The sequence below is a fragment of the Colossoma macropomum genome, unplaced genomic scaffold (assembly GCF_904425465.1).
Source record: "Colossoma macropomum unplaced genomic scaffold, Colossoma_macropomum, whole genome shotgun sequence".
NCBI classification, from domain to species: Eukaryota; Metazoa; Chordata; class Actinopteri; order Characiformes; family Serrasalmidae; genus Colossoma; species Colossoma macropomum.
In genome coordinates this window covers 3,028,072-3,100,160 of record NW_023495515.1, presented here as the reverse complement: position 1 = coordinate 3,100,160, position 72,089 = coordinate 3,028,072, and the positions used below count along the sequence as shown (strand labels likewise).

General features: G+C 37.7%; 4 protein-coding genes across 4 annotated transcripts; 2 read left to right on the top strand and 2 right to left on the bottom strand.

The window, feature by feature from the left end:
• Positions 1-16,548: 16,548 nt before the first annotated feature.
• LOC118802265 (adenosine receptor A1-like) lies at positions 16,549-21,290 on the bottom strand. Its single transcript, XM_036562743.1, has 2 exons — positions 20,959-21,290; positions 16,549-17,209 (listed from the first exon to the last, which is right to left on the bottom strand). Exons 1-2 carry the CDS (start codon positions 21,288-21,290, stop codon positions 16,549-16,551), a joined length of 993 nt encoding a protein of 330 aa, XP_036418636.1.
• Positions 21,291-30,442: 9,152 nt separating this feature from the next.
• On the top strand, positions 30,443-49,112 carry LOC118802285 (ribonuclease inhibitor-like). The gene is made up of 15 exons (XM_036562776.1): positions 30,443-30,687; positions 33,671-33,705; positions 33,811-33,870; positions 34,146-34,496; positions 34,602-34,691; positions 36,084-36,249; positions 38,683-38,853; positions 40,852-41,025; positions 42,686-42,859; positions 43,304-43,477; positions 43,975-44,148; positions 45,674-45,847; positions 46,564-46,737; positions 47,287-47,333; positions 48,366-49,112. Exons 3-15 carry the CDS (start codon positions 33,813-33,815, stop codon positions 48,935-48,937), a joined length of 2,499 nt encoding a protein of 832 aa, XP_036418669.1. The 5' UTR covers positions 30,443-30,687; positions 33,671-33,705; positions 33,811-33,812; the 3' UTR covers positions 48,938-49,112.
• Positions 49,113-51,430: 2,318 nt separating this feature from the next.
• kbtbd3 (kelch repeat and BTB (POZ) domain containing 3) lies at positions 51,431-59,211 on the top strand. The gene is made up of 4 exons (XM_036562753.1): positions 51,431-51,515; positions 52,745-52,987; positions 54,975-55,140; positions 57,472-59,211. The coding sequence occupies exons 2-4, from the start codon at positions 52,758-52,760 to the stop codon at positions 58,924-58,926; spliced, it is 1,851 nt and encodes a 616-aa protein (XP_036418646.1). The 5' UTR covers positions 51,431-51,515; positions 52,745-52,757; the 3' UTR covers positions 58,927-59,211.
• A 9,636-nt stretch (positions 59,212-68,847) lies between these two features.
• On the bottom strand, positions 68,848-69,440 carry LOC118802290 (sarcolipin). The gene has a single exon (XM_036562787.1). It carries the CDS (start codon positions 69,323-69,325, stop codon positions 69,227-69,229), a length of 99 nt encoding a protein of 32 aa, XP_036418680.1. The 5' UTR covers positions 69,326-69,440; the 3' UTR covers positions 68,848-69,226.
• Positions 69,441-72,089: the final 2,649 nt, after the last annotated feature.

Below are 72,089 nucleotides of genomic sequence, written 5' to 3'. Positions count from 1 at the left end.
GACAGAAACTGTACTGCCTTCTGAGAGGTACTTTCAGATACTTCATTTAATTCTCCTTCTAATTAGCCCATCAATAAAAATGCTTTACATTACAGTAGAGCCATTTTGAATTTAAGGATAAAGGAACTGTTGAGCTCCATTTTAGAGGTTAATCTTCTACCGGTTGCATGTTGTTGTCTATTACTGGGATTTGTTAATACAGTATCATTAGGTGGATTTGAACGAGACTGGATTGTACTGGATTAAAATCACAGATCTCACTGATAATCACTCAAATTACAGCTCCTCACCAGATAAAACTAATCTAGTCTGAACAGGGCTTTAATCACAGTGACGTGACTTAGTAAATAAGTTTACATGTACTGTTAAGCAGCTAAGAGCTAAAGCTAACACTGACTCACTGACTCTTTTAGAACCATTTCTCCAAAATGGAAATCATTACTTACATAACCGAAGAGATTTTAGAGGAATTGGAGGGTAAAAACACACAAAAACTGCAACAACGTCGAAAAGGGTGAAGATTTGTGCGAGTATTTGTGAGTAAAACTGATCCATTTCAGGAGACCTCTCCTGACTAAGTTAGCTTTCTGAATAGATATTTGACAAGAGAAGCTTAATTTCATGAGGAGACTTTTACTGACCACACAGATGTGTCCACTCTTGTTTGCCTGCACTAACCTGGATTAACATGCTCCGCGTCTCCCGTTTCTTTGCGGTTATTCATCGTTACCGATAGCAATGGGGAGTCGATTCCAAAAGAATCGATTCTTCAATTTCAGCTTGTCTAGGAGTTGGAGTCGACTCTTGGACAGTGAATCAAAGAGTCGAAGTTCTCTGAGTCGACTCTTCAACTCGGTGTTTTTCCACTGTAATTTGCTGAGTGAGTCTGTTCAATGAGCAGCTTAAGCGTTGCTCACCAGCCAGACCTAAACCGTCCTTCCTTAGGATTCAATAAACAATCAGCACACGGAACGAAAACGAAACCCAGAAATAAGCAACATTTTCACAGAACTTTGTGGAAAAGATTATGAAGCTGAGATTTGATATTTATTCTCCAGCTTCTTATTCAAGTTTCCGTTCCACCTTAAATGGCGATGCAGGAAAAGTGGAATAAGAAGCTGGAGAATACGAAGCGTCAGCCTCGTGAAAAGAGGAACAGGATAAACATCCACCTGATTCCTTTCAGTAGTTCAGTAGTAGTTTCTAACTGCAGTTCACTATTCTAATCTAAATTTCTGTAAAATTAATCTAATAATCTGCTTCAGTAATAAAATTTAGGCTTCTAAATCGCTCTTTTCCACCGCCTGTCTTTTTATTTATCTCATTTCTCTCTTTATTTTACTATTTTACTATTTATTTCATTATTTAAGTCTCTCTTCTTCTCCACATCATTCTCTCTGTCCTTTTCTCTCTATCCTCTCTATTCCTGCACATCTATCACCTTTTTTCCATCTTCTAATTTTAGACTAAATGAAGTTTCTTAGTGATATTTACTCACCTCGCCATTCTTTTCAGACATTTTATACACATTTTGAAACAAAGTCTTTTCATATTAATGAACATTAATAAACTGAGCTCTACTTGCATCCTTCTTGTTCACGTTCTGCTCCATTTTCAGTCTAAATGAAGTTATAGTTTTTCTTCTGATTCTCTCGTTAAATGATTGATTGTGATGACGCGCTCAGCATGAATACTGCGGACGACGATGACGTCACAGTGGAAGCACACATGCCCCGCCCCTTAGTTACTGTTTCTAACTCAGTCAAGTTTTGAGTCTGGCTCCTGTTCTATTGGTGGATAATATGGAGAGAAGAGAAAAAATGGTTTAACAAATATATAATAATCTGCAGTCCGAAGTCAAATTCAGTTCATTTTATAATTGCAGTTATAATGGGAGCTGCGATTGTCATTCTGCAGCTGTTATGAATTTGCTTGTCAAGGTGTTACTACACTTCATAGCCACTAAGTGGCGCTGTTGCAGATTCATAGTAAAATAAAACAGCTCCAGTTGAAGATACAACTCTGGTAAATGACTCCATTAACACCATCCATACAAGATGAACAGCTGTCACATATAACTGCCTATAAGGTGTGTTGATGCTCATTCAGAGGATTATCTGCAGAACTTTTACTCCTCATCAAGAATATTTATGAGGAAAGAATTTACTTTTTCTTCAGTTCCACTTTCGGTTTTCACATTTAGCTCCTAATTTGTTTTGTAGTTTCTTTCTGTTCAGTTGGTTCAGCACCTGAACTGCTTTGTTGTTGTTCATAATCCTCATTTGTAGCACTTCATCTTACACCAAACCGTCTCAATCTGATCTGACTTAAGTGTAACCACTTCAGTGACCACTTGTGACTGGAGCAGAGCCAGTTTAAGGGGAGCCTGGTCACTTCCTATTCCTCAGATTGCACCACAACATAGAGGGTGTGAGAGACTGGTCTGTGTATCTTTTGCTCATTCCATTTTCATTTGAAAACCAGTATTGAAAAACAGGAAATGGGTCCATTTTCATTTTAATTCCATTATTGTCAGTGGAAAAAACAAGAAACAGCTTTGTTTTACAGTTTCATAAACAAATTATAAAATCGAAAAAAAAAAGAAGAATAAAGGGTTGCAGTTTATTTATCCAAATTTAATATTTGATGCAGCTATTCTGTCAGCAAAAAACTGAAGCGATATGGGGAAGAGACTGTACAGGACTCAAAGTCATGCTGCCCAATAATGATGAGTAAAATTAATACTGTAATGTTACGTCATCAGATGTGAATTTATAGCAACTTGTTATTGCTTCATACTTAAGAATTAAAGCTGTGAACTGTCCTGTGTTTATATTGTTCATATTGTTGTTATAACATTGTGGCAGCTGCCACTGGGTCCGTGTACCTTTCGTTAATTGGTTTTCCGTTTCTAATCCAGCAATGGGAAAACGGAGAACGACACTGTTTTGAATTTTATCAAAAGCACTAGAGAATGCAGATTTTATTTGTTTTTTCCTATCTTTCCAATACATCAAAACACAAGTACGGGGAATATCAGAATCGGCCATATTTAGATTTTAGTTCACTATATATTGATATTTTCTTCCTTCATACCTAACAGGAATTGACATATACGTGTCACATAAACATCACCGTTCTGCTGCGGTTTCGCACCAAGCTGGCTCCAGAAGAAGAGAAGCTGGAGGGGAATGTAGCATTATGGATTCATTCGTGCTCTTTAGGGCTAATACTCGAGTCATGTTACAAGAGGATGGCATGACTGTGGAAAATATCAGCCAGATTTTCCAGGTAAGCAGTTAATTCAGTTTATGAGGAGCCTGGCCACTTCCTATTTCCCCCGTTATATCAAAAACAGGATTGCCGAACAGCAGAGGGTGCCCGCGAGTGAGTCCTCAATGAATGGGAGTGAATGGCTCAACGACTAACGATATATTTCCTTTTTTCTACAGCAAATGGATTTTGGGCAGCAGAAGGCGGGTATTACTGCTAGAGCGTGATGATTGGTTGGCGAGCGGAGCAGCTCATTGGCTGTTAGCACTCACTGACGTCATGGACGTACATGAGGCGGCGTTTTAAACTCCTATAACTCGAGTTTAAAAGCTCTTAAAAATCTAACAGCAGTGTTAATGCTTTATACTGTTCAGTGTTCAGGAAATGATTGTATTCTTTTACATTAAAAATGTTTCAGCATTTATAAACTATGATTTTGCTCAAATGCTCCACATCAACCCATTCATTTTGGACTCACTCGGGAGCGCCCTCTAGCGTTTGAGAAAACCAGAAAACATTGCAGAGTGGGAATTCTCCACTCTACACGTTTTCTGGTTAATCCTTTGATAAAAAAAAATCAAAGTGGTGTTTTTCATTAATAACATATTAGATCGCTAGCTAGCTAACTAATGTAAGTAACTAGCTAGCTTATAATCAGTGTTTCTGTAAGTTAGTTCCTTTAGCCTGATTTTCTTATGTGGTAGAAATAAACTTGTATTAGCAAAGTGTTGAATGATTTTATGAATGTGTCCCACGTTCAGAAAATTGAGCTTGGAGAACAAAAATCTGTCAATAAGTCTGTTTTAGCTAGCTAATAGTGTAGACAAGGGCTATGGGTCTTCAAGCTAAAATAACTGTGCTAGCTAACTTGTTGTTTATACTGAAAGCCATTTATAGGTGTGTTCAGAAACCTAATGTATTTTTTTTTCTTCAGTTACCACATTGCAATAATACTGTTTTCACTGGTTCCTGTATAGGCAATATTTGCAATATTGTGCCAAGCTAGTGGCAGGGTATAGGGTTGTACAGGGTTACATAACTTGCAATTAATGGAAATTTGGCATAAATATAGAATTTTGAAGCTTGTTACAGGCTTCTGTGACACAAGCAACAATCACCGATTGGCCACTTCATTAAGTACACCTCCTTGTTTCTACACTCATTGTCTACATTATCAGCTCCACTGACCATATAGGAGCACGTTGTAGTTCTACAGTTACAGACTGTAGTCCATCTGTTTCTCTGCATACTTTGTTACCCTGTTCTTCAGTAGTCAGGACCCCCACAGAACTACCACAGAGCAGGTATTATTTGGGTGGTATATCATTCTCAGCACTGCAGTGACACAGACAGGGTGAAAGGGGGCTAACAAATTATGCAGAGAAACCTGGACTGCAGTCTGGAATTGAATACCTATTACAGATAAGTGGAGCTGATAAAGCAGACAATGATTGTAGATACAAGGAGGTGTACTTGATGTTGCCAATCAATGTATTTTGAGGTTTTACTTTGACTCTATTAGTAAAGATTTCCATTTAAACCCTTGCTGTCTTCTATGAATCATGTTGTAGGTCAACATCAGCACTCTGTATATCACGGATGATAACCACTTGGCACTTTTCCCTAACAAAAGTGGGCGATTCAGCGTAATTGACCCTCATCCTCAAGGACATTATGAAGTACATGGGGGTGAGCGTAGAACAGTCAGGACCGTCTCCAATGACCTCGAGCAGACCACAATTTAGTTTAATGCGCTCTGCACCCTCAGCTACATCTGGGCCAACAGCATATATGGGCACCCCAAGAACACCAATAGCAAGATCATTTCAAAGGTAAGTTAACAGTTACAGCTGTTGGCAGCTACGTTTTTCGAAAAACTCTTGATCTAGTTAAACTGCAGTCTTTGTTCTGGTTGTCATAATGCTTCTGTTTTCAGTGTGGTTTAAACCTATTTCTAATTGTAGTTTTCTTTTGTATCTCTGGTCTGTTCATCTTGCAGATCTGAAAGAGGGAAAGCTGGTTCCCACCAGAGTCATTATACTACTGTTTACAGAGGTGGAAGCAAATGTTCCAACAATGCTTGACAAAGTCAGAGAAGCTCTGGACAGATGCACAGGGCAATGAAACCCTTGACACTGAAGGGACAAGAGGTAAAGCCTGTCTTCATTTGTCTTTGAACGTCAAAAGTTACTCACCAAATCATTTCAGTTTCTTTGACAATCTCATTTTCTGTGTTGTAGTTGAATTAAATTTCTTAAAACATATTAGTGGAGAAATTTGCTATTAAAAAACAACTGCATAAGGTGATGACCAGCGATACAGTCACACAGTCATTGAAATGGCCTTTTGTTCTGCATTGCTGTCCTGGGAGAGCATCCAGTGCTTCATGCTTTCACTTGAGTTTTTCACTTGTTCCTCCTATTGGAGAGGTAATTTATAGCTAACCGCTTTTTTCCAATTTAGGGTCTGTCTACTTGAAACAAAATTCCAGAAATATTTTGGCTGTAATGCAGTCAACCCTTAATCAACGCAACCAGAGCAAGAAGAGGAAACTACCTAAAGTACACTTGGATTACTATCCATTAAATATAATGTATGTACATTACATGTTCACCCTGGTGTTTTCTGTTGACCAGCCTTATATCTCCACTCTGTCCATTTTATCAAGTCTGTTCACCATAGAGGTGCATGTTTACACCATTACAGTTTGTAATCCATCTGTTGATCTGCATACTTTTTGCTGCTGGAGTTTTTAAACACTGTGTCCACTCTATTAGACACTCCTACCTTGTTGGTCCACCTTGTAGATGTAAAGTCAGAAACGATAGCTCATCTGCTGCTGCACAGTTTGTGTTGGTCATCCTCCAAGTCCTTCATCAGTGGTCACAGGACGCTGCCCACAGGACACTGTAAGCTGGATATTTTTGGTTGGTGGACTATTCTCAGTCCAGCAGCAACACTGAGGTGTTTATCTGATCCACTCTCACCAGAGAAACAAAAGCTCCGCAATCTGTTATTGTAGAAGTGTACACATATGCAGTAGGTAGAAATAGAGTGTAGATCAGACAGAGCAGTGCTGCTGGAGTTTTTAAACACCTCAGTGTCACTGCTGGACTGAGAATAGTCCACCAACCAAAAATAACCAGTTGACAGCATCCTGTGGGCAGCATCCTGTGGGCAGCGTCCTGCGACCACTGATGAAGGACTAGAGGATGACCAACACAAACTGTGCAGCAGCAGATGAGCTACTGTCTTTGACTTTACATCTACAAGGTGGTCCAACAAAGTAGTAGTGTTTAATAGAGTGGACAGTGAGTGGACACAGTGTTTTAAAAACTCCAGCAGCACTGCTGTGTCTGATCCACTCGTATCAGCACAACACACACCAACATGCCACCATCACACCAGTGTCACTGCAGCGCTGAGAATGATCCACCACCCAAATAGTACCTGCTCTATGAGGGTCCATGGGGGTCCTGACCACTGAAGAAGGGTAAGGCTTGAGCCCACTAACGTAGTCGTAGGGATGATGACCCAACATGCCTGCAGGGAGTACTCAGTAAAATTGAGGAGCTAATACTTGCCTCTGAAGGTCTGCAAGATATAACAGCTGCAATAAGAGGCATTCTCAGGCTCTGTGTGCAGAGGTATGTGTTGTATTATATTTGTGTTATTTAAAGTTATTTAGGACCTACATTTATCTGAAACAGATCACACTAACACACATTAAGAGCATATAAATATGAAAATGATTTTCTGTTCCAACATTGCTTCAACAGTGTGTGCATTTTTAACTTGACAGTGAGTAATAAGTACATACTTTTGGGAAATGTAAGTAGTAGATTTGTCTAATAATGAAGCTCCTAGTGAAAATAATGTGGATTTGTTTGCATTGTATACAACAGGAACTATGGACGAGCCTATGTATTCTGCATGCTGCCTGAGCCTGTTGGGCTGTAGAGCCTGTGTTAAACAGTGGGCAGAGAATTCCTCACAGAGCATGAAATGTCATGCAGAATGCCCCTTAGCATAAAAAAGTGAATGGTCTGTCTGATGCTTTTTTCAGTTTTAAAAGAAATTCTGGATTGAAAACTTAAATTGTTTTGGATACAATGGAAGCCATTGTTGTCCATGGTTCATATTAAACAAAAAACTTGATCCTCAGGCTTTAGATGCGATTAAAGCACCTAAATGTTCACTGTTTTTAAGTGACTTTCCAGGTGTTCAAGTCAGACATTGTTACATTTTGTTTTTTAAGAGTGTGTAAAATGTTTGAAAAGGAAAAAAGGGTTCAGACTTTTGACTTGCAGTTTTAATGTTACTTTTTATTTTTTTTCTTTAACACTATGACAAACATGTTCAGGGATAAGTTCCAGTCATGGAGGGCTGGAGTCTGGCCCAGTTCAGTAATTTATCTGCTGAAACTCATCTGATTTCACTTGACAGCTTGTTAAAACATGTAATATGTGCTTGAGCAGGACAGTCATCAAATTGTGCCAAATTGACTCCAAACCTCAACTGGAACTGATGACCCCTGCTTGAAGTGGAAAGAATGTGAAAAAGTAAATTGAAACAAAGTGGAAACAAATAAAAGTAATTTTTGAAATCCATATTGTGCTTTTTTTATTTCTTTGGGGTAAAGAGGGGTTGCTACTTTTATTTGTAATTAAAACAAACAAGAGCAAGAAATGCCTATTTGGCCTATTTATCTCCTAGAAACATCAACAAGACCAATCACTGCTTCTTGAAAATGTCTGTAATTATAGTTCACAGCACTGTCAAACAACACAGTCATATCTGGAAACCCTTTTGCAAATGTTTCCTCTGCTCTCACTTGGTCTTCCTCTGTGGTGAATGGAACCATTCCAAATACAGAATGCCTGGTAAGTAATGACCCCACCTCTTCTTGGTACAGGTCTGCTGCTGCTTCAGCACTGCGGAAGACATCTGCTGTAATCTTCCTTATACAGCCATGTTTTGCTAAGAGATTTAGGATCCCTTTGCCTGAAATGATAAACAGTGAAAACAGATGCATTACAGGAAAATAATGAGCATAAAAATTTGCAACAATATGAAACTTGCAAAACATACCAGGTATTCTGTGAGTGTTCCATGCATTCACAACTCTGCTTAATCCAAGGTTGCTAACTTGGCATGTCATAGTTGACACGCACTATCTGACCAAGTTGTCCTTGAGGTTGAGAACTTCTTGGTCTGTTAGTTTAATGAGAGCTTCTTTCAGTGGGTAATTAGCATGATTGTTGACCTCAGCCCACAGTCTTTCAATCATGTGGTTCTATTGATCAGATGAAAATGTGCACAATGTTAGTTCAAATATTTAAGTCTTCACCAACAACAGCATATTTGCATTAAAAACAGTGTTAAAAACAGGTTTTGGGAAAGAAGCTTTAGAGGCATGTTATGCAGAGCTGCGCCTTTTTATAAAATTAGAAAATTAACCCACGTTTTCCCATTTTTCAATATTGGTTTTGCAATCAAAATCAAATGACCAAAAGACACAGAACCGAGAGTGAATCCTCAATAAATATTAACATAAGGTACAGTTAGAAAGTCCCAAACTGAAATAAAATATCACTATTAAAATGAATTTATTTGCCTTTTTAAAAGGTATTACTCATTTACAAATGAGCGTTTTGCACAAAAGCTCCATAGGAACCCATTCATTTTGGAGTCTCTCAGCAGCGCCCTCTAGTGTCTGTTCAATCCGGGCGACACAACTGAGTAGCAGTTCTCCTCACTAGAGATTCTCTGGTTAGAGTGTTTACATTCTCACTGAGTGTCAGAGCTAGTTTAAGGGACGTGTGATGTGTTTTTTTAACAGGAAAACAGGAAAATGGTCCCAAAATGCCAAAAATAGAGGGTAACTTAGTAGAGAATACACATGTGCAGTTACAACTGGCATCACTGCCAGTTCACATATGCATTACTTGTAACTGTGAAAAGTGAAGGGTGCGATAGAGCTGATTTTTTTTGAAAACCCTATTCATTCTGGCCACAAAGACATCGGGCTTAGACCCTAATATGAGCATAAAGGGCATGGAGCTGACTACACGACTACAGTGTTCTATATGCAAGTAAACACCTGGTAAGTTTCTGTATTTCTGTTTATCTGGTTACATGACGTGCCCCCCAGAAGGATGTTTGCATGCTGTTTGCATTTGAAGACGTCAGTTCGTGGCTAAGCTAAAATAATTCAATCACTAGGCTACATGGGTGACATTTCAGCTTTCAGAGTTTTCAAATGTTTTCAGAGTTTTCAGACCTTAATCTGACTAGTGATACAAAACTAATATGATGGAGAAGTCTAAGATAAGCACACTTCTTAGACATCTCTGACAGGTGTATATCAGATGGTTAATGCTAATTTCCTGAGTCTTCATGACATAAGAAAAGTGAAACACAGCTGTGATCATGAACATAATGCCTGTCGATAACCTCACATTATCAGCCTATCGATAACCTCACTATCACTTCATATTTCATAGTGCAGATGTTTTATTATCAATTGTTATTCCATAGACAATTTCTGCTGTTGTTGCCAAACAGTGTCAACCTGCCTGCAATAGAAATGCAGCTCCAGCATGTTTAACAGAGGTGGAGTCTTATTTTAACTAAAGGGGTTTGTGGAAAAACACGTAATTGCGAAGATTGACCAATGGCATGCAGTTAGCGCTTTAGTCCTAGTAAAAATAATCAACCACATCGTTCGTGCGTATTTGGCATAAATGAAATACAAGCCGTTTCCTCATTTTGAATATATCAACCACACACACACACACACACACACATATGTATATATATATATATATATGTGAGTGTGTGTGTGTGTGTGTGTGTGTGTGTGTGTTAATGAGTTTTCTCTCTTTCAATGATCCAAACAAAACCTCCATTACAGCTAATAGCACCCCCTTGTGGAGAAATGTCAGCTTGCCAAATGTGTAGTAGTGAGTTATAGGTCAGATCAGTGAGGTCCTTATCTAAAACAATGAAGGTTTACTGTTTGTTTATTGAATGCGGTTAACATAAGAGATGATGTGTTCCTCATAGTTCAGTCAAATTATTGGTGTATTTTGTTGTTTTAGGTGTAGGTGGTTCAACCCAAAACAAATTTACTTAGACTGTAATGCATTTTCATATTTTATATATTTCATCCTAGCTACACTTACATGTGGTCTTTTTGCTTAATGTGAGATGCATATCAGCTGTTTGCGTCCAGACCTTGTATGTCGCAAGTGGAAACATCATAAGATAATACAAGATCACTGAACATTCATTTAAACTGTAACTATTTTTCAATTTTCTCTTTGCTTTCATTCAGAACTTGAAGTCTACAATGAAAGAGTAAGTAAATGGCTGATTTCTGTCTTCATGTTGAGCCATTTTATTTGCAAAAATACTGAAGTTATTGGTATATAGTGTTTATAACAGCAGAGTAAAAAGATGTTTTGTCAGTGAGAGACGTTAAACGTCTACATTCATTTATGGATAATCCACAAACCTTGAAAATGATCACAAATGTATGTTATGAATATAAATATATCCATCAGAGCTCAGCATGCACCATAGGATCCAGAGGAGTCATCAGGAGCTCAATGTTGCAGAACACCTTTCTAACCTGAAGTTCAGAGTGTGGGAGAACATGCAGGAGATGAGCAGAGAAGAGCAGAGACACACAGCACTGATACACACACACCTCACCTGCACAGGCAACACAAGCGTACAACCGCCTGACACTTTCCTGTAGCTGTGTGGCAATAGCTAGTTTTGTAGCTTCTACATGGGTGCAACAGGCCAAACTGATGAACCAACTGACCATTACTAACCATATAACACAGACAAAGAGGACGTTATGTGTGTTAGTAGCTGAGCCGAGAAAGTTAGCATGTGTTATGCTCATAAGATGGAGCGGTTTTAGAGTGATCTTATCTTTGGGTGTGCATCTTGACACTCTAGCTGTCTGAAGCTGCTCCGTGCTGCGGTCCAATCACACGTCCCACGTTGGTGACATATTCTGCTTTTTACTACATTTTATGTGTCATTACTTGTATTTTATACATACACATTTCCAATAACAATTCATATAATAGACTATAAAGAAGACGTGCTGTATCTCCAGCAGCTCTGCCTTTTTAATGTTGCTATTTTAGTGGACTGAAAGTAAAATTCTCAAAAAATAGAAATAGTTTTCATCAAAGTAGAGATACTAGAAAAAAATACTTAAGGACACTGTTGAAAAATATGGTTCTTGAAGTGTTCTTTAGTAAAGAAAATGGTTCTAAATAAAACCATGAACACTCAAAAACCCTATGCATGATTAAAGGGTTCTGTTCATCATGAAACGGCTCTTCAAATTGATGGAGAATGTGCTATAGATGATTCTATATAGAATCTTTTGTAAAGGGTTCTATATAGCACCAAAAAGTGTTCTTCAGTTCTTACAATGTCAAGCTTGTTACTATAGAAGTACCCTTTTTGGTGCTGTATAAGACCCTTTTAAAAAGGTCCTATATAGAACCATCTACAGCACATTCTCCATCAATTTGAAAAACGCTTTCACAGTGCAAAGAACTCATTAATCATGCAAATCGTTCTTTGAGTGCTCATGGTTCTCTATAGAATCATTGTTTTTTTACTAAAGAACCCTTAAGAACCATCTTTTTAAGTGTGTTACACCAAAATGTTCTTTTAGTCTAACAAATTTGACATTGTAATAACAATAGAGGAACCCAAAAATGTTCTTGGAAAGAATCTATATAGACACATTCTCTATCAATTGAAGGACTATTTCATGATGCAAAGAACCCTTTAATCATAAAAAATGGGTCTTTGAGTGTTTATGATTCTATACAGAACCATTTTCTTACAAAAGAACCACTGAAGAACCATCTTTTTTAGGAGTGCTTTGTTACTGTCCACCACTCGTGGTCAACTATGTCCAATCTGAGTCAATTGGATCAACCATAGATGTTGTATCATATAAGGGCAGCAGTAAATGGCTTCATGTCTTTAGGACTAACACCAGACTACCATAAATCTACTGTAGTGAAATAATTGAGTTAGTACAATTAACAGTGAAATTAATTAATTCTGTATCCTAAAATTATGTTTTTCTCTAAATGAAAAAGAGGAATTTGCCTGAAATGCTGTAAAAGTTAAATGAATGCAATAACATGGTGTTTCATTTCGTTCTCCCCCATCAGCTCCTGTTACTCTGGACCCCAACACTGCTCACTAATACCTCCACCTGTCTGATGACCTGACTACTGTAGAAAACACATACCCGGAATCACCTTATATCAGCTTGATATTACACCGAAACTTTGAGAGAAATGTATATTTTTAATTAGGTGACAATCTTTAAAAAAATGTTTTGTTGAAAAAATTATTGGCACCCATAGGACTGACCTCCAGTGTGAAGCAAAAACATTGGGACAGTGGGTTATTTTTGGCATATACTTCACAATACTTGTATTCCAGATCAAAAGATGATCATGAGATAAAGTATACAATGACAGCTTTTATTTTCTGGCAGTGTTTTTCATACCTTTTTTGTCATTTGTTGTTGGACTCCACTGATTTTAGCTGAGTATAAGTATTGGAACAATTAATTATTGCTTAGATTTTCCATGTATCCTTAATCATAAACACATAAAAACAGGTAGGAATGTGTGAGGTTGGCTGTAGTCATCATTAGAGTTTGCATTAAGAGTGTAGTTTTGATGTAAAAGGTACAAAACAAGATGAAAACTAGAAAATTTACTATGTCTCAGGAAAACCACAGCAGCTGATAACAGGAACATTGCTAGAGCTGTGAAGAAAAACCCAAAATAACATCCAAAGAAATATAAGACAGTCTATAGAGTGCAGAGGTGAAAATTTGCAGAAGACCTCAGGAAAAGGAAAACAGAAGCTGCTGTATTACAAGATGGAAACCTCTCAACACCACGAATAGAAGGGCTAGAATGGAAGTCACAAAGATATACAAAGATGAGCCGGAAGAGTTCTGGAGCAAACGTTTGTGGACAGATGAGGTAAAGATTAATCTTTCTCAAAGTGATGGGAAGAGTATGGAGAAAGAGACGGACTGGAAATGATCTTAAGCACACCACTTCATCTGTGAAGCATGGTGGAGGCCGTGGCATGGCTTAGGCATGCATGACTGCTTCTGAAACCGATGATGTAACCAGTAATGGTAGCAGCAGAATGCATTTCATCTGTTAAGAGAAACTCGAAGTCAGAAATGCCCCCAAAATAAGCATCAACTGTGTGTATTGTCGGTAAGTCACAGACTTGAGACAGTTATTGCATGTAAAGGGTTTGGGACAAAATACTACTATAAAGTAATATTTTTGTGTTAGAGTTTTTTGGCCCAACTCTTATGCTCAGCTGAAAATGGAGGAGCACACAAATGACATTTTTTCCTAGATGGTTTATGTTGTTTCACAAACACTGCCCAAAAGCTTTCCTGTGTTTTAGTGTCAAGCATATTTTTTGATCTTATACAAATGTAATAAATATATAACAAAACTGTTTCACCTCATTTTTCCCATATTTTGCTTCTCACTGTACACAATAGTGCCCTAAAATGCATAGAGTGATACATTTCGGTCGCATGCTATTATAAGCATTCGAACATTGATAGGCCACAGTGGTTTAGGGGTTGAGGGTGGTACCAGGGATGGATCATGGTGTGGCAAGGCCCCTGGGAACAACCATCTTTTGAGGCCCCCAAACTCTGATAATAGCACACAATACATAAATAAACAAAATGATCTGGAAAAGTAAGATAAACAATAATTCATGTGTGTACTGCACTTTAGTAATGCAACTTTTTTTTCATAACTTTTTTGTGATTTTTAGATCTGAAGACAAACTTGAATCATGTTTACTTTTCTTTTTCTTTGAAGTCAAACCCAATCATGGTACAAAAAACTCAGTAATCTTTCCCTGGGTGGGACGTTGTATATGCATTCTAGAGTTTTTGTGAGCTTAAGTCTGTTAGTAATAAAACAACCACAATAATAGCATTAATAACAATACAGTTAGCTTTATTTATGTATGAGAAACAAAATACATTTTAAAAAATCTAAGTGCCTAGCCATGTGCAAGTAGATGTATAAAGAAAACAAATAACAAAAACCGCATGTTATTTAAAAAGATTTAAAAATATCGTACAAATAAAATAGTAAAAAAGATTAACAAACAAAACAAACATAATAACAACAGTATCCTTCCTATTTGGGGAAAGAAAAACTCAAATAAAAAGACTCAAATACATGTCAGTCTTCTTCTAGCAGTAAAATAGTGAATAAAGGCTGTTTAGATACCATGTCATTCTACCAGCTGTTTTATCTACACTGCTGGGTTAACCTTTTGGGCCATTTTGCTGACTAGTTTATATAGTCCAGTGGTTTTTGCTAAATACTTTCAAAAATATTTGAGCAAGATTATACAAGGAACTTATATATCGCTGTTGTCAGAAGAAAACCTTGTACCACCGAAATGGTAACTTTACAGGAGAGGAAAAAACCTTCTTTATTTTTAATGTAAGTCAATGGAACCAGACATTTTTCCAAGTAATTTTGGGCCATTTCTTTTAGTCCATTCATCATGAAATTTACATACTATGTAAAGGGCAACACACAGTTTCCAATTATGTCAAAAACTGAAAAACGACAAAAACGGTGATACGAGGTTTTGTTCTGACAACAGCGATATATATCTGCTACAAAGTAAACTTTGTTCTAAGGTCCTTCTAGTTGTGAACAATTTATCCAAAATCAGAGTGAGTGCAAACATTGCAATTAACCTCATAACATTTACTAAAAAGTCTAGTAAATCAGTGCAAACACAATGAATTCAATGCAGTTAAATGTTGCTTTCCAACCTAAATACTTAACACTATACACTGACTGGCCACTTCATTAAGTACACCTACTTGTTCATTTGTCCAACTGTTTGCCACACAGCGACACTTACACCACTACCACATCAGTGTTACTGCAGTGCTGAGAATGATCCACCACCCAAATAGTACCTGCTCTGTAGTGCTCCTGACCACTGAAGGACAGGGTAAAAGGGGCTAACAAAGTATGCAGAGAAACAGATGGACTACAGTCTGTAACTGTAGAACTACAAAGTGCACCTATATAGTAAGTGGAGCTGATAGAATGGACAATGAAGGTGGGTGTACCCAATGAAGAAGGAATGAAAGAAGAATAAACTTTGATAAGACAAAACTTGGCATAAGCCTGGAAAAAACATTTAGCCTTTAAAGTACATTCAGTGCTGTAGAAAATATGCATACTGGCTCAACAATGTTCTTGATTTGTCTGTGGCTTACTTTTTAAAGAACTGTGAGACTGTGAATGCCTTGGTTAAACAAACAGGAAAATGAAACTTCTCATACACTGTGTCCTGTCAGAATGAAAAACAGAAAGCTATACTGAGAAGTTTGCATGCTGTCAACTCCTGGTGGTGATCATGTCTCCATCCTGCTGTCGAATGAAAGTCAAGCAAATTACTGAAATGCAACAAAACAATGTAAACGAGGAAACTGTGTTTCCATCAGGTCTGTGAAAGAGAATAAGACTGTCTGTGTTATGAGTCAAAACATGCATTAAACTGTGTGGCTGGAACCCTAGCCCTTGATAAATGTGCCTTTTCATCCAGGAAACATGAAAGGTAACACTTTCTATGAATGTCACATTTGTATGCATCTATAAACACATTCATAACATATTCTAATGTATTCATAAGGCATCATAAACATGGCTATAAATATTTATAAAAATGCATTACATGTTATAGCCATGCTTATTATGCACTATAAATTGTTAACATAATGCATTATGAGTACTGTTCATGACAAATTATAAGAGCATGTTATTAACACTACTTATAATGCATTATAGTAACAATTCATAATGTATAATAAACATGGCTATAAAGTGTAATTCAGGGTAATTCATTGTTCTAAATATTTATAACCATGTTTATAATGCCTTATGAATGCATTACAACAGGTTATAAATGTGTTTATAGATGCTTACAAACATGACATTCATAGAAAGTGTTACCACATAAACAATAGATTCAAAAGCCATCGTAAAACACTTTAAGGGGAGTCAACCAACCCAAATCTCTCAGAAGGCCCAGTAAGCTTATTTCACTCAATTTCATATCTTGGCTAAATTTGTGTTTGGTTCTAATCAAAGCAAGTAGCTCTAAGCAGTTACGTAGCACATATCCAGCTTATGCAAGAACTGTAGCAGATTTAGCAGCGCTGTATGTGATGCTGCTTGCATTGTTTTCTGCCATCTGGCTGTTCTGATCTGTTTGCTGTTCTCTCTGACATGGGCAAGCCTTCCTCCAGGCCATTTTGTATACTTTCTTTATCATGGGTATCTTGAAAGCATACACTACAGGATTCACCGCTGAATTGGCATGTGAGAGGAGAATGCCAACATAGAAAGCAATATGAGGGACAAGGCTGCTCTGGCTGTAAAACTCAATGGTGTTCATGATGTGTATGGGCAGCCAGCAGGCTGCAAACAGAGCCAAAACAAGAGCCAGGGAACTGGCCAGCTTCTTCTCTTTAACGTAATATGCGCTGGTCTTGGCAGCCCTGATAACACGTCCTCTCAGCTGCTGAGATATTATGCAGAAGATGAAGCCATACAGAACAGTAATGATCACCATGGGAGGAAGAAGGCAGCTGAGGAAGATGAAGTTGACCAAGTAGGACATTGGTATGACAGTCAGGAACTGGCACACGATGGTGGTGGAGTTGGAAGGTTGTAAAGAGTTATAGTTGTTCCATCCAAACATAGGAATGAAGCCCAACACAGCAGCGATCATCCAACATACTGCCACTATGGCCCAAGAGTGTGTCCGTTTGACTCGTCCTTTGTACCTGAAAAGGAGGTGAAGTTTAATTACTGGAGAGAAATTAAATAGGTGTTGATTACAGATTTCTGAATATGACAAACTTTTTAATTATCTAGGTCAGTGGTTTTCTTCATGTGGGTTACAGTGTGGGGACGAGTGGGTTGTAAGGAAACCACATCGATGCATTTTTGGGGGTTTTTAGAACAAGAGCACTGCTATAATTAAGAGCATTTTAGATCAGAAGCCGTAACCACACCGCTTCAGAGACATGTGCTTGATATGCTTGAAGCTTCAAATCTATTATTTGCTGCTTGCACTGAGCTCCCTGCCTCTACACAGCATGCAGTAGGATTACCACTGTTAAACAAGCAATAAGCAGTTTTATTTTTTGCCTTATGAAGAAGCCAATATGGCAGTGCTCTTCGAACTGTATACTGACACCCATCTGCGTAAGTGATACGGCGTGTCTGTACTGCCCCCTGGTGTTGTGGACATGCAATCATCCTCTCTTCATTTGATAGCGGAACAAAGGTCTACGGCTGTGTTAACAGTGTTGCTCAAAAGAATATAAAACAGTATGCGGAATGAAAACTACAGTTGTTTGGACACTTTCAGTTTTTAGACTAATCAAAGAATTTGCTCAGTTTGCCGTTGAATGCTATTAGCGCATAGCACAGAATAAGGTTATACTTTGATGTATATTAACACTTTTGAAAAATGTAACAGCATAACTGTTGACATGACAAGAATTTTTACTTGTTGGTATTTAATATTTCATATGCAAATCAGATTCCTGATATCAAGAATTAAATCTTTACCAGTTAAAAAAAAATTCACATGTGTAAAATGTGTAAATTAAAATTCTGAAACTGAGAAAAAATAGGAAATAAAAGCAAAATCAGCTTGCCATAGTAATTTGAATTTCAGCATGTCAATTTAATTTTTTGTTGCAATAATGTCATTTTTCATTGTAAAAACATTTTCTGATAAAGGAGCTTGATTATGTCTGACTCTCTGCCCTGTGGTGAACCAGTGGCCTGTCCAGGGTGTTTCCTTCCTTCCAGCCAACGAGCGCTGGAATGGGCTCCTGCACATGCACCCCTCCCCCCTGCCCCACATCGACTCAGGAGGATAAGTGGCTTAAATGATGAACGAGTGAGTGAGTGTCTTTGCCAAACAATTTACTATGACTTGGCAGAGCTTCTTCCCTAAAAATTCATAGCCCTGTTTCTGAGAATTTGCGTTTTCTTTGTTTCTTTGTTTTAATTGTTTTTGGCAGCATTACAAAACACTGGTGCGCTAATCACTACCATGACCTTAAGAATAGCTCTTGCCATAGCGGCACATTTTGCATGCCGTAGCGCTGTTACCACCGAGTTTTATGAATCTGGCCTAGTATTTTTAGTAAAAATAGAATTTACTATATATACTATGATCAACATTTCACATTTTTTAACTGTGAAGTCAGAGAGCTTTGAAAAATTTTGAGAGTTATCTCCTCAGATCAAGACTCAGCAGTCCACCTACACCCGAAGAACGAGGCACTGCTTACACATTTTGCATCAAGTAGACCAATTGCTTTGTAGGAGGTGTGAAGAACGTCAAACTGAAATACACACCTGAACTCTGACACCGCTTACTCTAGCAGTTTCATTCTGACCACAAAGAACCTTGTGATACCTAAACCTTGTGGGTTTAGGTATCACAGGGGCGAATGCACATACCTTCATTTGAAAAGACGAAGTAATGAAACTTGATTCACTACTACTAGACAGACTTCTCAAGATTTGATACTCACACTGATACTGACCTGACCTGAGATGATTCTGCGGGGAAAACTGTGGAACATGCAAAACAGCAACAACAAAATCTCTGCATAATTCCAGTCAAATGCAAACATCTTCAGGTGCAAGTTGTTCCCAGACATACATAAAGACTTTTTCCTGAACTCTTTACTCTTATGAAGAGAACTATTAGCAATGTACAGTAACTTATTGTACAGTAACTTATTGTACAGTAACCTATTGTACACATGTATAACGTTGTTTGATTCATAACCAAACAGGACTAAAATAAGAAAAATGAATAAAATATAATAAAAGGTATGCTCACTAATACTGTTCTTATAATGTTCACGTAATTCATGTTAATCAGCTCAGCTTAGCTTTTGGGTTGACTCAAGTTTTTTTTATTGACCATTTGACTTACAACCAGATATACAGTACTGTGTAAAAGTTCTAGACAACCAAAAATGATATCAAAAAAGACACTTAATTGGGCAGTGTTTTTTTTTTTCTTTCAGAAAAAGACTAATATTATAGTAAATGCAAATAACATTAATTACTTTTTTGAAAACAAGAGGTTTTGTTCATTTTTACTGAATTTTGGCTTATTTGCATTTGGACCTCCTACTAAATTAGTTTAAACTATGGTCCCACAGTAGATATTTACAAGGATTTTGTTATGATATGTTTAAATCCAAGATTTTAACTGAGATAGTATAAAGCTAAATATGTACAAAGTCACCATTTATAGGGTACTTTCTATTGGGAGGTGTCTGTCCCAAACCCTGACACCTAAATTTACACGTGTAAAAATAATGCTTACATTTTTTATGTTTTTTAAGGATCTTTTTGATTTCTTTTAAAGTGAAGTTAACAATGTAGATTTATAAGTTTAATTTTTTAAAATAAAATAAACCTTAAATGCCATTACATGTTTTCGTGTCACTACCGAAACACAAAGCCTTATTTTAGCAACACCCCTGCATTTCAGAGCAGGAAGTGCGACTGCATCCCCGTCCCTCATGCCACATGGTGAGCAGTGTTTTTTTTTTTTGTTTTTTTGTTTTTTTAATTATGATTTTATGTGTGCACAACTGTTCAAATGTGTTTGTTAGTCATGTACTGGCTAGCGTTTTTGAGCTTGGCTCAAAATGAGCCAAATTTGTCACTACCGAAACAGTGACTATCAGAACATTTGGCGAAGTTTTGGAGATGTTATGATTTTTCCCCCAATTTAGTCATATCCAATTCCACCCACTAGTTAGGACTCCCCCATTCACACAATACCACCAGCTCTAGGAGGGCAAAGGCTAGCACAGGCTTCTTCCAAGACCTGTGAAGCACTTATGCAATGCTACTAGACAGCCAAACGCGCTCAGAGGAAGGTGCCAACCGCCCGATCTGTTATGTCTGCTAACAGATGCCTGTGCTGGCTAGCATTGTACTGGGTGATGGGGAGGGGGGGGCCCATCCTACACACTCAGACAGTGAGGCCAATTGTTCTCTCTCGGACTCCCGGCTACAGATGGCTGTAGTATCACCAGGGATCGAACTTGTGATTTTGTGATGATAGGGCCAACGCTTTGATGGTTGCGCCACTCGGGAACCACCAATACCATATTAAGGCATGGGGTCACTCAAATCAAAAGAATTTTAGTCTAAATTCCAAGTCAGTTAAAAGTCTGAAATGTGTTTTCAACTCTGATTTTGCATCAGTTTGGTAAAATGACACATACAGTGTTTTTACTGGCAAAAACTCACTGACTGGCTGATGAAAATGGTCTTAAACAATTTGTTTAGGTACCTAACACTTTTTCACAGTTCTGTAGATTTACTTTTTACACTTGTTTTCGAAGGAAACAACTACATGGTTTAAATAAATGTAATCTAGAGCTTTGCACTGCTTTATATGATCTTCAGAACTTGTTTTTGCCTGCAGTTCAGTAATTTATCTCTACACTCTCAGAAAACAAACTGTACTTGATCTTACTTGAGAGGGATGTAAACACGCAGATATCGGTCCACAGCAATAGCCAGTAGAGAGTACACCGAGGCCTGGGTCAGCACGATGACCACACAGCTGATGAAAAGGCAGCCATGGAAAGACATCTCGACCCGTCCGTCCACCAGCATAGCCAGGGGGACAGCCAGAGCCCCCACCAGGAAATCAGCTACTGCGAGGGATGCAATGAAACAGAAAGTGGGCTGCCTGAGGGCTCCAGTTGCCCACACTGCCCAGATGACCAGCACATTGCCCAGACAACACGTGACAGCAATGAATATTTCCAGTGCTGTGTAGATCACCTCCCCAACATCAGCCATTGTGAATCAGAAGGAGGAGAACTTCAGAGGAATGTGCTGGTTGTGATTACAGGAAGCTTTCCACTCGTTTGTTTGCCTGCACACACGCAATGTGTGATTGATCTCACAGACCACAAAGTGTGAACGTGGATGTGTGGTGATGACAGGCGTGTAGGGGAACTTCCTTTAATATCAGTACGTTAGCATTTCATGTTGTTTGCATGGTTGTGCAGATATCCTGCAGAGGCAGGTGCTCAAAGTGAAACTGCGGCACAATCTGTTTAACTACAGTAAGAGTTGAGATAACATGACCCAAAGAGAACATAAGGAATCTTACAAACCAAACATTACTGTAGGCTGGCATTTATCAAGTTCTTCCAAGGTTAGTCAGTTGTAGGCCTCAGCAATATCTAAAAATATTTCCTTATTTGAAAAATTATGGATTATAGGCCTAGTTGCAGACTTTTTCCATGTAGTTAGAAGAGACTGGTGCCTGGACAGTGCTGTTTCTTCAGTGTCTGCAGGGTCTGTAATCAGACCAAAATGCAGACAATTAACCAAAGTTGTGTAAGGCAGGGACTGATTAAAGCTTTTTGAAACATTTTTGTACTAATTGAAGATCTAAAGATGATTCATAAAAAAAATAGGATTCACATAAAATACATGTACAGTCAGATACAAAATGAGTGGCACAGGTTGGCCGCTTCTTTCCCAACTATGACCCCAAAAATAATAGTATAAAAAAAATAAATAAATCACAGGAGGGTTTATTGCAATTAAAGAGTTAGCAAGCTAACTTTGGGTTTAACTCAGGCTTTTCTCTACCACAAGCATGATTCTCTTACTCTAAACCACAGGTTTCCAATCCTGGCCCCACTCTAGAACACCCACTTTAACTAAGGAAGTGTTTGTTATTTAACTGCTTGGTTGGATACATTTACAATACATATCAATAAGGCACATATGGGGGGAACTTATACTAAATTGATAGGTTTTTTTTTTACTTACTTTAGCAGAGCTCAGTAACACTGAGATTAATAACTGATCACATTGATTTATCAGTCTACTCAGGCTTTAGCAGAGCTCAGTAACACAGATTAATAACTGATCACATTGATTTATCAGTCTACTCAGGCTTTAGCAGAGCTCAGTAACACGAGATTAATAACTGATCACATTGATTTATCAGTCTACTCAGGCTTTAGCAGAGCTCAGTAACACTGAGATTAATAACTGATCACATTGATTTATCAGTCTACTCAGGCTTTAGCAGAGCTCAGTAACACAGATTAATAACTGATCACATTGATTTATCAGTCTACTCAGGCTTTAGCAGAGCTCAGTAACACAGATTAATAACTGATCATCACATTGATTTATCAGTCTACTCAGGCTTTAGCAGAGCTCAGTAACACTGAGATTAATAACTGATCACATTGATTTATCAGTCTACTCAGGCTTTAGCAGAGCTCAGTAACACTGAGATTAATAACTGATCACATTGATTTATCAGTCTACTCAGGCTTTAGCAGAGCTCAGTAACACTGAGATTAATAACTGATCACATTGATTTATCAGTCTACTCAGGCTTTAGCAGAGCTCAGTAACACAGATTAATAACTGATCACATTGATTTATCAGTCTACTCAGGCTTTAGCAGAGCTCAGTAACACTGAGATTAATAACTGATCACATTGATTTATCAGTCTACTCAGGCTTTAGCAGAGCTCAGTAACACTGATTAATAACTGATCACATTGATTTATCAGTCTACTCAGGCTTTAGCAGAGCTCAGTAACACTGAGATTAATAACTGATCACATTGATTTATCAGTCTACTCAGGCTTTAGCAGAGCTCAGTAATGCTGAGATTAATAACTGATCACATTGATTTATCAGCCTACTCAGGCTTTAGCAGAGCTCAGTAACACTAAGATTAATAAGTGTTAATCACTGTGATTTATCAGTCTACTCAGGCTTTAGCAGATTAACAACTCCATCACATTTATTTATCAGTCCACTCAGACTTTAGCAGGAACAGCAGTTGTTTGTTGAGTTGATGCTTAGAGTTCATCTAACATGCATGTTTGCTGCATGCTGTACACAAGTTTTAAAATAGTTAATAAACAAGCATTGGTGGTGTTTCTTTTCAAGTTGTTTTTAACTTTGAAGCAGATGTAGCATGTAAAGTCCCCAGTGGGCAGTGAATGAAAATGCAGTTTTAATGAAACAGCAGGTAGGCTACTAAATATACAGAGCAGATTTCCTGGAGAAACAGACTGCACACATATTTCTATTACAGCATCACTGGGAGACCATGAAGTTGACTATATTAACAGGAAATCAGGGCAGCGCATTAATGTCCAGGATGTAGTCTGTGAAATGGGTGTCTTCATTAAATGTCTGCCAGTCACAAACCAGACTTTAACAGAACTTCAGTGGAGCCACTTGCAACTTTTCAGATGACCTGTAATAATCACCATTAACACAAAATAACCTGAGTTTATGACTGTTTATAAAGCAGTGCTACACTGTGCTACTGTCTAAAGGAGTGTTCAACAAAAGCTTACATCAGATTTGTTGCTTACAAAGGTCTACATAAACTAACATAAGTGAATTATGACAATGGTTACCATTAAAGGCTGAAACATTAATGGTCAGTTCAAGCACCTATAGAATAAAATAACACACGTTAATTATGTTTGATGAACTGTTCTACTTTGGATGTACCTTTATAATTTGAGCCTTTTGTGGCACCTGGCTATTGCCTGAAAAAAGAGAAGAAAATAATTTTAAATGAAAAAACAAAGCTTTACAAATAATCGTCCAACAAATAAGAAGTCCTGTGTCATAAGGTAAAATTAATTTATTAAAAAATAACAAATCTATTTAAGTTCAAAATAATAAAGGATATTTTCAAGAGCATTTCATGCTCTTGCTGTGAGGGAATTAACAAGTACTCAGGTGGAACTGTCATATTGAGCTTTGGGTTCATTTTATTGGTCCTCAGAACTGTAATTTGTTGGTAGGTTGTTTTGTTTCACAAAGGCAATTTTCCACGTTTGACCAGTGCTACAGTCTCTGAACAGATCAAACACATCAGTTTTGAACTTGAAATCGGATAAAAACACACACTTCTCTGTTCCTTTGTTTTTGTCAATGACTTTCCTTGTTTTAACATGTTGCTTCTTCACTCAGAAATAATACATAAAATTGAAAATCTGTGAAATTATTGGCTTTCTGGCTTGACCCTGTTGTCTCTGTTAAGATAAGCCTTTGGCTAAAGTCATTTACATAACTTCATGTGAATAGTGGATGTACACGTTCATGTATGTTGTTGAAATAGAAGCATTTTTCACTATGAGTTCGCGGAAATACTTTGTTGGGTCCACATGTGGACTGAGGCTCACCATTTGACAACACTGAGTCTTGAGCCTGGAATGAATGTTGACTCCCCTGTACAACGTTCTGCATTTTACAAGAAATGTTTCTTTTCTAATATCTCATATCTCTCGCATTCAACACTCTTAAAAAATATGTTTTTTCAACTGTTCTTTAGTAAAGAAAATTGTTCTATATAGAACCCTTTTGAAAAGGATGCTGTATAGCACCAAAAAGGGTTCTACTATTGTTACAAGCTTGTATCATAACAATAGCAGAACCCTTTTGGTGCTATATAGAACCATATACAACACATTCTCCATCAGGCTGAAGAAACGTTTCACGATGCAAAGAACCCTTTAATCGTGCAAAGGGTTCTTTAAGTGTTCATGGATCTATATAGAATGATTACTAAAGAACCCTTGAGGAACCATCCTTTTAAAGTGTGTAGGACGTTTTGGAAAACAATACTTGTGAATAACATTTACCTTGATACAGTACCTCAATATTCACAAAGACATCTCAAGCTAAATATATTATTTTGGCCAAAACTCACAGTATCAGACATAAAATAGGAGTGTGTATTTGATGGGACACTCACACCTAGGCGCAATTAAGCCTGTCCAATTGGCCTGACTGTATGTCTTTGGACTGGGAGGGAGGAAACCTGCAGACATGGGGAGAACATGCAAACTCCACACAGAAAAGAGCCTGGTGACCCAGCCGAGGAATCAAACCCAGACACAAATTAAATGAAAATAGAATAAAAAATAAGAACCAATTTGAAAAGAGCTAAAGAGATATATGAATATCTGTACATGTATGCAGGACTGAGGAGACGTATAATATAATAACTATTATATACACTACACTACAGAATGATATGAGAATTTGTAAAAACGTACATTTGTACAGTTGTGCAAATAAGCATTATGTTACAGAGGAGTTAATGAGTGCGGGCGGTCTGGGAAAAAAGTGAGTAAAGAGCTGGAAAAGGTGATGTCCAGAATGAGAGGGGTCAGCTGCCAACGTACTTCATCACTCTGCTGTTGTCCTGAAGCACTGACAGACTACACTGGGTGATCCTCTCCGCTGCCCTGATTATGCGCTGCAGTTTGGCTGATTCTCAGGAGGTGGAGGAACCAAACTAGATGTTTATGGATGATGTGAGGATGGACTCAATGATTGCTGTGTAGACTGAATGTAGATTGAATTTCTTCAGCTGTCTCAGGAAGAACATCCTCTGCTGTGCTGTCTTGACTATGGAGACTATGGAGAGTTCCTCTCCCACCTCAGATCCAGGAACTTGAGTGACTCCACAGCATAACACAGGTCATTCCATTCAGGTCCACGTTGTTACCTTCACATTTTAGTTGTAAACAGTTGCTTTTGGTGTAATTTCACATAAATAGGTTTTTGTGTTCTAAATATACTAAATCTGAACCAACAGAAACTTACACCTTTGTGAAGATCTTTCTCCCTCTGTATATGAGCCAGTCTTTCATATCTGAAAGAGCATCACTCTTCAGCATCACAAACTCTTTTAGCAGCTCCTTCTGCAAGAAGAAGTAACTATGTTACAAAAGCAACTCCACTTAGTCTGAGTGACTCTGACAAGATCCCTGAAATGGCAAGGCTTGTAGGGTGCTCCCGGTCAGCAGTGGTGAGTATCTACTGTCACAAACCAGCAACAGGGTGTTGGGCACCCACGGCTCATCGATGTGCAAGGGCAGTGAAGGCAATCCCGTGTGGTCCGAAACCACAGAAGGGCTGCTGTGGCACAAGCCACAGAAATGTCTATTGATGGCTCAGGGAGGAATGGGGCTGGGCTGGCAGAGTGCCCACACTGTCGTCCGTTGAAAGCTGGTCCACCATGGAACTGGACCTTAGAGGATTAGAAGAAGATCGCCTGGTCCAAGAAGTCCTGTTTTCATTTCCATCACATAGACGACCAATGCAGGGAATGTGATGCTTTGGGTAATGTTCTGCTGGAAAACCCTGGGTCCAGTCATTCATGTGGATGTATGAACAACTAAACATTAAAGCAATCAGAATGTAAGGAATGATTGTTGTATTGTGAATTAAATATTAATATTAAATAAAACTGTGGTATTGATTAGTTTGAAGTGGAATTCGTCTGAGAATATGTGTCTTATTTCAAGCCTCATGCATGTCCATTTCAGGCCAGCAGTGGGCAGCATCTGTACACTGTCAGTCCACTAGGTCCAGTAACCAGGTATCAAACACAAGGCCGCAGACCAAGTCAGGCCCGTGACACATGTTTTCCACACAGGTGAACAGTGGGGCAACCATTGTGAGTAATATAGTGAGGAACTACTTTTACATCAGAGCAATTTGTGGTGTCATTCCATGCAAAACAACCAATTGACAACCAATTAATGCCAGCACTTGAACACATTTGCAGTGAAGACGGTCAAAAAAATTAAAATTCAATAGCAAATTCAATATTCCACAGCATGACAGTAGCTAAATGAGTGCAAAACAAAGACAGTGGAGACAGAGAAAAAGTACACACAGCTTATCTCAAAATCCACTTATCATCCGTAGAAATTTACTTGGAAGAGCTGCAGATTTTAGAATATCCTGTTTGCAATATTTTATTGAGATTGTCAGGTAAAAATACTGCATAAACAGAGCACAGCATAAAAATACTGCATACGCAGCTAACTGTGCTACAGTTATGAAGCCTAAGCTACACTAAAAAACAAATTTGCTACCTGTGTAATGACGGAGTCGTACTACAAAGCGGGATGATATGCAGATGATAAGGTAGTTCCAATTTTAGCTTAAACATTTAAGAACGGTCCGTCTATGATGTTGTACTAAGATGTGTTTTTTTTACGAAGCTTTTTGATAGATTCCTAAAGGAGGCTTTGTAGAAGAAGATTTTGTATTCACAGAGATGAGTTTGGTGACAATATAAGTCCACACTGTTAGAAATAAAGGTTCTGTGCAGGTACATTTTTCATTCATTAAGGTACAAACAGTGTAAATGTTCCCTCAAAGGTACAACAGTTGTTTTAAGGCCCAATTGTGAACCTTAAGTAAGTTTTTCCAGGTGAAAAGTACATATTCGTACCTGTTTATAACCTAAAGTTTTAAAACAGAACAATAAAATAAAAGCCTGGAGACGAGACGGGGTGTGTGGGGTCAGTACAACTTAGAAAATATAATTTCAGTGAATTATAATACAATTATGTTCCCTGACTAAAAGTACTGAGATGTACCCTTAAGGGTACCACCCCAGTGACAAGAGGGGCACTGCCCCTGTGATGGTTTCATACATTTTTTTTTGTGAGAGTGCAGTGTTTGTTAGCAACATTAGCTTAGCATCTTCCATTGTAAACTAAAGAAGCACACATTAGATATCAAACATTTCTTGGCTGATCTGGGTGATAAATCATTTTAATTCGATTTTTTGCCATCTATTCCTTTAAACAAATGGGCAAAGTGTATATTTTTATTTATACATTGTGTTTTGCAACAATACTTTGTGTTTAGCAACTTTTTTTGAAAACACAGATTTATAGAATAGTATTATAATAGTATTGGCACCCATCATTAATATTTGGTGAAGAATAATCTTATCAAAGCTGGAGAACACTTGTTAAGGGATCTTGGACCACTTCTCCATGCAGAACATTTCCAGTTCCTTGATATTCTAAGGCCCTCTTTAATACACACCACAGGTTTTCAATTGAGTAAAATGGGAAAGGCTCTTAGAAGAATTATGATATGGGTTTTACAGTGGTTATGTTTATTATAAAGTGTTTAATCAAGTACATGTAATAAAGAGATGTGAGAAGTGTCCTTGTTTTGGAATTTTGTAATCATTCAGGCAGGAGATTTCCTGCTTTTTAGGAACTGGTATGAGGACAGATTTTAAAGCACACAGGCACAACAGCCTTTATTTCTAGCTGGATTGATCACTGTAATGGTCGCCTAACTGGACTTCCAAAAAAGACAAACAGTTTCAGATGATTCAGAATGCAGCTGCTAGATTCTCACTACACTGATAGAAATAAAGGTTCTGTGCAGGAACGTTTTACGCTTCGCTTAGAAGATGGTTCATGCTAAATTCCTGTGCATTTGCACTGCCAGTAAGATAACAGCATTAATAAACCAACATACACTCACAAAGCAAATAAAGCAGGGCTGTGAACGTCAATGGAACATCATGTTTCTCACTCAGTTTCTCCACCTATATCCACCCACCCATCTATCTATCTATCTATCTAATTAAGATTATAGTCCTAATTCTGTCACTGTGTGTCTCTCTTAATTTATGAACCTTAAAGATAAATAGCATACAACAGATTATGTAGCATACAACCTCCCCCCAAAAAAAAATTAATCCTGATTGATAGTCTAAGTTCTTCTAAAATATTCATAGCTTTCAAAACCTCTGCCATTATACCTTAAGTAGCCTAAATACTGTAAAAATTGCATTCAACCACATTTTATAGTTAACAAAGACATTGTATTACAGATCCAATCAAATTTCTAATAGCAAGTAACTGTTATTCCTTTTGCATTTTATACTTGTATAGATTTGAAAGGAAATATTTTAGTAATTCAACCCAAGTAGAAATATAGGATCTTTACTTGACTTTGTTGTATAGGCATTTTGGCAAAACAACTACCCTACAGTTTTGCCAACATCCAAGCATTTCAAGCAGCTCTGTAATGAAACGTAAATTGAACATGGGAATTAAATTCATGTATTAAATTTTAAATGACATAACATTGTGGAGAATGACATAGTATAACAGCAGAAAACAAAAGCGATTTAAATTAATCAGAATATGTGCCTGAGTTTGTGTCATTTTAATGTATAACAAAAAGAACTATTTGTGTTCCATTGATACCTGATAGTCCAACCACTGCAGGCTCCCCCAAACAGTTCATTTTGTCTGTGACATCCTTCTCTTCACTCACACGAACACAAACTAACAGTCTATCATAGCCATTAAAAGCAAACAGTCGTGTACAAAAGTTTGGGTGCCTCTGGTCAAATGACATGTTAACACATTGGAAAAAACAATGTGAAATGAGGCAAAAGTTATGTCATATTTAAAATTTTATGTTTTATCTTCTCCAATATATTAAATTCAGCACATAAATAGAAATTTTGCACTAAAATTGGCTAAAGAATGCCATATGTAAGTTTGTACCCTGTAGTTGTTTTCACATAGTAAATGATGTTTGTACGTTTTTAAAGATTGAATTTTACTTATTTAATTATTTTATTTAATTCCTTATTTGTATGTTTATTTTCAGCTGAAAATGCTTGATGTAGTAAATGAAATACATTTTTTTTATTGTCAGTAATTAAAAGTAAATTACATGTTAACCGCAGCATGCTACAGGACTCTTATTATGACAGCAAAGGTGTTTGTGCTTGAACAAGGAGAAGTTCTCTACTGCATGATCGTCATCCATTGTGGCCAAAAGAGAGCAGATAAAAAGTGCATTTCTTTGACAGTTTTATTAATTTCTTTATTTTGACTTGCTGTAACTACTGAAATGAATATATATAAAGGAATCCTCAAAGGCATATTTAGCTAGCTATTGGTAAATTCAACATTCATAATTATATTATTTATATCATAGCTCTGGCCTATACTCCACTGGAACAATCCTGTATGTGCTATTCGAATAGAGCTGCGTATAAATAGTTGAATGACACTCCCTTTTCTATCGGCTTTTCTTGATTTCGCTCTGTTGTTTGATTTGGTATCCATGTAGAAATAGGGCAAGAAGATTGACTCAAGTATAAAGCCTGAGATCAAAGTTCATATTGGTCTGTGTAATGATTTATATCTCAAGAGATCACCATATACTAAAAGGGAAAATGAGACTGTAGCTGCATGTGAAAGCAGACTTACTATATTTTGGTCAGTTCAGATGCCTTGTAGGTCTGAATCTGTATGGTCTTTGACCCCAGGGCATTGGCATTCAGTTATTCCTCACACGGCACAGTCGTTAAGTGAATGAGGAATTCAATGCACTTAGGGTAAGTCTTTATTTTACTTACTAATGTTAAATTGTTAACCCCTTAAAATCCAAGGCGTATTACATACTGAGGCTTATTATTCAGTAACAGGGGCTTCAGTGCAAACTGGTTGAGCTTTTCTTAATGTATAGAGGTGCGTAATAGAGCTTGGTCCCTGCTGGCGGGCCCTGGCCCGTTAAGGGGTTAATCAGTCATCACCTATAGCTGATTAAGCTGATTAAATTAAGCAATGGAAAATTTTCACTGTATAATACTTCTTTAATTTAGAATAAACAATAATGGTACACATACTCATGTATAGTTCTATGCAAACATTTGGATCAAATTACATATGTTGTTTTTCTAAATGTAAATAAGTACACATCCTACAAAGAGCACATTTCTTCACATGCACAATTATTGTTTATTTGCTGAATTTAGCACATTGAGAAAAAAAAGTAAAATACAAAATGTGGCCTGTGCAAAAGCTGTCGCACAATTTGTATTTTATGGTTTATTGTTCCAATATGTTGAATAGAAATTGTGCACTAAAATGTGCAGAAAATGCCATAATAAAGTTTGTTTCCGATAGAGAATGTAATGGGGGTGTTCAAACTTTTGCATATGACTGCGTAAAGAGTAACTTTTTGAACAGACATTTTCGACATTTCTGTTTTCAAACATTTGCTGTTTCTCAGGACTCAGTACACATTCTGCTGCACTTGTGCTTGAAAAAAACTTGAGTGATATGTCACAGATCAAATAAGCCCTCTAGAAGAAGACGTCAACTGATTTCTGTGGACTTTGGCCTTGTTATGAAGTTTGTAAAGCGTTTGTGCTGTTTTTTTATGCTCACACTTGGCCTTGTTTTATGATTAATGAGTAATGTAGTGCCTTGAATGGAGGCATTCAGGGTCATTTAATAAACTGTGCATATTTTCTATAAATTTCGCTCCTTCATGGCTCTCCTTGCTTTTGTGACAAATGCTGTTGTGTTTCATTTGATTACATTGAGTAAATGCATGTGGCTAAAATTTTATCAGATTACAATCCACATCCATTTTAATGCTGGCTTTTACAGGCCCTTGTACGCTTGGCCTCGCCATTTCCCCTCAGGGGGAATACCTAATGCCATCCTAAATGTCATTCCTTTACTTTTGACTTCAGCAGCAGAACTTGCCCAGAAATAATTTCCCTTTTCAAACCCACAAATAATGGAAGACAAAGCTATTTATAAGCCACAGCAGTAAACTACTTTAAAATGCTGAACATTTCAAAACCATAAGATTCAATTTGCTGGCCTTCAGGCTGCAAACTACTTCATCTGTTTTATATGGCTGCTGATACAACTTCATCACTTTACTAGGTGGCTGGCTAGTTGGCGTGGTAAAGGCTACACCACTACCAACAACAAAAAGAAAGGCCAAAAAAAGTATTTTTCTTTAAACTTTTAGAAATGACAAAATTGATTGCTAGACAAAAAGTTTATGGATGTTATGTTGAGACTTTTTTTGCATTGCAGAGTGGGTAAACAGAGTCAGTGTGTTGTTTTTTCACAATAGATTATAAAAAACAGGCAAGCACTTTTAAACAGAATGAAATATACTTGAATGGGCATTTTAAACATCTGGGCTGGGGTTCGGCAAACCAAATGTTAAAATGAGCAATTTTGTCCATTCAACCAAAATCCAAAACCACCTCGGGAGCCAAAACATTTTATGCCTATTTTACCATCTTGGCTGTAAATATGTCTTAGTATGTGCTAATGTGCTAGTATAGGCTAACAAATTTAATATAAACGAAAACACAGACTTACTTTGCTCTGCCTGAACTTAAGCTCAGCTATAGCTGCTTTTCTCGCATCACTGGCAGGACACTTTTCCTCAAAAGTAGAACATTTTCTTGTTAAATGTCTCTCAAAGTTTTTTTACGAGGCTGAAGTCAGCTTCTCATTTGCTAGCTTCTTGTTTGCATTTTACTATTCCACCTTAAAAGAATGTAACTGCAGCTTCATGACTTTTTAGTGTTTGATCATTTCTCATTGCAGATTATATGTATCAGGAAACCAGCTGGAGTGATTATAAATGCAAATAAGTCAATTATGGATGTTTGTCATAGATCTTTCTCTTTGCTGTTTCATTAGCCACTAGCTAGACAAGATTGTTGTCATTGCTATGGTGACCAGCATTAGCAGATATAGCTTACACTAACTCGAGCATTTAAAGCCATATAGTGTTAAAACTGTGTTAGAATGAACAGCAGAGCTTTATTTTACTGCAAAGGAGGATTATTTTATTTTTACCTAAAAATCTAATTCCGCTTTGGAGCCACAACAGGGCAGTAAAAGAGCCACATGTGGCTCCGGACCTTTATGTTGCCGACCCCTGGTCTGGGTGTACCACCAAAATATAAAATATAAATGGGAAACCCATATCTTAGAGACTGTAGCCTAGGTGTAACAGCCTTGAATACCGTAAAAGAGGTCCCCAGCCCAGTGAGAGATAATCAGCATTCTGCAGCCCTCAAAAAGAAAAATGTTCAAAAAACCTTCTGTACTGAGAGCTAACTTAAAGGAATGCTTTAGCAAGAAACCAAATTTGCACAATTTACCATGTACCCTGGTTGTAGTCAATCAGCCAAGACATGTTTGGTGTCCAAATTTTGCTTATTTAATGCTTTAAATACAAGTCTATAAAGACCTGGATGTGGTTTGAGTGGCTCGAGAAATGTTTTGTATTTTTGCAAAAGATTTGGGTGACCATAGACTTTTGTTTGATAGCAATGTTAGCCTCGTGACTCATGTGCTAAACTGAAGAATAAAAATTTGTCTTGGCTGCTTGACTACATCTGGGGTAAGTGGAAAATTGTGAAAATATGATTGTGTAAATATTTTCACTGAAACATTCCTTCAAAGGTTTTTGCGCTGTGTTTGGACTATGTGTGTTTTGTTTATACATTTGGTTGGTTTCTTCCTTACTGAACAATCTGAAAATAACTGTTTCAGACTGCATTGCTGAGTTTGAGGAAGCAAACAATTAGGTGAGTCTTTAAACAGCCTGCATTTTAATATAATACTACAAGTACTAGTAAATAAAAGCTATTGTGAAGAGTAAAAGAATAAAATGCATTTGCAATGTCTTTCAGGGATGAAGCTTTTCAGTGTGACTCTACTGATTTTTTCTGGTTTTATGAAGACCACATCAGGTAGGTGTCCACGTCCTATAACATATTTTTGCATAAATAAATAGTTAAGATGTAAACAAAGTCAAGGTGAAGGTATCACTTTAAAAGCTATTTAAAAGCTGTGTTTGAACGAAAGGGCTACAATTGCGGCATATATCATCCATAGGAATGGCATAAAAATTGGTGGCATTAATAATTTACTGCATTATTAATGTGGCAACTTTGACAACTCTAGTAATAGCACAAGAAATGACTTACTGATCTGAAAAGTATTTGACCTTTCTTTCTTATTCTAGCGCATTTGAAAGTAGTTGGTCCAGCTGCTCCCCTTGTTGCTGAAGCTGGTGAAGACATGGTGCTACCCTGTTCTATCCAGCCTAATATCAGTGCTGAGGACATGACGGTGGAGTGGTTCAGGCTGCATCTGACAGATACAATAGTGCATCTCTATGAGGCTTATGAAGACAAAAATGAGAAGCAGGTGGAGTCATACAGAGGGAGAACAGCTCTGTTTAAAGAAGAGCTGCAGAAAGGCAACACCTCGCTGAAACTCTCAAAGGTCCAACCATCCGATGAAGGAGGTTACAAGTGTTTTGTTGAGTCCAGCTCCTGGTATGATGACGTAACTCTTTATGTTGAAGTTAAAGGTAATAACCATCATATATATATATATATATGTTACATATCAAACATGGAATTCTAATTATTTTGTATTTGATCTTCTGTAAATCCACATCTGGTTTGTATTTCAGGAAAGGGTTTTCATGCTTGGAAGATTGCAATCATCTGCATTTCTGTTTTTTCCATCATATTAATTTCAGTCACAGCTTTCATCTTACAAGGTAATTTTTTATTAATCATTTCCGTTGATGACTCTTAAATATTTTAAAGAACATTGCATATATATTTTTCTTATTTGGATCAATGTGTGCATGTACAGTAAAGATAATATGAATTTATAATTTCATGACTTCTACAAAACTTTACTGTATCTCTCAGTGCGATCATATTCTAATCACTGCCACTCAAAATATTAAACACCATTATCACTTTTCATTGTCAGAGACCACCTATCAGTTATTTTCAGTCAAAGTGGCCGATAAGTTATTCCTTTTTTACCAGGAAAAAAAATATATAGCAATAGCAATTAGTTGTCTTCTCACAGTGGAAGGATGAACAGAAACACCTATAGATTTTTTTCAGATCCAAAGCAAGAGTGAAGCTTGATTTTCTCCTCTCTTTCAAAGATGAAAGCTTTATTTTATGGTGACAGTTTTGGTGATCTACCAGGTCTCACATGGTTGACTTTCCCTTTTCTTATGCAAGTGGATTATCTTATATCTAATCTCCTCAGAAAAATGTCCTTGTAGTCAATGGCTATTTTGAATGGAAATAAAGTAAATGAAGGGTGGTCTCCGACCTTTGCACTGTACTGTATGAAAGTTAATGAAGTAGGACTTTCATTAAAACAGGTTAACTTTACATATTGCTTCACTTCTTCTCATTAGTTGCTTGTTAGAATCTAAAAAACAATGCAATAGGCATTCTGTTGAAATAAAGCTACGACATAAAATCACAGTAATTTTACATGCCTAGAAATGTTCTGTTTAAGATATTTTAGTAAATATCTTAAACATATCATAACTAAAGGCTATTTGTACCTAAGTAGGTGCCAATACCACTATCATTTATTGTCACTACAGACACAGTAACATTCCAAAGCACATAATATTCATGAAATTCTAATGCAAATAAACTCTTTCATAGAAGTAACCCACTGCCACCATTTACTTTAAAGGTTAATTCCACAGAGTGGTTCATTGCAGAGAAACTTACCATCTAAAATTTCTTTACAATGGTGGTGATAGGAAACAGTGGTTGCAATGTCTACAACACAAATATAGCCATTTTATTCACTATCCAAAACACCCAGTGAAATTTTATGAATTTTTATTTGTGATGCTGATGGTGGGAAAATAGTGGTAAATCTGAAATAAATCGCTGTTGTTGGAAGAAAACCTTGTATCTCCAAAATGGTAACTTTACAGTAGAAGGAAAAAACCTACTTTACTTTTCATATAAGTCAATGGAACCAGGCTTTTTTCCAAGTCATTTTGGTCTGTTTTTTTTTTTGGTCCATTTTTCATGAAATTTACATACAATGTAAAGAGCAACAGGTACTTTCAAATTATGTCGAAAACTGAGAACGCCTTTGATTATTTCTTTAATTCTAGATAAATTCTCAGAAAAGAAGCTTTCTCCTGCACAGTGTTCAGCCATAGCCTACATGCGGCTCAAGTCAGAGTATGTGCGGAAAGAGTTGGATTTGAAGAAATACAACACATCAGAGGAAGGTTACAAGAGACTGATCCCAGCTATAACAAACTGCAGAAAAGCTCAGTGAGTACTTAAAGATGAAGAACCTCATATTGATCCTGTTAAATGAAAGAATGACACAGTACATATGCATATTACGTACACTTTAAAGACTTTCAGATTTGCATCCTTAAAGGAATGATTTTGCGAAAAAATTGACATAATTTTCCACCTACCCTGGATGTAGTAATCAGCCAAGATATGTTTGGTGTTAGTTTGGCTTCTTTAGTTTAGAAATGGGGCTATGAGGCTAATATCATAGTCACCCAATAGTCACCCAAATCTTTTCTGTAAAAACATCAACAAAACGTCACTCAGCCCACTTAGATCACATCCAGGTCTTAGTTAAGGTCACGCAGACTTGTTGATGTGGTTGAGGTCACAGTATGGCTTACTGTGACTGATAAAATGAACAAGATTTCGCAGTATAGCTAAATGCCGTGGGCAGCCATTTATAGACAACAGATGTGGTATTGATTTCTGACTGCCCCTTAAGGAAGATATTGGACATAGTTTAAGCAAGTTGAGAGAGATTTTAGGGATGCATTTACAGAAAAGATCTGGATGACTATTGACTTCTGATGTTAGCAATTTAAGCCTTGTAGCTAAACTAAAGAAGTTAAATTTGGATATAAAGCATGTCTTGCCTGATCACCCACATCTGGTGGAAAATTGTGTATATTTTATTTTGCACCAAACCATTCCATTAAGCAAGAGCAGGGAATTTATCGCCATACACTTTGCTGAATGGCCTTCCCACACTGTGTTTCAGTGGCATGTTGCATTCAAAAAGAACAGTAATCAGACAGGGAAAAGAAAGGCTTTGAGCCAGGAAATCTTTTTGGTTTGTAGAAGGGGCACGTCCAACAGATATTTTCTCTATTGGAACCAAAATCAGAACTCTGCACCTTAAACTCTCAAAATCCCAGGCTTATAATATACTAAGGCTTATTTTTCAGTAACTACAGGGACTTCAATGCAAACCAACGCAGCTATTTTAGTGTAGTAAAACTTTGGACCTGCCGGTGGGCTCTGGCCATTTAAGTGGTTGAGAAAATGAATACAAGGTTAAATGCTAAGTCACATTAACAATAGTGCAGTTTTTTGGCTGTTCTTCATGGCTGAATTTGAAATTTATTTCTGTACATCCCACTTTTCACAAAACAAATTACAAAGAATGTTCTGGAGAAAAGTGGGTGCATCTAAAAAAAGTTGGCAACAGGAATTCCATTACAGTGTTAGTGATTGGAACCAGGAGTCACAGCCTGTTCAACACAAGGATAACCGTTTTGCTGGCTACTAGGGACCCATGGAGGATTATGCGAAATGGAATAGTAGCAAAAGCAACTGAAAAGTATTGATGGTGTGCTAACAGAGATTTGTCTTTCTGATACAATGTCTCCTCCCTTCTGGGGAGACAGCATTTGGACCTGCCCCGTTCTGCGTTGGCTCACTCCAGCTTCAGCTCCACCCTTGCTTCCCCTTCTGGAGACTCAGCACATAGACTCACCCATTTGGCATTAGCTCTTCTCAGCTTCAGCTCCACCCTGGCTCCACCCCCTCATACTACAAATAACTGTGTCTCATTATTAGGACTCAATAACTTTCCTACCTGTGTTTTTGGTTTCAGAATTTAAATAAAATTTATAAAGGACCACTGATATTGGATTGGTACTCAGTATCCGCCAAAACCCAGGGTTCAGGTATCGGAATCAGTATTGGAAGAGAAAAACCGGGATCAGTGCATCTCTAATGTGAACTGAGCTCTTATACTTGGATGGAAGTGTAAACCATTCTTAAAACCTTTATGAAAACTGTCTGGTGTGATAAACAGCAAATACTATACTCTCGTCCATCCGCTCCTTTGATTCTAACACTAATTCATTTTGGCTCCATGTTTATATGATTTAATGAAATCTTGCTCCTTTCATTCTGTAGATTTTTTAGTCATGCTAGTAAGTTTACAGCCTCTTCTGCTGTTTCATGGTCTGTCAATGCCTCAGCTGTTGAGTAGGCTGGATTATCAACAAATTATTTTTTCTTGCTGATATGTTACATTCTAAAATTTAAAGCATTCTGTCGCATAGTTAGACAGATAAAACTAAATGAATTCAAACAGTATGCCTATTTCATGTACATGGATTTTTAGTAATTGTAATATCCATTATATAATAATTTTTTATTTGAATAAAAATAAGTTTTCTGTTGTATTTATAGTCAGTATAGTCAGTCAACATTTCAACTCATTTTTGTCATTCTGTAAGCAGTTAATCTCAGCATTCAAGATTTGATTTAGGACCTACTGAGACACTTAAAGAAAAGTTATAACTGAAAAAATATTTTGATCACAAATTTGCATGTTTGATTTTTTAAAATTAATCGTATCCTTTTTCTCATTTGGGAATGTTATAGGATGTTAATTATTTTACTCACTTTCCCGTTCTCCACTGCTTGCAGATTAGCTGGGTGTAATCTCTCTGGACTGTCAATTGAAACTTTGAGTGCAACTCTACAATCAGCAAACTTATCTCTGAAGAACCTGGACCTCAGTAACACCAACTTGCAAGAATCAGTGGTGCAGCTCTCTGCTGGACTGAAGAGTTCACACTGTAAAGTGGAAATACTCAAGTCAGTACTACTAATAATATGTTAGGTAACACTTCATATGAATCCTGTATTCATAATACATTATAAATGAATTTCTAAAGCATTATATGGTAGTATATTCTAGTACTGTGAAGTAAATAAAACTTTATAATGACCGGCATAAGCTTGTATAATTGCTTATAAGCTGTAATTACATGCATAACAGCTTAGAAAATAAGACTTGGAACATTATAATGTCAGATTTCACCAAGCACTGTAATATCTGTTCATAAGAACACTGTAAACATCAATGTTGTAAGGCACTATAACACACCATAAAAAGCTTCTGATATATTTCTGCATCATAACACATGCAGGCATATTTCCATGTAGACATTTGTTTCGTATAGAGCTGAACAGTGAGCATCACTTTTTAGCAGCTATGGTTCTGGAAGTAAAAATCCCATTAATTTTCTCTCTAGACAAATTTGAAAAATCCTTATATAAAGAGTTTTAGGCACCAATCAAACTAACTAGCTACGAGATAAATCATGACATTATAAATAATTATTTATAGCAAAAAATGGACAAAAAGGCAAGACAGGTACAAGACTGTTTTTCATCTCTGAATGAATAACTTTTCCCCCAGCTCTCAGCCAACTTCTGCAATTGCAAATTTTCTCTACTGATTTTCTGTATGTATTTGTGTTATTATTGTTTATATTATACTTTTTTCTACATAGAGTTTGTTTTTTCTTTCTGGTTTCTTGATTCATTTTTTACGCTTTGTTTCTAGGAAGTTGCTTAGCAGTCATAGTGAAACTTCTTAAAAAATATACACATGAATTGGGATGGTCATGTGATCTGCATGCTTGTTTATATTATGCAGCAGCATGTCATGATGAGTTCATCTGTGTGTAGTTCATGATAGCTGCCTTTAAGCTAACAAATATTTGATTGCAAAAACCCACCACAATTCCTGTCCTGTCTTTTACACTTGCCCTGACAGAACTGACAACAGAGAGCTGCTTTATGTTAGCCAGTGGATAATGAGACTAAATGACAGCTGTCCTTGTTTAGGAATGCTGCTAACAGTAGCAATAGCTTTAAATTAGCTTTGCAAATTCAAGCCTTAAACATTTTTTGCATTGGTGAATGAAGCAGAGCACTATATCCATATCTGATGCTCAGTGGCAGACCCCTCAATGGCATGAACTGCAGCGTGAGCCTCCCACACCTCACATTGTGCACACAATTATCTCACTTCACTTAAAGGCTGTAAAGAGCACCATTAAGGTATTATATACTGAAATTAAATTTCCTTAAGTGTTTCAAAAACTCACTTCAAAAAATAAACCTGTAATACAAAGTGTTACATGTACTTATACTTATAACTGTCTACAATGTTCTTATGAACAGATGTTGTAATGCATTATGGAACCTGACTTTATAAAGTCACATACGTTTGCTTTTTTAAGTGTTATGCATGTAACTATTCACAAGTAATTATACAAGTCATGCCCAGTGCTATAAGGCATTTTGTGTGTCATGTTACACCTTATTAATGCATTGATAATGTTACCATAAAGAGAACACTTTACTTGAACCCTGATACATAACATTAAAATAACCATGCCATAAGCAGGTCATAGCAGATGCTGTCATAAGTTGTGACTGATTATGTCCAGTGATAAAACAGTGGCATGTTACCATTACTGTTAATTATCATGGCTAACTTCTAAACACTATGTTCAGCAAAAACTAGCATGAGACATAAGCTGACATCAAACATTATGAAATCTGTCATGAAAATTAATGGTGATGGTAACATACTGTTATATTACAGAGCAAAATCTCTCCTGACAACTCATGACTACATATGACATCTGCTATGACATATTTATGGCATAGGTATGTCAATGGTATTTTCAAGTAAAGTGTTACTGAAATATGCAATAATATAGTATATTTGTACATTTGTTCAATTGTAATATATTCTGTAGAGTACATTCTAAGATACATTGCACTTTGTCTTCGCAGACTTGCTAAGTGTAAACTTGGCAAACAGTCTTGTGACATCCTGCTGTCAGTTTTACAAACAGAAAACTCTTCCTTAAAAGAACTGGATCTCAATAGCAATGACCTGCATGATTTAGGAGTGGATTCATTCTCTGATGGACTGAAAAGTTCAAATTGTAAGCTGGAGATACTCAGGTGAGCTTTCTGTAAATTTATTTTTAAGATGACTGAGCTGCCTTTAATTTGCAACTTATTTTGCATGCTTTTAGTCTCTAAAGAGTTACTATGTCTTTCACTAACAGAAAATCATACCAACACGACTAAATATTTCACACCCACGAGCAAAATGTCAAAGGAAATACCATAAATATTATATGTTTCCAGCAGATTCTTTAAAAAAACAGTATAAGCAGTATAATAGTATAAGCTTATACTATGTCTGAAAATGTTTTATTTCTATCTATATGAAGTATTAAATTTAGGCACATCTGACCCAGATTGGATATCAGCTAAAATATACCTCATCCAGTTCTGATCCCTTGTTTCTTGTTTTTTGCACTCTGTTTACTCCACTGTCATTTAACTGAGATAAACGAACATTATCCACTAGTACTTGAGTCCAATCTCAGAACCATAAATGAGTGGTCTCGGTCTCATCTCAGTCTCAGTCTCTTTGGGACTTGGACTAGTCTCAGAAGTGGGGTAAGGTGGACTGAGAAATTACTGTCAAGACCAGTTGATTGTGATACCTCCTGAAGCTAAATTATTATTAAATGTCAATAAAACCAGAATAAACAGAACAAAACAGACATTTCTCTGTATCAGGGATTCCCAACTTTTGCAAATCGCTGCTCACACAAATGACCACAAGAGCCTCCATGGATTTAACTGATTAGATCAGTGACATTGTACTGTGCAAATTCAAAGAAAAACCTTAATTTTTTCATTTCCAGAGAAAATGGCCATTATATACAATTTTAATTATAAATGTATCAATTTTTGTTATTAATGTATCAACAACATTAAATGTATTTGAGATTGCTTGGATTGTGAGAAGCAAGTGTGGAAGAATATCCCTGCAGATTGCTTTGAAAAACTGAATGCAAGTCTCCTGAAAAGAATGGAGGTTGTAATACAGGCAAAGGGTGGACACACAAAATAGTAAAGAAAATGATATTTAGTTGTTGAGGCTTCTGCTTAGTTTTCAATATATATGTTGTTAACACTTTATTTGGATGGTCCACTGAAGATGGTTTGTAGATGCTCAGTGCATCTTTAAGTAGCATTCAATTACAGATCTATTAAAATAAACTGAACTTGAAGATGAGTGTGAAAGATTCCATTAAATCTATCCCTAACCCTAACACTAACCTCAAGGCAAAACCTATGCCTACTCCCAAACCTAACCCTAACCAAAATGTTGTTGATATTCAAGTATCACCAGAAAGTTTGTTAATGATTTAAGTATCTACCTATTGTGTTTGATGCCAAATATGTGCAAAGTGATATTTTTGTAATGTGAATTTAAGCATGGATTTGAAATAATCACATTTACAGGACATTGTCAAGATACATTTAAATACTGATTGATCCAGATTTTTTCAGGCCTTGTGAAAAAGGCCTCATTATTATTATTGCTTTAGTTTTATTATTATTTTCAAAACAGTTTGAGGGTTGGAAAGCTAAATGTTCATTACCTAAAAGTTAAATAAAACAGTGTGATGTAGCAAACATAAATACATAAATAAATCAAATAAAAACTATGGTTAATGCAGACAGCTAGTGTACCAGTCTGTATGACTTCATGTCCTCTGACTGATTTATACTCTCTACTGTATTTATTTCACCTTTGCAGGTTAGGCTGCTGTAATCTCACTTTAGAGTCTTGCAAATCTCTCGCATCAGCTCTACAAATAGAAACTTCCTCTCTGAAATGTCTGGATCTCAGTAACAATGACCTGCAGGATTCAGGAGTGGAGCAACTTTCTGTGGGACTGAAAAGCTCGCACTGTAAACTGGAAATACTCAGGTGAGCTTTCTGTGGAATTGTTCTGGAATGAATGTTAAAGGAGCACTGATAGCTAATTCAGAACTAATTCAGTCATTGACATGAGTCATTCAAAGTAGAAGGGAATTGATGCTCTGTACATGTTACCCTGGTGGATGTTAGTAGTCCCCAAAATATTTTTTTGCAGATTTATGACCATTATGAACATTACATATAACTCAGAAGGTTCACTAGTCATTTTGGAAAGTAAATAAATGGTTGTAATGCTTTACTGTAGGCTACATGATAAGACTTCAATGGCAAAAAAAATTAAACAGTTTTCTCTTATATTCAACCAGTATGACATTAACCAATGATACATTTTAATGGAATTGTATTATAATTTGCTCATCAAAGTATATTTGTATGATTCCACATACTCTGGTTGAAGTGTACTCTGTACTGTATTTATTTCCACCTTTGCAGATTAGCCATCTGTGGACTCACTGTGGAATCTTGTAAATCCCTTGCATCAGCTCTGCAAACAGAAAATTCCTCCCTGAAAGATCTAGACGTCAGTAACAATAACTTGCAGGATTCAGGAGTAGAGCAACTCTCTGCTGGACTGAAGAGTTCGCACTGTAAACTGGAGATACTTAGGTGAGCTTTCTATGAATTTCCTCACTGTATTAGACACTGTAAGGTGCTTTAACAAGGCCAGTATTTTTAAAATGCAAGACAAGAAGTTTCTTGTAAAAAACTGCTACATTTATCAGATGAACACATTGTGAGTTAGAGTAGGTAGACAGATTGTGGTGTTGATGATAAATGTTCTATCCCCCCAAAGCTCATGAAAATTCCTCAACTTTTAGTAAATTTAATGTTATGTTGTCGATCATTTGCATAATTTCAATTTGTATTAAAAATATTTGTATTGAAACTTGAAGCACAAGTGTACAATAAATGGAAAAAAGATGTTATAAAAATCCACCTGAGGAATTTATAAGGTTGCTTAACAAAACATTGTCTTTTTACTATTATTGAAACAAATAAGATCAATTTTATAATTCAGCCTCATTGAAGTGCATCAGTCATGTTATACATAATTCCACATCCTCTGATCTGTGCTCTCTACTGTATTTATTCCACCTTTACAGTTTAGCCATCTGTAATCTCACTATGGAGTCTTGCAAATTTCTCACATCAGCTGTACAAACAGAAAACACCTCCCTGAAAGAACTGGACCTCAGTTACAATGAGCTGCAAGATTCAGGAGTAAACCTACTTGCTTCTGGACTGAAAAGTTCAAACTGCAAACTGAAGATGCTCAGGTAAGCTTTCTATGAATTAGTTCTGGAAAGAATGTTGTGAAGGTGTTGTGAGGCAATTTTACAAAGGCCAATATTTCAATTTCATTTTTTAATATTTAAAGACAATAAAATGTATTTTAACTTTATATGGTATACAAAGGTGAGCCAAGAATTAATTTATTTACAGCACAATAAAAAGGGCGATTTTCTGAAATATCAACATAGTGGTAACAGAGAGTTACATTTATTCTGAGGACTTGCCAATAATGTTGCATCCTAAAAAAAAACTGTGGTGTCAATCTAGAACAGTAAAGGGTTGTAAACCTTTCCCACATTTTCCTTTCAATGAATCTGATCAACAAATCTCTCATGGATCTTCAAATTCTCCAGTTTAGCACAGTGAAAAATTTATCTGATCATCTTGAGAATGAGAAGGAGAGGCAGATGAGTTCCACCTGAACAGATCCAGGCACTTGGCTGAAAGAGTAGTAAATGCTAAGTCTCCTTTGCTTTTGGTAATAAGTAAATGGGATTGCAAATTCCAAAAAGAGCCTTGACTGCAGCCAGTTTGAGAAGTATCATATTACTTTCTAAGTTGAAGACGCATCCGCCCTCAATGAAATCTTCATACCACCTGAGTTTTGGACATAATGTTTGTGAAAATTTTAATTTACCTGAGCCATTACAAAGAGCTAGATTATTTTACTTAATGAAATGAATTGAAAAATAAATAAATAAATATTCTAGGAAACTCATGACACAGTACTGCCCACACTTCATGCAGGCTGTAAAAATGCATCAGGTTTTAAAATCACTTCAAGGGTGTCTTTTCCAGCCAGCTTAGTCTGCAAAAAAGGCCTCAATCTCTTGGTCATTAAAGAAGTTGCAGTGCTTTAGAATGCATCAAAGTATCAATCTTCTGTGAATTTCCAAAACTGGGGTTGAATTCAAATTTCTCTGTTTATCAATCAACAACCAAGTGGAAGTGGAGGAATATGGAACAGGCATCTAGGGATGAGGGGTAATTGCCAAACAGAACCCAACTTTTGTTATGATTTATATGTCATAACAAAAGGAGTATATATCACTATATGACTATAAAGAGAGAGGGAGAAGAGGAGGAAAAATCTATCCATCTGTGATCCTTGGAGAAATAAAGAAAAACATGCCCTCTTCACTACATTTCCCATTGTTTTAAAACATTTATTTATTGCCCTAACACTGGTTATGGAAACAGGAAGAGTCGACGAACTCCTGGACTTGAATTAGAAATGAGGAAATGCTTCAGCTATATTTTTCATTAGAATTTCTAGGGGTGCTAATAATTGTGACTCTTGATTTAGTTAAAAATGTTTTTGATGAGCGTTTTTGTATTTTTTTATTTCAACTAAAGATTTCTCTCAGATTTTATTTAGATTAAGCTCAATAACCATACATTTTAATGACCTTTTCATTAATAATGCCAGTAATTTTGGAGCTGACTGTACATGTCATCTGACATAACAAGTTTAATGTAAGATCTGTTGCGTTCTCTCTTCCTTTGCAGACTAGCTTTGTGTCATCTTGAAGAAAAATCTTGCAAATATCTGGGATCAGCATTAAAACTGGCAAACTCTTCCCTGAAAGATTTGGATCTCAGCAGCAATGACTTGCAGGATTCAGGAGTTGAACTGCTCTCTGATGGACTAAAGAGTTCAAATTGCAAACTCGAGATACTCAGGTGAACTTTCTATATATTTCTGAGTGATTAATGCTAAGATGCAATGCTTTAATGTTTTACCAAGATGAAATGACTGTTGCTTTTGTTAATATTCAATAATAATTCAGCTTCCAGAGACTGCTAGTTTATGGTCTCAAGACCAAGATTGGACTTGAGCCCTACAACACCAGATTTTTCCACCTGTGTGTAGTTTGTTTCCCCACTTTCCTTATGTTGTCTAGTCTTATCTTGGACAAAGACCACATTGAGTCTTTGTCCTTTTTGTCCGGTCACATGTTGTGCTTTCGCACAAAATACCTTTCCTTGAGTGGATTTTGTTTATGGATAGCAATCAGTGGCTCATGAGCTTGTTCTTTTATTGAGTCACACCCACATGAATAAGGTCATGGTTCAAGTAAATTCAATGTTTATATGATAGTTTCATGAATCAGATACAGAGTAGTGTGTGCATAATCCCAGTGCCTGAATCTCTGCTCATTTCTGTGATGATGCTTGATTTGACTCCTGGCCATAAATGGTTTTGGCATTACCAGGGTTTGAACTTGCAGTCTTCTGACAATATGGTAAAGCTTTTGCACACTTGGGAGCCCCTGACATATGGTTTTAAATCCAAACTATGCATGTCTTTTCTTTTCCCTGAGATGTACCATTCTGATCAAAGAATCAGTTTTCTGTAAATGTCATATCTCTCACTTATTTTTCTTTTCTGTCTGTAGATTGTCTGGTTGTTTGATCACAGAGAAAGGCTGTTCTTCTCTGGCTTCAGCTCTGAGTTCAAACCCCTCACACCTGAAAGAACTGGATCTGACATACAACCACCCAGGAGACTCAGGGAAGAAGGTGCTCTCTGCTAGACTGAAGGATCCATGCTGCAGACTGGAGACACTCAGGTACATAAAACTGTGTTGATCTGTGTGTTTCTGTACTGAAGTCAGAATTACTGAAGACCATGGTTACATACTCATTCTAAACTTGTGACAAGGCTTATCAGTAGTTTGATCCTAGAATGTGTAGGCTGTACTGTGCAGTAACAGTTCCCTATACTATGCAACTACAATAGTATAGCAATTGCTTGCAGGGTTTTTATATAGGGTGTGTGGAAGGTTAAATGTCATTACTAGAAGCAAGCACAGAACATGGTGTAATGTATTCCCCTGTCTTAGCCTCTGTCTGTGTCAGCCCTTGTTTTCCATCCTTAGTCCTGTTCTCCAGCCATATGCTCCTTTTTGTGTTTGTGCACCTCCTGTACTATGCCCCGCACTTGTGTTGTATGTATGTGATCCCTTGCTTTAGCTAGTGCAAATAGGCTAAAGTGCAATGATACCTATGAGCAAAGATACATGGTTACTTAAATGAATATAAGTTGGGGAGTTGGGGAGAGTATTTTAATGAATATATTAAAATATAAATATGTGTGTGTGTTTTTCTCTCTTCTTTAGGTTGGACCATGTTGGGAAGATCAGAATCAAACCAGGAATGAGAAAATGTAAGTTTGTGTAGGCCTGTCTCTGGTGACTATTAAGCAAGTTGCCATGGTAACAGCCCTCAATAACTGCTAAAAAAGTAAAAAAGTTTAAAAGCCACTTCATTTATTTACTGATTTATTAGACTCTAGAAGTTTAACAAGCACTAGAGGGAAGACACTAGAGTTCCCACACATGACCATAACTGAACTTTTAAATATGTTGGGTGATGTGATATCCTACGTTTAATACAATACTTATTATACCTGATATAGATGTAATTGTTTTAGAAACATGGCTGTTGAGTTGAACATGCTCAGTGTTGCAGGCAGATATATCTCGTATCTGTACAAAAACCCACCTGTTAGGTATGGCGTATATTTCAGTATATCCTCAAACCACAACAACAGGTTTCAAACATCAAACAAAACAGCTTCAGGTCTTGGATCTCATACATTAGGTGAAATCGGCTGTTTCAAATGGTCTCAGGTGATGTGACCTCAGAGAAGAAGGCAATAGGCTAAACCTCAAATGGTAAAGGTCATATGACATTCTAGATTAATTACGTTTTGTGGCCTTATTAAAGAATTTTTTTTTCATATGTTATTGTATTGGTGGCAAATGAAACCAGATGCTCGCAGCAGAGGCTTGAATCCAAAGCTTTAATATCAAAGGGGCAATCCAAACTCACAGTCAGTAAACACAAGCAGAAGGTCGATATCCAGAGAATTAGAACAGTACCAAAGGGCAAGAATCGTGGTCTTAAACAGAAAATGGGTCATACACAGAGTAACAAATGAAACATAATGGAAACGCCCGGTATGCACATGAGTGACGATACTTCACAAAGAACTAAAGCTAAGGCTTAGGCTTATATACTAAACTAACAGACATTTGTAACAAGCAACAGGTGTTGGTGGTTGCCAACCACGCTATAGCAATGTAACTGGGACATAATGCTTTCAAGCTGGTCTCCCAACCTCTAATCACATTGCCAAAAATGATTGTGTTTTAAAATAAATAAATAAATAACCCATCTCTCTTCTTGTGTGCAGATGTCTGTGAGCTCACACTGGACCCAAACACAGCACACACACACCTCTCTCTGTCTGAGGGTAACAGAAGGGTGACATGGGTGAAAGAGCAGCAGGAGTATCCTGATCATCCAGAGAGATTTGATGTCTGGAGTCAGGTGCTGTGTAGAGAGAGTCTGACTGGACGCTGTTACTGGGAGGCTGAGTGGAGTGAGAAAGCTATTATAGCAGTGGCATATAAAACAATCAGCAGGAAAGGAGGCCATTATGACTGTGGCTTTGGAGGCAATGAAAAGTCCTGGCGTCTGCACTGCTCTAGTAACAGTTACTCTGTCTGTCACAATAAGAATGGAGCTTCAATACATGCCCCACCATCCTGCACCAACAGAGTGGGAGTGTATTTGGACTGTCCAGCCAGCATTCTGTCCTTCTACAGCATCTCCTCTGATACACAAACACTGACCCACTTACACACATTCCACCCCACGTTCACTGAGCCTGTCTATGCAGGGTTTAGGCTTTATCCTGACTCCTCGGTGTGCTTGCCTGTGTGTGAGACAGAAGAGCCTACTGAGTCCTGGAGGAAAAGCTGAGTCTTCGGGGAAATACAAACAACTTCGTCGTCTGCTCCTAATGACTCTCTGGACTCCCATAATTCCCCAGACCAACACATCATAGACACATGCCCTCCATTACCCAAACACGGACAGCTTCATAGAAGCAATGAATATTGATTTCATTCATCTGTGTTTTACTGTCTAGTTTTGTATAAATACCCATTTGTTTGTCAAGCTTGTTGCTAAGTATTGCCATCATCACTGTGTGCATACCGAGCATTTTCTTGTTTTTTTGTTTTTTTTTGCCTTTTTTGTTCTTTTTTTTGCCCTGTTTTGTTAGTGTTTATTGGTTTTCTCTTCTTGCCTTGCACTTCTGATTTGATTGCCTGATTATCTGTTTTTTGGTTTTTGACCTTAGCGTGTATCTCGACTACATTTTGAACTCATCTATGTATCTGCTTTTTCTACTTGTGGTTTTGACCTGGCCTGACTTTGGTTATTTGACTTCAAACTGCCCTTTCAACATTAAAGCCCTTTCTCTAGGTTATAACAGTGAGGTTTGTCACAGCCACATTACAAATCATTTAAAATCTATTTGATATATCTAATATTTCTCATTCTGAGTTTGCTGTTGGAATATTCTAAGTTCATTTCACTTATTTCTGGACATTTTACCTTGTGTTAGGTCACTATAAGCTTATTATGATTATTACAAAGGAATTAACCAATGATTGGTTATGATTCAGGAATCAACTGTTTTTGCAAAATTACCAGAGCCCTACTTTCCCTGCCTCAAAATATGATAAGATTCAAAACTATAACACTAATTTAACCCAAACTCTAGTAGCACAGGTGAGGTTTCCTTTGAATGACTTTTCTCTGTGTATGATCTTTGTGATTCCTAATGACAATTCTGTCTAACCAGTCCTAACAAGACAATCAAGTTCTGTACTCTTTTCTTTACAGTGGTGGTGATAGGAACCATGGGAAATGACGTCTACAACACAAATATAGCTATATTATCTACTATCCATAACCACCAGTGAACCTACACGTTTCTTCTGTGTTTTACATGTAATGTTGATGACAGCACAATAATTGATGATGGTGGTAAATTGGAAAAAAAAAATATTTGGGGACTATTTTGCTTTACAGCACCCTGCATGTGCCCCTCCACCATGAATGGATTAAAAGATTTTAGGCCAAACCCTCTCTCTAAATTATCATAACATCATGTATTAGACATCAGGCACCGTATTCCTAAACATTTCATGTAATAACTTTGTATGGAGGAGATTTTAGAGGCATTTAGACATCTGGTTCCTATTACCACTATCTTAACCTCTCAACAAACACATTCAGAATTCTTGAAAAATTGGTGGAATTTCCCTTAAGACCCTCAATTTAAAAAGAATAATTCACATCTACAGCCAGCAGGGGGCACTCTAGCTTTTAGAAATGCATTCATGATCCACTGTATGAGCTCCACCTGCCTTATAGCTCCACTGCATGTGTGTACAGTTAAATACTGTAGCCAATCAGTTGATGAACAGTTTATCAGCCCCCTTCTACCTCATTCATTTTTTGACCACAGGACTGCTGTTAACCACACTGTCTGTACACCAGCGAGGTGGACTTTTGGCTGTTTAATAAAATGGACAGTATGACTACATTTTAAATTCTGTAGACACTTTCAGTGAGATTGATCAAATAAAAAGACACATATAAAGACTTGTCTCAGTTTGATGCCAATGCCAACACCAGCCTTTATGTCCAAACACTCATAATAAGAAGTCTGTAATCAAAATTTACTATGTCAGAACCAGCAATATTTAAAATATTTAAATATTTTAAATAATGATTTTTGTATTCGGAAATAATTAATATAGCTATGTATTATTAATTATTAATTAATTATTGATATCACGTTTTACCAAACAGGTTGCATGAATTTTGGTGTGTAATATTTTTTTCAGAGTAGTTTTTTATTAGTAATAGTCTGTAGTAGCTTTTCTCAATAAACTATTTCGATATGCATGTGAATTCCCTGATATACACGTCTTTTTACTATATATATATATATATATATATATATATATATACATATATATATAACAAATGAATCAACATGTCCAAGAATAATATAAACTGAACGTGACCCCGATATGTATATGGATGATAAGAGTCTGCGCATTACGTCACGTCCTCCCGCTGCCGCCTGACCACGCCCACCGCGTTTCCTGCAGATCTCGGCCGCTGTCCGCGGTGCTAAAGCGCAGTTCATCATCTTCCTCCACTCTCTGTTACCTCACCATACTAAACTACTGTCATCTCAGCTTTTACGTCCGCACGTGAACGTTCGGCTGTAGACAAGCCTCCGTGCAGCTCCACCACACTCGCAGAACTAATGACAGAAATGAAACGATGTTCGTAGATAACAATCCTCCGTCCAGATGGGGCGTCGAGTATTACTAACGCTTCTGATTCTGCTCTTCACTTCAGTGCAGTGCTCTCGTGGGCGTTGGGTGGGCTTTCCTGTGTCAGAATGCTGTCATTAGAACTGATGGGGCTCTGTACTCTAACTGGGCCTTGGATCGTCTCTTAACAGCGTCAGGTATGATGCATATTCATTCGAGCTTCTCCTGTGACAGTCAGTAGGATTGAGAATCTGAATTTAACGTATTAGTAGTGATTCCAGTAATGATTTATAGGCATTGCCACGTAGAAGCAGTGGTTATTAATTGGTAATAGGACTGAATTATCATAACTGATTACAGACTATGAATCTGCTTAAAACCCAGTTATCTTAACTTGGCACTTTTCATTAAAGGGTTTATAATGATGTACATTTCAGTTTTCTCTCTCTTGTTTCCTGTTAGTGTCTCTCTCTCTCTTGTTCTTTCTCAGTTCTCTAAATCTAATCTGATAACTACAAAATAAGATAGATAGACAGACAGACAGACAGACAGACATTCAGACAGATAGATAGATAGGTACATAGATAGATAGACAGACAGACATAGATAGATAGATGGATAGATAGATAGATAAATAGACAGACAGACAGACAGACAGATAAGTAGACAGATAGATACATACATAGATAGATAGATAGATAGACAGACAGACAGATAGATATATAGACATACAAAAAGAAATAGTAAAAGACAAAAAATAGACTTACAGACTGACAGACAGACAGATAGATAGATAGATAAAGGAGATAGATAGATAGATAGATAGATAGACACGGATTGATAGACAGATGAATATAGGCCTATAGATAGATAGATAGATAGATAGATAGACTACACGTCCAAAGGCATCACACTTCTAATTAGTGAATTAGCTTCGTTGCTGACACAGGTGTTCAATTGTGCACACACAGCTTGTGTAATCTCAAAGGAAAAGCAGTGATAATAGAATGGGACACTCTGGAGCAGCTAAGGTCACCATGCCCAATGCCAAGCATGGGCTAGACTATAAGTACAAAGCCCCCGGCACTGAGCTGTGGAGCTCTGTGATCTCTAGAGTGACAGAGCCCCATCCACTTGGAACAAACTATCCAACATGATAGTTGACAAGCTGACCTCACTAATGCTGTTGTGGCTGCAACCAAATCCTCACACCAACATCTAGTGTAAAGCTTTCCCAGAAGAGAAGAGGTTGTTAGAGGCAGTTAGCAAGTACAACAAACTTCCTCTTAAATTCAGGAGAAACACTGGATGTCTACAGACTTTGGGACATAAAGTGTAGATAGATGTACTTTGTTGATCCCCAAGGGAAAGTCTGCAGGAGAACACTACACATTCTATAATTACACACATATGTCTCTCTGCTAAGGGTTGCCGTGGTAATGGATGGACAGAAGGAAGAGCAGAGGCCCCTCGGCAGTACGCCCACGTGTAACGGTGTTTCTGAGCGGCGCTCATTGGTGTTGGTGTCTGAAGCCCATGGGCAGCAGATACTGAGCGTGCTCCGTGGTTTCCGGGACAGAGGCGTGCTCTTCGACTTCAGCATCCACGTCCAGAGTGAGACGTTTCTGTGCCATCGCTGTGTCCTCGCCGCCTGCAGTGACTTCTTCAGGTCAGATATGCTTTGCTGTTTTGACTGCAGAATGAATATAAACCACCAAATGTTTGACTTGCTCTTTTTTCATGTTGTTTTGCCATCATATTTGGGATTTTAGCCTGATAAAAACACTTTTACACCCTCAAGGTCCATCTGAATGCCTTTTCTGAAGAGTTCTGCCACGATAAAGACCGCTGTGTTCCTGCTATTGGTGCATAATGCTCCCATGCTAATTTGTCCGCATTTTACAGTCTCAGACTCTGTCTACGCCTGGTCGGTTTGATCACTCAAACCTCTTCAGGAGCTGGTCTGAGATGCACTATAAATAGTAAATAGTCTCTCTGAGCCACAATTGACAAACAAAACCCCTCCCAATACTGTTGCGACTGCTGTTCTGCATAGGGGGAAGTGACCACTCCCAGGGACAGTCTGGACAGTCTACTTCACCGGCCTTCGAATTAAGCTATTTAGCTTAAATAAAGTGTCAGTTAGTTAATCTTTGGTTCGCCTTTTCATCACTAACTTGGTACAATACATTACCTTTTAATGGACTTGGTCCTTAGCAGTGATGACTAATACACAAGATCTCTTAAACATCACATTGACTGCCTGCTTTTGTAAACAAGCAAAACACAATGTAAAATATAGATTTAAATATAGATGTAAATATAGGCAACACCCATGTTTGTGGTAGAACAGGAAAAACAAGGAAGGAGGTTGTGAGTTCGAGCCCCAGCGATGCCACAGCCATCTGTAAGTGTTCACCCACAGAGGAAAAAAGTCTAGCAGGAATGTGTGATGGAACGAGTCCTGGCTAGCGGGGAAGCTAAGTATAAAAAACAAGTTCATTTTATTTACCTAATTGAGATGCAGAACTAAAAGATTAGAGCACTTTTGACTCAACTAAGAAATTTGAGTTGTGTGAACTCTTGTGTCCTTAAATTGAGTCAACTCAAGAAAAGCCAAGAAATCAGTTACTTTATCATTTTGAGTTGAGCCGACCTCTCATTTTTAAGAGTGTGCAAGGCTTGATTCAAGGATTGTTTTGGTGAGACATTTTCCACTTAACCCAGATGTAGTGGATCAGTCTAGACATGTTTGGTGTCCACTTTTTGCTCCTTTAGTGCTGGAGCTTTGAGTGTGAAAAGTCACCCAAATCTTTTCTGTAAATACATCCCCAAAACTTTTCTTTTCCTTCTCAAACCTCATCCAGCTCTTCATTAAGGTCTCACAGACTTGTTCATGTGGTTTAGGAAACAGTATGACTTGCTGCAAGATATAAAAATGAACAAAACCTCTCTATGTAGCTGAATGCTGCGGGCAGCCACTTTAAACAGGTCTTGTGCCACATTCTGCCTGCCTTGCAGAATCCGACGTCCCTTCACATCTCTCTGGCATATGGATGCTACAGATTCATGGTCATGATTTCTGTTGTTGAGAGATGTTTTAGAGATGTATTTACAGAAAAGATTTGGGTTATTTTGGCACTATTGACTTGACTATTAATTTGTTAGCAACATCAGCCTTTTAACTCCAGCTCCAAACTAAAGAAGCAAAATTTGGACACCAAACATGTCATGGCTGATTGACTAGATCTGAGATAAGAGTAAAATTGAGAAAATATGATTTGTCACCAAACCTTTCTTTAAACCCTCCACGATCCAGGTTTATTTCGTACAAAGGCTTATTATTCCGTAACTACAGGGACTTCATCGCAAACTAATGGAGCTATTCTTAGGTTATAGATGTGTGTAATAAATCTTTGGGCCTGCCGGAAGGCCCATGGCTTGTTTAAACAATTCTTTTAGTTTATGTGATATTATCTTTAATGTCATATTAATGATTCAGCACTAGGTTTATAATATACTACAAAACATATCTTATTGCTTACCCTTGCTGATGGTAAGGACAATCATTCAGTACAATAATTCTGTACAGCACAGTAAATCCATAATGCCTTGTTCATTGGCATATGTAAGCTGATATTATGTTTCCATCACAGAGCCATGTTCGAAGTGAACATGCGTGAGCGTGATGATGGCACAGTTACCCTCAGCAATCTCTCCCCACAAGCTGTACGTGCCTTCCTGGACTTTGCATACTCGGGTGAGAGCGAGATCGGGGAGGAGAATGTGGACATGCTCTTTCAGCTCGCATCCTTTCTGCAGGTGAGACATGAAAGCTTTCATCATAGAATTTCATGTAAAATTACCAGCAGACCATCAACTTTAAAGAGAACCCTGACTGTTAAGCCATGTAAGACTCAATATGGTGTACATGTCCAGTACTGTTGGAATTTGTTGTATACACAAAAATACAGTATTTATTGTTATAATTGACAAAAACTCTCTACTGGTAAGTTGCCATTTTGTTGTGGCATCAAATGGTTGCTCTTTCTCTTATCCACTGAACAGTGTGCTAAATATCTGATACAATTAAGCCTTTCTAACTTTAGCTACAGCATAACCCAAGAGAAAAAAAAAACTTTTTCATTGTCTTATTTTTTCATAGGTCTGGCTCCCCTGCAACCATATAACATCATGTAACTAGTACAGTGATTTTGCCATTTTTTCATCTTTGAAAAAAAACATGAACCAAATGGAAATGCTTTGTTTATTATACAACCCCATTTCCAAAAAGTTGGGACACTGTGAAAAATGTAAACAAAATGCAATGATATGCAGATCATTTAAACCCTATGTTTCATTGGAAATATTTCAAGGACAACAACATGTTCCAAAAAAGTTGGGACAGGGGCAACAAAAAGCTGGTAAAGTTGTGTAATGCTAAAAACACACCTGGTGGTTGATTGGCAACAGGTCAGTAACGTGACTGGGTATAAAAAGCATCCCAGAGAGGCAGAGTGTTTCAGAATTAAAGATAAAAAGGGATTCACCACTCTGTGAAAGACTGCACAATCAAATAGAACAACAATTCAAGAACAACGTTTTTCAAACTTTTGCTTTTCATCATCTACAGTACATAATATCATTAAAAGACTCAGAGAATCTCTGTATGTAAGGGACAAGGCCAAAAACCAGTACTGGCTGGCTGTGATCTTCGGGCCCTCAGGCGGCACTGCGTTAAAAACAGACATGATTCTGCAGTGGAAATCACTGCATGGGCTCAGAAACACTTCTGAAAACCACTGTCTGTGAAAACAGTTCATCACTGCATCCACAAATGCTAATTAAAACTCTTGAACACAAAGAAGAAACCATATATAAACAGGATCCAGGATTGCTGCCACCTTCTTTTAACCCAAGCTCATTTAAAATGGACTGAGGGGAAGTGGAAAAGTGTTCTGTGGTCTGACGAATCAACATTTGAAATTCTTTTTGAAAATCATGGACACTGTGTCCTCCGGGCTAAAGACCACTCAGCTTGTTATCAGTGCAGAGTTCAAAAGCCAGTATTCATGATGGTGTAGGGGGCATTAGTGCACATGGCAAAGGTGACGTGCACATCTGTGAAGGCACTGTTAATGCTGACCGATATATACATTCGGTAACATACGCTGCCATCCAGACGACATCTTTTTCAGGGAAGGCCTTGATTATTTCAGCAAGTTTATGTCTCTCCACATTCTGTATGTATTACAACAGCATGGCTCAGTATTAAGAGTCCAGGTGTTAAACTGGCCTGCCTGCAGTCCAGATCTTTCATTATAAAATGAAAAAGACGACAAAGGATACCCTGAACTGTTGAGCAGCTGAAATCCTACGTTAAGCAAAAATGGGAAAACATTTCACTTTCAAAACTACAGCAGTGTCTCCTCAGTTCCCAAACGCTTAGAGAGTGCTGTTAAAAGAAGAGGTGATGAAACACAGTGGTAAACAGGCCCCCGTGCCAAATTTTTTGGAATGTGTTGTTGGCATCAAATTCAAAATGGGCATATATTTTTCAAAAAGCAATAACATTTCTCAGTTTCAACATTTGATTTGTTGTCTTTGTAGTATTTTCAATGAAATATAGGGTTTAAATGATTTGCACATCATTGAATTTTGTTTTTATTTATATTTTGCACAGCATCCCAACTTTTTTGGAAATGGAGTTTTATAATAAACAAAGCATTTCTATTTGGTTCATGCCTGATATTTTATTGGTGTCAGACATGTACCCCATTTTAAGGCATACATGTCTTAACAGCCTGGGCTCCAGGGTTAAATATTCATTTAAAAATCTATTAAGAATAATTTTTCTTCACAGATGATGTGTAAACATCCCCTATACAGTCAAAATTCACTTAATTACAAACCCTAATAAACCCCTGAAGCTGTATGTATGCATAATTTATAACATGTAAATCTACATTATAAGTTATAATTATACATAAAAAAACAAAAATGATTATTATGTGATATAAATATTTGTTTTATTAGAGTTGAACTGAAACTCCTATCTGTCATTCCAATTATTGGAGAAATTTACTGTAAATTTCCCCAAATTTATGAATGTAATTACCTTGACAATATTTCCTGTTAAACATGTGTTTGCAGGTGAGTGTACTCTCTCGTGCCTGCAGTGACTTCCTGGTCCAAACCCTCGACCTTTCTAATTGCCTCCATCTCCTGGCAATTGCCGAAGGCTATGGCTCGCCGCGCCTCTTACACCGCTCCACTGAGTTTGTTGTGGCCAACTTCCATGTGCTCTCCTCCAGCCCGGACTTCCTGGAGATGCCAGTACGGGTGCTGGAGCGCTGTCTGTCTGCTGACTCCCTCAGCGTCCCAGATGAGGAGAGCGTGTTGCGATCCCTGCTCTGTTGGACCCGGCATGAGCCACAGAAGCGCCTCTCCCTGCTTCCAGAGCTTCTGTCCTATGTCCGACTGCACCAACTTCCCCTTGCCCTCCTGGAGGAAATGGGCCGATCAGAGCCACTATTGCGGGATGAGAAGGAGTGTTTCCGAGTGATAGGGGAAGCTCTGGAACAGACAAGGGAGTTTGGCGGCTTCTTCCTGGATGCCCGTCCATCCACCACAGCCAGCTACATCTATGTGCACAAGACTGAGGAGGACGGGGTGACCCACCATGCTTTCTGCTATGATGTGGCAGCTGACCGGTGGCGTGAGCTTCCCCGGGATGCCGCAAGACTTGTCGATTTGCCGGGCTCATCCCTAGCTGGCTTTGCGGAGAAGCTGTTTGTGACTGGAGGCTGTCGAGGCAACTGTTGCCGGACAGTGCGGCTCCACATCGCAGAGCCTAAGCACGAAGCCACCGACGAGGTTTGGTACTACTGTCCTGTCATGGGCAGCTTTGTCCAGGCCCCGGCCATGGGGAAAGCCCGCACCATGCATGCTTCAGTCACTACTTTGAGTCGTCTCTATGTAATCGGCGGGAAAACTAGCGGGTCCACACGCTGCACACAAAGCCTGCCAGATGTTGAGTACTATGATCCATTGCGCCGCACTTGGAAGTCGGTCAGCCCACTGCCACGCCGGATCTACTTCCCAGAGGCAGCAGCATGTGGAAGTGTGATCTACGCACTTGGCTCTGAGCTGGAAATGTCAGAAGCCTTCAACCCGTCACTGGACTGCTTCTTCCGCTATGATACCATTGCTGATCAGTGGTGCCAGCTAGTGGCTGAGTTCGGCCAGTTCTTCCATGCTACACTTGTCAAGGCTGTGGCTATTAATGACACGCTGTACTTATGTGACCTGTCTACCTACAAAGTGTACAGCTTCTGCCCAGACACTTGTGTGTGGAAGGGTGAAGGCTCGTTTGAGTGTGCTGGCTTCAACGCTGGGGCCATAGGTGTGCGGGACAGAATCTACATCCTGGGTGGGGACTACTCTCCGGATGAGATCACGGATGAGGTGCAGGTATACCACAGTGGACGCTCTGAATGGGAGGAGGTGGCACCTATGCCTCGGGCACTCACTGAGTTCCATTGCCAGGTGCTCAATTTCAACCGGTACAGAGACCCTTGGAGGTCAGAGCCAGCTGAAACACTGTGAAAGAAGTCATGAATATCATCTGAGCTTGCATGGACGCACAAACCGTTCACATAGGTACTAAATCACTATAGATATTCCAGGAAAAAAGCATGCATGTTTTGCACACCTCCTACTAAACTACACACATGTTCACTGTCATAACAAAACCCTCCAAAATGGACAAAATGTTCTTAACTGAGCCCCAAGGAACACAAATCTGTGGGGACACAATATACATGTACATAGCCTATAAATCACTTTCTGATGTCCACTAAATAGCTGATATATTTCACCGAAGTTCTCCTCTTTCAGTGTAAACTAGACACTCCTTCTTTTGTGTAAAGCTTGCATAAGCATTATTCGGTAACACTTTCTATGAATGTCACCTTTGTAAGCATCTATAAACACATTCATAACATGTTATAATGCATTCATAAAGCTTTATAAACGTGGCTATAAATATTTATAAAAATGCATTACACGTTATAGTCATGCTTATTATGCATTATGAATTGTTAACATAATACATTATAAGTACTGATCATAACAAATTATAAGAGCTCATAAGTTGTATTTGTCCGCTCTAAGTAAAGTGAAGCGCACTGTACTAAAGCCTCCTCCAGTGTTAAGAGAGGCTTCAAGTTGAAGTATTTACTGAAGGATTTACTGAAACAGTAAAACATACACAGTAAAGCACATTACAGGCTTCAAATGTCAGAGTTTAAACTAGTGCTGCCATCAGTGTTTTACCCAATGTGGGAAAGTCAATGTACACCACCGTTAGCTTGGTATTTGTCTTTACTTTGCACTCTCCAAGCTGGGACTGACTTCTTTGGCACTGACAGTATAACATGTTATCAACACTAATTATAATGCGTTATATTAACAATTCATAATGCATAATAAACATGGCTATAAAGTGTAATCCAGTGTAATTCATTTTTATAAATGTTTATAATCATGTTTATAATGCCGTATGAAGGCATTATAACGTGTTATAAATGTGTTTATAGATGCTTACAAACGTGACATTCATAGAAAGTGTTACCCATTATTCTTACCAATAACAAGTCTCATGTGGCTTGTCTCGCCCACATAGCTTTAACAAACTCATGTTCCCCGACAGTCTCACGCCATTCAAGTAGGAGAAAACTAACAAAAGTGAAAGCTAACTTAGCACACATAACTGAGGTATCAAACTAGCTTGTCTGTTATAACTCATCAGTTCATTCAACTGACAATGCTAGCATTCCATGGGTGCACATCTAGCAGTAAGGTGAATAAAAACCTTACCTCCTTTAAGGAATCTTAAAACTTGCTAAAAGTTCGAACCCTGGTGATGCTACAGCCATCTGTGGTCAGGAGTCCAAGACAGCACAGTTGGCCTCGCTCTCTCTGGGTGAGTAGAAATGGCTCCCCCTTCTCCCCCCATCACTTAGCGTGATGCTAGTCAGCGCAGGTGTTTGTTAACTGACGTAGCAGAACTGGTGGTTGGCGCTGTACTCTGGGCGTGGTCAGCTGTCCGATGATGTTGCGTGAACGGCTGTTCAAAAAGCGCTTCAGAGGTCTCGGAGGAAGCCTGTGTTAGCTTTAGCCCTCCTAGCAATGGTGGTGTCATGTGAATGAGAGAATCCTAATTAGTGGGTGGAATTGGAGACGACTAAATTGGGGAGAAAACTGGAACTTGATAAAAGCTGCATGACATCACCTAGAGCTGGACATCACCTATATATTTAGAGCTAAATTCATTCATATCTGCTTGCTTGTGCTACAGCATTTACTACAGCATCAGTGGCATAGCAGGCTGGGAGTCTTGGACCAAGGGTTGTCAATCAAGTTTGCTCATTAGAATATTAAGACTGCACTCAGACAGTTCTAAGATTAGATCTTATCTGCATTTTATAAGCATCGTTTTGTCATATTTTTATCTTGGTTTTTTAATTAACACTTTAGTATCATGATGCTTCATTAATATTTTACACTGGGCCTGGGGACTTCTATTGGTCCTTTCATTATGAACTATTCACATAATATAAGGGACAGCTAGAGTAGTGATGTAAACAAATTCAAAAAGCAAACTGACATTTTTGGAGGTTTTGATATGACAGCGAATGTATATATGTTTCCACACTTATGCTGAAGGTGCTCAGTTTCAATCAGCACAAATATCTGTGGAAAACACATTCACACAGAGCGCCAGCTCCTCAGCAACAACTTGTACAGAAAAAAAAAAAAATGTTTCTTTGGCTGTTCTTCTGAATATACCAAATAGATACATTTACACTTCAAGAAACAAAGAAAAAAGTAAGAAAAAAGAGCAAAATATAGCTCTGTAAAGCTATATTGCACAGTAAAAATATAAAACAAAAAATAAAATAAAAAAAGCTAAAAATGCACTTCAAAAGTTCAGAATCAGTGTTATCAATAATATAAAACAAATTGAGTTGCAGATTCACAGAACTTCACAGGCAATAATTAGTAGGCAGCTATAAAAATGTTGGAAATTGTAGAAGTATCCAGAATTACGTATTGAGCTATAGATGATTATATATTCAATTCTAAAGGCAAATAACTTCAAAACATCAAAACAAAACATCAACAACATCAATTAATATGACAAGTGATTCTAAACTTTTGAATGGTGATGTACACACTAGGGAAAAACATGCAAATATTGCACACATAAATAAACAACATATGTTTCAAAGCTAAGCACTAAGATCCATGGACAACACATGCACTTTTCATTAGCATTAAACAGACACACACCTTCGGATATACACACTTACAAACCAGAACACACACTCTCTCACTAATAAAAACTATGGAGTCTTCACATCAGCAAAGACAAGAGGAGTGGCTATTGAAGCTATAAGCTATGTTACTCCAAAACAAGTGAAAATATAGGACTTAAAAAAAAACAACAAAAAAAAAACCAGAAAAGCACTTAAAGGGACACTCCAGCCGAAATTTAAAACGTAGACATCACTACATGTTGTAAACATGCTAACTCACCTCCTTGCAGTAAGTAGCCAGAGCTAGATTGTCCAGTTTAAAGAGCAGAGAACCCCTTTTCGATGATGTATCTTGAAGGGGGGGAGGAACTTTTGCAAAACTACAACTGCTTTGTTGTGTTTTGAAATGTTTTCGTTTCATTTCATTTTTTCTGTTAGCTGATGAATGAGAAATGAAGCCGGATAGCTAACATTACTGCAAGAAAGATTAATATATTATTGACTCGTCAGACAAGAAGGACAGCAAACAAAAGCTAAATTTAGCATAGTAATTAGCTATATAGGTAGCTTACCCCAGTTTAGCTTCTTTACTCTGCATAAAAGGGTAAAAATAACTGTCTCTGGCATCCATTCTATGACAAATAAAGATAGCATTGCTGTTTTCTTCGCTATTTTGTGTGAACGAGGTAAGAGCTACACTAATGCTAGCTTGGTTATTTATTAGCCTGTAGATCAGTGACTAGCAGTCAATTGTTGGAATTGTTGACACCGCAGGGATTCCTAGTGTTTGTTTGATGTATTTGCATTAAGCATGCTGGATATAAGAGGGTAAAAATGCTACACTACAAAATAATGCATAATATGTCACATACCATATTAAACTCTACTTTTTTGGCTGGACTACCCCTTTAAATGCTACGGTTCTTGCTAGTAAAAATTCATGCCTGTAAAATGCACATTAAAAGATTAATCAAAAGCCTGTATGATGAATATGTCACAATAGTATATTATAAACAATCAAGCAATGTTTGCACATCTGATGAGTATGGAAATATATCAATACAGAAAAATACATATAACGATTTAAACAGTGCTACAATGTGATGTTTATATGACAAAATTAAACTTGGTGGAAGTTTATATGAGTACAGCTGTTTATGAACATTGACTGTCCAGAAAAAATTCAACAGGACATCCACCAGCTTTTCTGAATGCACTATTTTCACACTTTAGTGACTCCTTATACATCCCGGACTTAATTATTATACATGCACTGGCTACTCAATTACAAACCCACTTTCCTTGTAGCTCTACCTTGTTCAGTTAGTGACTGTAGCTCATCTGGTGATGCACAGTTTGTGTTAGCCATCCTCTATCTCTTCATCAATGGTCAGTTTATGGCCACAGAGAAGCTCTCATGAAAGTTTGTTCATTTTTATAGTTATATTAAGTCGTCCTTTGTCCTAAAACACATCCACAAGTCGGCACAACCGTTATGAAGAGCTGAGTGCAGATTTGGGGGGACTTCTTGTGTTTGTTAGCAATGTAGCTCTAACCTCTTATTGACCAGGGTATATTTTGGTTTATCCATCTGAGTTTACATGACCAAATCTTAAGGCAAATTATTCAGTATTTGTAAAAGCTCCCCTCAGATTAACAGAACATGTGTTTTATGATCATACACATATTGCTATATGCTTACAATTTAGTGCTGAAAGCCAAAGATCTTAATATAAAAATGATTTTTACAGAGCAGATCACTGAAGAGACGCCATCTGTTTATAGTTTATAGCCCAGATTTGTGGAAAAACGGGTCGACTTTCAGTAGAATAAAAAAATTCAGCTTCTTTTATTGTAAGGGTTTAAAATTACATCACCCATCTATTTGACTGGAGAGAAGACAGTTACAGCCTCATATGACCCCCACCTTTAGAATGTAGCTTATGAAATATGAGAGTTATGAAGAACAAGACGAAGTGCGTTTTGGAACCACCGGTGGTCTCAAGGAGTTGAAGAGGCTAAACTAAAAAAAGGCAAAATAAGAAAGAAAAAAAAAATGATTGGCTGACTACATATTGCGTAAATAGCTACCAAGAATTGGAAGCTTGTAGCTGTTTGAGATCACTAACCAAGTTGTGTGGTGATGTATACAGGCATGAGGCATGTTTGCTCATTGCTAATGTTGGTGAGCTAAGCTTCCATTACTAGTTAGCTACATTAGCTTCACAGCTCCACAGCAAAACTAAAGAAGCAAATTTCAAACACTAAAATATTCTTTTTACAGAAAAATTACCAGTGCTAATTCATAGATGTACATACATAGGTACTGCTTTGTCTGTTGTTCTCAGCTGTGGTGATGTGTCTCCACGTCCGCCATTTTGTGCTCAAGATTGTAAATAAATGCATGTGTATTGAGATATGATGAGTTTTCATGATTAAATCAACCATAATTTGCTCATTACTCACCCGTTTTTTAACAAATGCATTTTGTTACAATCTTCACGTAATTGTTGTTTGTTAAAGCATATGAGTTACAGGGCACTGTATTTGTAATTCACCTCAGTTTCCAAAAGGTGGCCATATAAGACCTGTCAAAATTTAAATACGAAAGCTGTCACAGCCATAAGCAGTGTCAGAGTAAAGTAATATCTATATTTACCTGTGGGGAACAGTCGGAGCCTTCTAGGCCCTCAAAGAAGGCCTGAAGATTTCTGGGAACTACAAAAAAGCATCTCTGTAATTTTTAGCTTCTGCAAGTATTACGCTGCTTTTATTATAAGTGCTATAGTACTAGTATTACTATTGTTTCATTGTTGTATTTAGAATGGAAACAAAAAGGTTAACTATATGCTAATATGTCACAAACTTCAAGTAAAACACGATTTCCGAATTTTCCGTCCAGCCTTAAACGGTGCAGCAGTTACATTCTGGTGTACCGCTCTCACACATCAGCAAATCCATACATGTGTGAATCACTTCTAATGTTATAATTATAGAACAGTACCTTTCTTAAACTGCCACTATGTAACTGTACTGGATGCAGTCCGACAGCTGTGTTGACTGCCCCCAAAACAGCGGTGCCATTGACATGCCTGGCTGAATCCACAGTATTACCTTTCACAGCACTAGGTACAGATTAAAGATTTTTTTTTGCGCTGGCATGCAGCTGCATAAGCGTTGCAATGATGATGGCGTCCACCAAAATGTATTATTGTATTAATATATTTAAGTATTTATATATTTAAGTCAGAAAAAATGAATGTGAATGCAAGAGCTCAGCACCTTTGTCACTGAGGACGTTACATTTGGAACTTTTTCATTGGCATCTGAGAAACATTTTTAAATGGTCTGACATCTGGGAGGGCCTGGCTTCCAAGTGGGATGGCCCCTGCTGTAGCTACGCCCCTGACAGTCTATAATTGTACACCTAAAAGCAGGTGGAGCTACAAGGTGTAGGGGTTTCTGATACAGTGACCAGTGAGTGTATATCTGTGAAAAAGACACTGCACCTGCATCCAAGCATTCTAACTAAGCAAATCAAACACAAAAAAGATGTGAAAGATGTCTTGCTGAAATAAATAAACATACTAAGCTCTTGAGTTTGTGTTGCTGTTTATGTTGGCTGTACAGTGCCAGCGGTGGCATGATGCCCTTCACCATTCAGTAAGTGATAAAGTGGATTCATTTGTGTTTCTTCCAAGGAATTATTCAAATCATTATCTGTATAGGGGGCCATTGTGGTCTCATAACTTTGCAAAAAAACTTTAGATTTTCCTTTTTTTATTAAAAGCTCATTTCTTTAATTAGGGCGGCACAGTGGTGCAGTGGGTAGCGCTGTCGCCAGCAAGAAGGGCCTGGGTTCGATTCCCGGCTGGGTGACCAGGGTCATTTCTGTGTGGAGTTTGCCTGTTCTTCCCGTGTCTGTGTGGGTTTCCTCCGGGTACTCCGGTTTCCTCCCACAGTCCAAAGACATGCAGTCAGGCCAATTAGAAATGCTGAATTGCCCCTAGGTGTGACTGTGTATGTCTGTCTGTCTACCCTGCGATGGACTGGTGACCTGTCCAGGGTGTGTCCTGCCTTCTGCCCAATGACAGCTGGGATAGGCTCCAGCAACCCAGAAGGATAAGCGGTTTAGATGATGTATGTATTTTAATTAGACTGTTAAGAAACACTTCCGTCAAGGTGAAACGATTCATTTTTTAACTGCAAATGATTCATTTTGTAACTGCAAGCAGATAATTTTTTAATTAACCCACAACATATTTCCACCTTGTCATGGACAAGTCTCTTACTCAACAACATTCTTAGTTTATGTTAAAATATTTTTAGTTATGAAATTTATTGTGAAATACTGTTTTTTCAGCCAAATCCACACAAGCTGCACTTTTTTTTAGACAAAATCTCACAGCAAAAAAATTTTAGATCAAAAACGATTTACTTATTTCTTAAGGGAAAATTTGTTTATTTTGATAAAACATGAAGATGATTGGGTGGACAAAGACATCACAAGTGGACTTGATGCACTAGAACAGAAGAGAATTAAACACATGAGATGAATGATATTTTATGAGAACGTTTCATTCAATTTGAAATCAAATTTGAAAACAAAAAGTTACTGCAATTTTTGAAGTTTTCCCATTTGCTTTTGTAGAGTTTTCTGGTAATTCTGGAATAGTTTGTACAGGAACATACTGTAAATTATACAGTAAACTCTAGAATGGCTCCCAGAATTCATGCAAAATACAACAGACTGTGATTTAAGAATACTTTTATGGTAAATAGTAGTATTATAATTAATTATTCATACAGCAGTATCATAAGCTCCATTAAAGCAAAACATTCTGTTGGTTCTGATGCTACTGATGTCAAAGATCAAGTGTCTTAACATACAGTAACTCCATCATAATAAGGTAGACAATTTCAGGGAAACACAAAAAAAATGGTCATTATTATGATAAACATTGCAATAGAAATGTTCAAAAGATCTAAACTCTGAAAAAATGATCTTTATGGCTGTAAGAAAATACAGAAGCTTTTCTCATTTTGAAGATGATCGACTGAAGACGATCCGGCAGCACCTGAAACATATCCAGATCCCCTACATCCGAAAGGAATATGGTGATACTGATAATACTGATAATGATCCAGAGATGCAGTCATGGGTGGGATTACAGTAGCTAATAATCTGAAACCATCAGTAATTTATTGCTAACTGGCCCCTTCTGTGACAAGTGCGTGGAATCTGATCATGGTTGGAAATCTCACCCCCCTACAGGGGCAGAGATTTTCTTACATGTGGGGCTAATGGTGCAATCAGATGGGCCATGTGAACTTGCCAAATTGCCACGTCTGCCACAAGGCAGTTGCACTCAAACAGCTGACAAACTCATAAATGTCAATGGTACACATGGCCAAGTTCCATGTGGGCTTATCAGTCGTGATGGATCACCAGCCAGGTTCAGCAGAAAAGGCCAACAGTGTGGTCATCCAAGTTAATATATATAAATTGCACTTCGATTTCTTTATCATGAAGTAACATAAAGCAATGATAACAGCCAACTTACAGTGAATCAGTCAGCAACCATCATGTATCTATTTATTTCTATTTGCAGTCACTAAAGTCATTGTTCCACCCAGGCTACAGTTATTTATTACACATATAACTGGTAGTTTGCTATGTCTATGCTACAAGCAAGCTGACACACCCACGTACTGAAATGGCATCGCATGCAGCTGTTTAGTCAAGTAACAACATGCAAGATATGCAAAACCCACTTCTAATATAATATAATATAATATAATATAATAACTGGTTGCTTAGTAACAAGCTTCTTACATGCATTTTGTTCTGATATGAATAGGCCAAATCAGGATGTGTGTGAACATAAAGTTTGGCTATACTTTCAGATGCATGACTCACATCAGGTAAACATCAAAGACGCTCAATTTAAGGCATAATTTACAATAAATACGAACATAACAGACAAAACATTTCCAGTCACAGTAAAATATTGTTGCGCTTGATACTGCATGGTCAAGTGCACCTATTGTATCTGTTGCATCAAATGTATCTATTGGTTTTCACTTGTTTTTCCTTGTTTTCCAAATTTCAAAAACAGCTGTAAGTATTAATCCCACAGAAGGGTCCTCTATCCTTGGTCACACTAGAAGCTGAAGCCAATGACCAAAATAAATTCTTTACTCTTCTAGATGAAGATGAAGTTGCCAAACACTATTACATGACCAATATGTGCACCAGACTGTAACCTAAGACGATATGTTGATGCGACTGCTATTTTTGGGTTTACTTTGTTGGGAGTTTGACATGTTTGTGAAGGTGGGATTGGAGAGCACCTTTATAAGGCCTGCAATGAAATATGAGGCTGGTGCAAGTTTATAATTTTCTGACAGAAATGAACAACATGGAGATTTCTCTATTTCCAGTCTCTTGGATAATTCAGTCTCAGGATTAGTACAAATCCTGTCATAGCAGTGCGGAGATACCTGTGTTATCCACCTGGAAGTAAGTTGTTTGCTGTGGTGATGTAATATTTATTTGGCCTATAACCCATTTATTTCAAATACTAGCTAAAATTTAACAAAGTAGAATTTTCGGTGGTCATTTTGGGTTTTTGAAATATGTTATTTCTGTTTTTTTTTTTTTTTTTTTCTAGAAGCCAAGTCATTAATAATATTAAATATTTTCCGGCCAATATTATGACTGACACAGACAACATTAAAAATACTCATGTGACATGGCTCAGGGACTTCATACCACTTATAGGAAGAACTGCCTTGCTAAAAAAAAACAGCACAGCACTGGTCAAAACTGGTCTATTCTTGTTTATTCTGGTCTAGTGCTGGTCTGCTGCAGGTTTAGCTGGTCGCCCAGCATGGTCATGCTAGTTGACTAACATATTAGCATCCAAAACATAACATATGCTGGGTGGTCTGTCTAAATTGTCTTATTTTGATCAAATGTTGTAGTGGTATTCAGTAATTTGCTTTTGATAGCATGTCTACCACTAAATGGTACAATGAATGGTACACTGAATAAATGTGAGCCCATTGTTTTTGGCTAACAACAGAAAGCTAAGTATCTTGGTTTGCTAAGTAGCACCTATTGGCTTCCATTCATGGTTTACTAGCCCTCATTATTAGCAATGCTAATATTTCAGCATTTCAGTCATCCAGACACTCACACACGTCTTCATTTCTTTCTTTTATTTCACTTATGCTTAAGCAATCATGTTGACATGGCAAACAAATGGAGGCCTACATTTATAATGTTAAAGCACTGTGAAAATGGACACTGTTAGAGGTGGCTAAGCTACAAACAAGTATACCAAAGCAAAAGAAAATGAAGTTAAGATCCATGTAATTAATCTCTATTTTACAGAACTCAGCCACTACATTTCAAGGCCCCTCTTCATTTCTTGAGTGGTCAGAAAAAGGCCTTCTCTTTCTCGTTTCCAACTCAAACACCTCCATCTGCTGGTCAGGCTGTGCTGCATGATCTCTTTCCAGCTGAACATCACAAACCAGGCGAAGCACTTAGCCTGCCAGGTGCTCGTTTCAATTCTGGCTCAGGCGTCCTGGTAGGTTTTGACAAGCAGCCACATGAGCAGCACTGTGATCAGGACGATCATAAAGTTCAGAAAGAGTTCCTGTGTTGACCTTTCCATCTTTCACAGACAGGACAGGGGTCACAATCAGGAGGACGGAGAGGAAACTTGGAGATAAGAGGGAGACGAGGAGATGAAAGTCTTGATGTGGAGCCCTTCAGCTCAGTGCACAAAGAGTCTGGCAGAAAGAGAAAGACATAGAAAGGGAGATCAGCCACTCTGAATGATCTGAATGATGCAGGAATTTTGAACTGGGGCAGAGCCCCAGTATGTCTTAATATAGCCCTGCCTCTAACACATTTGTCCTGGACATTAATATGAATGGTTTCTGACTGTCTGTGTGCACATGTCCCCCAAAATGTTATTTGTTTATGAACAATCTAACATAATTTGCTGAATAAAGTCTTTATTTTTCCCATTTTTTGCATACAAGAGGGTTTGAAACGTCTCTACCGTCAGTCACGTACGCTTGCATAAAAAAGTGGATTAATATGCGCTCTGGAAGTCACGTCCAGGTTTAAATCCACCTGTTGTCTTTGAGTTTCAAATGCTCATCTTTCATCTGCTCAACTGCTGCTAAAATCCCCTTGCTGACAGCTTTCTGGCTTCAGCTATGCTTACATAAACACTGCCCCAAAAATACGACCCAAATAATGCTGTTGTTGAGGGATAAGGTTAAGAAATAAACAATATTTGTGGTCTTAAATGGAATAACAGTCGTTGCTTAGGGCCATTGTGACTAAAACAAATAAATAATGTCAAATTGGTGTTACGTATGGATACATATATATACTGCGGTTATATATGGGAAGAAACACTGGCCAGATTTTAATTCAGTTTAGGCCTGAGATAAGGACTTCAGTTAGCAACTCGGACTCTCTGAAAACTGATTAAATTGGAACTGCTAATTTCAATACGGTAAAAAAAATTCCAATTTCACATCCCAGCAAAACTAGCACATGTTGTGTTTTGGATGCTGGTATGGTGGTCAACCAGCATGACACTGCTGGGTGAGCGGCTGAACTGGCACCAGAGCAGCATAAACCAGTTTAGGCCAGATTAGACCAGCATGGAATGCAGCAGGGACACTTGACTTGCCAGTTTTGCTAAACTCATTAGCAGTAATAACTGCAATGGCGTTCTCCTGTAGCTCACAGCAGTGCCAGGTTTGAGATGGCTTCAAAAACAAGCCCTTCACTATAGTAAAAATTCAGTCTAATGAACAGAATGAAGCATGCAGTAAATATGGTGTTTAAAGGAAAGACGGCAAAACAACTTGAAACCGCTGGCTAGTTCATGCAGCAAGTATGCTAGCTAGCACTAGGACTAGCTAATATAGCTGAAGTTGTCAGCAAATCGAGATTAAATTTTAGAAGGATGCAGAAAACACTTACTAAACTTACTAAAGTTTCAGGTGGATTAGTTCTTGTGCTAGCTAGCCAACCAACTAATGAACAATTCCAATTATTTCTCCTCTTCCCGCTAAAAACCACTGTGTAGCGCTTCAGTTCTGAAATGAGAGGCATATCATTTGAAGCTGTGTTGAACCTGACAGTTTACTTTGGTACAATGCAATGCCTGCAGCTAATAATGATGCTAAACTAAAATTCTTCGTCAAAGACTCCCACCCTAAAGACCCAAGACTCACACTAGGATTAGCAGGAATCAACTTGTGAACATCTCTAGTTCAAGGTGGTTCAATGTGGTTCACTGGTTCACTCCTTCTCATGTTTCTTCTCTTGGTTAGAGCTTGGAGGTTAGAGCACTATAGAAACTCTCCTGTGCACTACACATCCTTTACAGTACACTGTAGAAAACAGAGCTTTAACAATTTTGTCCCACATAGTGCCAGATGTGTTTTACAAATGTTTTATCTATCCATCTATTTAATATTCTGGATAAATTCCCCATCCTTTCTTTAAGGATGTACTTGGTCCAGAACTTGAGTCAATGTGTCTTATTTTATTTCATTATTTAATTGAAGTTCTTTAAAGTCCGTCTATCTGTCTTTCTACAGTCTTTCTATCTATCTACAGTCATGTGCAAAAGGTTTAGCACCACTGGACGAATGAGGTTTTGTTGATTTTCTATGTATAAATAAGTACACATCCTCTACAGAGAACACTATGACTGTTTATTAAGCAAATAAATATAAATTGCCCATTAAAATTAACAGACAATGCCATATTTAAGTTTGCTCCCTGCTGAAAAAAGTTGTTAGCTTAGTTTCACTTAAATAAACATCAAATATACATGTAATTTGACCAGTCTGTCTGTTTACATACTTATCTGTCCATAAATCAATCAATCCATTAATCTCTCTCTAAATCTATCTATCCATTAATTATTTTATTTGTTATGTGCTTACCTGCACACCTGCAGGACCTTGATATTCAGCAATGACTTGCCCACAGTCAGAGACAATATCTCCCCCTTGCTCGTCCCTCTTTCACCTCTCCTGTTGTCTCTTGATGCAGACCTTTCTGCTTTCTCTCTGCCCCCAAAACTCCCACTGCTTAAAGTACCCTGGCCAAGCAGCACCTCCCAAACGGGGCCTTCACACAGACCTGCTGTGACATCATAGGGCAGGGCAGTTATCTAAGACCACCTTTCAGTGAAAAAAAAAAGCTGTGTGTGTGAGTGCACTGCCATGTATTTAGCACTTTGTGGGGAAGAAAATGCCCCCAGGAAGGTGAGGTGTGAAAAAGGTGACCGCAAACAACCCACACTGCCTAAAATGTAGTAAAATATGTCAGAAAATGTTCTGCTTTCCAGGTATCATGACTAAAAATATGTTGCTCACCATACCAACACCAGAAGGTCA

Excerpts from the sequence above, each read along its gene's own strand:
- kbtbd3 (XM_036562753.1), top strand. The coding sequence starts at position 52,758 with ATGGATGGACAGAAGGAAGAGCAGAGGCCCCTCGGCAGTACGCCCACG. Across the intron at positions 52,988-54,974 it reads GCCTGCAGTGACTTCTTCAG|AGCCATGTTCGAAGTGAACA; the intron begins GTCAGATATGCT and ends TTTCCATCACAG. Across the intron at positions 55,141-57,471 it reads AGCTCGCATCCTTTCTGCAG|GTGAGTGTACTCTCTCGTGC; the intron begins GTGAGACATGAA and ends ATGTGTTTGCAG.
- LOC118802265 (XM_036562743.1), bottom strand. The coding sequence starts at position 21,290 with ATGGCTGATGTTGGGGAGGTGATCTACACAGCACTGGAAATATTCATT. Across the intron at positions 17,210-20,958 it reads CGTGTTTACATCCCTCTCAA|GTACAAAGGACGAGTCAAAC; the intron begins GTAAGATCAAGT and ends CCTCCTTTTCAG.
- LOC118802285 (XM_036562776.1), top strand. The coding sequence starts at position 33,813 with ATGAAGCTTTTCAGTGTGACTCTACTGATTTTTTCTGGTTTTATGAAG. Across the intron at positions 44,149-45,673 it reads TGCAAACTGAAGATGCTCAG|ACTAGCTTTGTGTCATCTTG; the intron begins GTAAGCTTTCTA and ends CTTCCTTTGCAG. Across the intron at positions 47,334-48,365 it reads CAAACCAGGAATGAGAAAAT|ATGTCTGTGAGCTCACACTG; the intron begins GTAAGTTTGTGT and ends TCTTGTGTGCAG.
- LOC118802290 (XM_036562787.1), bottom strand. The coding sequence starts at position 69,325 with ATGGAAAGGTCAACACAGGAACTCTTTCTGAACTTTATGATCGTCCTG.